Raw genomic sequence first — 71,481 nt, forward strand, 5'->3', positions numbered from 1 at the left:
GAAGACAACCAATGTGAAGAAAGACGTGGGGTGAACCTGAGCCATGATGATATCATACGACTCCATGATAGCAGAAAGAAAGAAGGAATGTGGCGGCACGAACCCGGCTAGGATGAACCTCCCAAATATTCGGAAGTACTGCCGGTCGCGCTCCGTGCTTATGGGAAGAACTCGTGTCGGCCCTTACTCATTGTGCTTCGTGGCGAGCGCCAAGGCCTACTTCTCCACCCCCTCGCCGTTGTACCCGGGGGAGAAGAAGGCCAACTTGGCTCGCATCTCCTCATCCTTCCGCCCTCGTTCCGACAGCTCCTTCTTGCTGGCCTTGTCACGCTTCTCTCCTTTGCTGGTGCTCCCCTTGGGTCGGCTCGGGCCCTTGGAAGACATTGGCGGGAGTGGGGAGTGAGCTTGGCTAGAGTTGGGGCGCGGAGAGCTTGGGAGGCAATGGCGGAAGCAGGGAATAGTGGGGGGTGCCTGCCGCCAGTCCTGGGTATTTCAGAGGCTGACGGGTTGCAACAGACACCCCTACGATCAACAATAAAGTGTCCTAAAGTATCAGGAATTAAGATGGGGGTGCGTGACGTGGCCTTAACTCCATGGTAATTATGGGTGATAAGGTAAGAGATGGTGCGCCCGACCGTTTCGCTTGGAAGAGTGGAACTAGAAATGTGGCTCACGGGGCCGAGGATTGGGACACTCTCCTGGGATCCACGCATCGGGTAGGGCGTAGCCCAGCAACCAACCAAGGACAGCACTACCTGGGGGCTCAACATTGCCGGCCCACGCTCGGGGGCTACTGTCGTACCAGTGGCCCGCGGGGTCCCACTAATACGGGACGCGTGGGTCGTGACTGATGAAACTCCGCCAGGTTGGCCTCCCGGGAAGGATAGACCCGGGAAGCTCACCCCCAAAGAGACAGTCATTGGCGAGGACAAAGTCGAGAACCAGAATAGGAGAAGCGCCCGCTTCAGCGGGTACCCGGGAACCCTGATCCCGGGAAGTGGAAGGCATGCTGCCCCGTCAACGGGCTGGGCGCCCTCTCCGGGAAGGGGCTCCCAGCAACCCACGCCCGGGCATGCAAATGGGGCCCGCAGAACTGTGAAGACAGGACGAGACAGCAGACCCAGTGCATTTAATGCACCGACAGGGGTCACATCGGTAGAGCTAGTCTTGCTCAGCAAGGCTAGAGCGGCTACCCTATAATTCATTTTATTTACCGTGTACAGTGGCCTGGGCGCTGCATGACGCCCAGCGTGGATCAACAGTAGAGAAACTTTTGAGGTGATGACACGTGTGCTGTTAACGTGTCGCACTGCATGGCTTGGCACCTGCGGTATCCCCTTGGCTATAAAAGGAGTACCAATGCCACCGGTCAAAGGGTTCGAACCTTAGTCAATAGCAAGCAGTATTGTGTTCATCCATAGCAGATTTCCTTAGAGGGACAAGTAGCCAACCCGGGAAGCCCCCAGGCGATCTGTAAAGCATTCTCACTCGTGAATGCAACGGAGAGCAGGACGTAGGGTGTTACACCTCTGGGTGGCCCGAACCTGGGTAAACCTGGCTGTCAACACTTCGTGTATTTGGTCACGCCGGCGATCTCCTCGCCCTCCATCGAACAAAAAGGGGGTGTCCAACATCCCAGGTGCCGGAGACCCATGCTCCGACAACACGGTTTTGTGTTGGGTTATTCATGTTGGACTTCTCACAGCGAGGATGGCATTGAAGTTGAAAGCGATGCAGAAATGGAGAACATGGAGCATGATGATCCAGCCGACGAAGCATGCCGTGGTGAAGATCAAGAAGTTCCGCAAAGCAGGGTGGCCGAAATGCTGGATGATGTTGTCGGAGCCCGAAACTCCGGCACCGGGGATGCTGGCACCCCCTTTTTGGTTCGGTGGATGTCGAAGCACGGGTCTCCGGCACCGGGGATGCTGGACACCCCCTTGTTGTTCGGTGAGGGGCGAAGCGAACGCTCCGGCGATCGCTGGCGTGACGAAAGACACGAAGTGTAGATAGTCGGATTTACCCAGGTTCAGGCCACCCGGAGGTGTAACACCCTACGTCCTGCTCTTACAGATTGCCCGGGAGTTCCCGGGTAGTCTACTTGTTCTTCTAAGGGATTCTGCTACAAGTGGAGGCTACACGGCTTGTTACTGACTAAGGCTCCAACCCTTTGACCGGTGGCATTGGTCCTCCTTTTATAGACAAGGGGATACCACAGGTGCCAAGGCATGCAGCGTGACACGTTGATGGCGAGCATGTCATCGCCACATGATTTCTCCTACTGTAGATCCATGCTGGGCTTCATGCTGCGTCCAGGCCACTGTGCATTGTAAATAAAATCTTTCTTAGGTTAGCTGCTCTAGACTTGTTGGACAAAACTAGCCCTGCCGATGTGACTCCTGCCGACACATTAATTGCACTGCACCCGCTGTCTCGTCTTGTCTCCACTGTTCCATCGGCCCCACCTGCAACCCCCAAAGCTCTAGTACCCAGGAGGTTCCCCGGTACCGTTGCCTGGCAAGTTGCGGGGGAGCGAGCTGGTAGCTTCCCCGGTTCGCCCCTCCTGGGGAGCCGGCCTAGTGGGGTCTCGTTAGTTGCGACCCACGCGTCCCGTATCAGTGGGGCCCCATGGGCCACTGGTGCGACAGTGGAGGGCGAAGGGGATCGCTCTAGCGATCGTCGGCGTGGCCAAAGACACGACGTGTGAGACACAGGTTTTTACCCAAGTTTAGGCCACCCTGAGGTGTAACACCCTACGTCCTGCTTTTTTGCTCTGTATTCAATGAGTATGTGGATTACATGTTGCCGGGGGGTTCCCGGGCTTAGCTACTTGTCCCTCTAATGGTCTGCCTACTTGGTTGAATGTTGAACCCTTTGACCGGTGGCATTGGTCCTCCTTTTATAGTCAAGGGGATACCACAGGTGCCGATGTTTACAACGCGACACGTTAGCTAAACACGTGTCAATGCAACAAATCATATTCTACTGTTGATCCGCGCTGGGCTTCATGCAGTGCCCAGGCCACTATTCGCGGTGAATAAAATGAACTATAGGGTAACCGTCGTAGCCTTGCTGTGCAAGACTAGACCTGCCTCTGTCGGAGCATTTAATGCTCTGTCTTCAATGTTCTGCTCACCCCACCTATAGCCTCGGGCACGTGTTGCCGGAGGGGTGCTCTAGCACTTGTTCCAATTGTCGAAGTTGGGACTTCGACAATGTCCATATTGGTGGACTTATATCTAGGAAAGCTTTGAGTGTATGTGTTGGCGATCTCGTCGGCTAACAAGGACACAGGGGAAACGATTTACCCAGGTTCGGGGACCTCAGAAGGTAATACCCCTACGTCCTGCTTGTCTGATCTATATTGACGACTCGATTACAAAGGAGCCGCTATCCCGACTGCCCACAGCGCAAAGGGCAAGCCAGCACGGAGGCAGTTCACCAGCGCGGGGTTCCGTTCCCAGCGCGGTGGTGAGCTCTGGCGGTAGCGGGGGCGGTCCGGCAATCATCCCGGCGAGCCCGGTCACCCCGAGCGCTCTGCCGGCGCAGAAGGGTCCTCCTGCAGGATGATTCCTTTTGCGACCTACCTCCTCCGAGGTGAAGCAGCCGCATGGTGGGAGAATTTCCAAGCCTCCAAGCACCCTGATGAAGTCATCACTTGGTTCGACTTCCAGGACACTTTCCTAAGGCACCACATCCCAGCTGGTCTGATGGACAGAAAGCGTGAGGAATTCTGCAGTCTGACTCAGGGCAAGAGTTCTGTTCTGGAATACTGCAAGGATTTCAACCGTCTTGCTCGCTACGCTGGCGATGAGATCTCTACTGACTTGAAGAAACAAGAAAGGTTTCACAAGGGTCTCAGTCCGTCGGTGAAGTATGCTCTCAATCTCATCAGGTGCAATTCTTTTGAAGACTTGGTCAATACTGCTCTGCAAGCTGAACATGGCCGTGCACAGTTTGAGGATTCTCGCAAACACTCTCGTGATAGTGGGTCTTCTTCCTCAGGCAACAACAGTGCTGGTTCTCAAAAACGGAGGTTGTGGGTTCCCAACAACGCAACTGTCAGTCCAGCATATGGTCAGAGGAATGGTGGTCAAGGTTCCCCCCCACCCTCCCAGGCTGTCTCTCTTAAGAGCTACAATGGGCAGCAAAGACCTCAGAATCAGAACAGTGACATCAGAGTATGTTACAAGTGCAAACAGCCAGGCCACATTGCTACACACTGCCCTATGAATCAGATTCAGGCAGCACCTCGCCCTCCTCCAAGCCAGGCGATGGTTCCAGCTCAGGGTAATCAGCAAAGGTCTTATGACAACAGCAAGCCCAATGCCAGTCGTGCCCGTGTCAATCATGTCAATGCTGAGCAAGCAGAGGAAGCTACCGACGTTGTCATCGGTAATTTGCATGTTAATTATGTTCTTGCTAAAGTATTATTTGACACTGGAGCATCGCATTCTTTTGTTTCACACTCCTTTGCACAAGCAATTGACTTGCAACAAGACACCTTGCTTAACCCTGTTATCATCCAAACCCCTGGGTTCCAGGCTAGGTCATTTAAGATAAGTCATGGCACCCGAATCCAAATCGGCAATTTTGTCTTCTTCGCCGACCTCATAACCCTCGGACCCTCTGACATTGATGTCATTCTAGGGATGGATTGGCTCAAACCTCATCAAGCTTTAATAGACTGTGCTGCTAAGTCTGTCATTCTAACACATCCCACTGGCCAGATAGTCACTTTCCACTCTTCTAAGGCCACAAACACCCAGCTCAACTCCCTTGAAGCAAAGCCACTTCCAACTTTGGAATCTGTTAAGGTGGTTTGTGAATTCCCGGATGTTTTTCCTGAAGACTTACCAGGCATGCCTCCCGACAGAGCGGTTGAGTTTGTGATCGAACTCGAACCAGGAACTGCTCCTGTTCATAGGCGTCCATACAAGATGTCTCCACCAGAGTTGGCGGAACTCAAAAGACAACTTGAAGACTTGGAGAAGAAAGGATACATCCGTCCAAGCTCCTCTCCTTGGGGTTGTCCCACTCTGTTTGTGCAGAAGAAGGATAAAACCGAACGTCTGTGTGTTGATTACCGTCCTCTTAATCAACATACAATCAAGAACAAATACCCACTTCCTAGAATCAACGATCTGTTTGACCAACTTGTTGGAGCCGCAGTTTTCTCAAAACTTGATCTACGTTTAGGGTATCATCAAATCAAAATCCGTAAGGAGGACATTCCAAAGACCGCTTTCACAACTCGTTATGGTCTTTACGAGTACACTGTCATGTCTTTTGGCCTCACCAATGCTCCAGCTACCTTCTCTCGTCTGATGAATTCTATTTTCATGGAATATCTGGACAAGTTCGTTGTGGTCTACTTGGATGACATTCTTGTCTATTCTAAATCTGAGGAAGAACATGAAGGACATCTTCGTCTCATCCTTTCCAAACTTCGTGAAAATCGACTCTATGCCAAGTTCTCCAAGTGCGAGTTCTGGCTTCCACAAGTCAATTATCTTGGTCACGTCATCTCAGCAAAGGGAATTGCTGTCAATCCGGAGCGAATTCAGGACATTGTCGGGTGGTCTCAACCCAAAAATGCAAAGCAAATCTAGAGTTTCCTTGGTTTGGAAAGTTATTGCCGACGTTTCATCCCCAATTTCTCCAAAATTGCAAGCCTTTGACTGACCTTCTCAAGAAAGACAATAAGTTTGTTTGGACCTCTCAGTGCGAAGAGGGCTTTAAACTTTTGAAGGAAAAACTCACTACACCTCCTATTTTGGCTCCTCCAGATACTACACAACCTTTCCAAATCTATTGCGATGCATCTCGCCAAGGTTTAGGCGCTGTCCTTTTCCAAGATGGAAAAGTTGTGGCATATGCGTCTCACCAACTTCGTCCAAATGAACTCAACTATCCCACGCATGATCTTGAACTCGCTGCAGTTGTTTTTGCAATCAAAGAATGGCGGCATTATCTTGCTGGTGTACCTTGTGAGATCTTTACAGATCATAAGAGCCTCAAGTACATCTTCACCCAGCCTGATCTCAATCTCAGACAGCGACAATGGATGGAATTGATCTCAGAATACAATCTGTCGATTAATTACACTCCAGGCAAAGCTAATGTTATGGCCGATGCCCTTAGTCACAAATCTGATTGCAACTCTCTCACAGTCATGGAGTTATCTCATTATCTTTGTGAGGACTTCAAGAATCTTAACCTTGAGCTTGTTCCAAAAGGTTATCTTGCAAATCTGGTCATTACTTCTGTTTCATCTTTGGAAGACAGAATTCGAAAAGCTCAGCTCCTTGATGATTTGGTCAAAAAGGTTTCTGATCAGATAAAAGCTAGAGATCCCAAAGCTAAGAGATTCTCACTTGATGACAAAGGAACTGTGTTCTTTGATGATCGCATGGTTGTTCCTAATAATCAAGACATAAGAGAGTCTATTCTCAAAGAAGCCCATGACACACCTCTTGCTATCCATCCCGGTTCTACCAAGATCTATCAAGACATCAGAAAGAGCTATTGGTGGACTAGAATGAAAGAGCACATTGCTAGATATGTGTCTGAATGTGATGTATGTCGCCGTGTCAAGGCAGAGCACTAGAAGCCTGTTGGTCTTCTTCAACCTCTGAGTGTTCCAACATGGAAATGGGAGAAGATAGAAATGGACTTCATCACTGGGTTTCCAAAATCTTGCAAGGGCAATGATGCAATCTTTGTGGTGATTGACCGACTGTCTAAGGTCGCTCACTTCTTGCCTGTCAAAGAAACAATCTCAGCTAGTCAATTGGCCGAATTGTACACTTCCAGAATTGTCTCTCTCCATGGTGTCCCAGTTGAAATAAGCTCCAATCGTGGAAGTATCTTTACATCCAGATTTTGGGAAAGCTTTCAGAAGGCAATGGGCACTAATCTCCTTTTCAGCACCGCTTATCATCGTCAGACTAGTGGTCAAGTTGAAAGGGTAAATCAGGTCCTTGAAGACATGCTTCGAGCTTGTGTCATATCTTTTGGTATGAAATGGGAGGAATCTCTGCCGTTTGCGGAGTTCTCTTACAACAACAGCTATCAAGCAAGTCTGGGCATGGCGCCATTCACTTTCCTCTATGGTCGCAAATGTCGCACTTCCTTGAACTGGACCGAGGCAGGTTAACGTCAACTCTTCGGGCCAGATTTGATTCAAGAAGCTGAGGACCAATGCCGTATCATTCAGGAAAATCTGTTAGCAGCTCAATCACGTCAGAAGAGCTACTATGATAACAAACACCAAGAGGTGGTGTATGCTCCCGGTGATCAGGCGTATCTTCGTGTCACTCCGATGCGAGGTACACATCGTTTCAATGTGAAAGGCAAGCTTGCGCCTCGTTACATTGGCCCCTTCAAGGTGATCGCAAAGCAAGGCTAGGCAGCTTATCGCCTCGAGCTTCCTCCAAATCTCACCAAGGTCCATCCTGTGTTCCATGTTTCCCAACTCAAACGTTGTTTCAAGGATCCTGGTCGTGCAGTCGACCATGAGACCATCGATCTACGCGAAGATCTCACTTACAACGAGTGTCCAGTTCGCGTTCTCGATGTGAAGGAACGTCGCACTCGCAACAAAACTCACAAATTCTACAAGATCCTTTGGTCTCATCACTCTGACAAAGAAGCAACGTGGGAACGTGAAGATCAGTTGCGCAAGGACTATCCTACCTTTCTTGCGGATCCGTGAGAATCTCGGGACGCGATTCCTTTTAGTGGGGGAGATTTGTAACAGCCCAAGAGCAACATTTACTTTTAAGCCCTTGTTTGGACCTGTTTGTAATTTATTCAAATGCTGTATGACAATTACAATTTGTCGCACCAGTGGCACCCGGGGTACCACCGCTGTGCGACGCGTGGGCTCCTCCCTCGGGTTCCCGGGAAGGTCTCATCCCAGGGAGCGCCGACGTGCTTCCTGGCAAGCTAAAAGCCCGAAAGGGGCTAGCGGGACTTCGGGGAATATTCCCGCTTGGGCACCTCCCGGGAAGCTGCTTCCCGGGAGGAGGTTCCCGGGTGCGCTGGGCCCGGGTGCTTCCCGGGTTGACTTGCGGGGACTAGGGGCTCCCGGACGCGTGCCCCCGCCTCGGGTCGTGGGGCCTAGTGGACAGCACCGCGTGGGCGCGTGGCGGGCGCGGAACGCGTGGTCTCACCAAGGCAAGGACTAAGGCGCGCGGCCCAGTAAACGAGCCGACCGACGGGTAGTTACCCGTCTGATCCAAGGAACAGTGGTTGTCCAATCCTACCGTAGGGTCTTAGGCCCCTAGCAGCAGAGGTGGCACCCATGCATGCCACCAGCTCACCGGGGAGAGTTGCGTGCCTCCCTGTTGGACATTTGTAGCCCATGCACCCTGGCACATGTGACATCCCCTTGTGTATAAAAGGAGGACCCATGCCAACGGTCAAGGGGATTAGACGGTTGGCGGGTCAGACAGTTGGTTGGATAGTGAGTTGGTCAGTTGGTTCCAGTGGACAGTAAGCAGAGAATAGTAAGGAGTACTTAGACATTGAGAGGAAGCCCGGTAACTGGCCCAGCAAAAACTTGTATATGCTTGATCCACAATCAATATCAGTTCAGACAGGCAGGACGTAGGGTTTTACATCTCTGGGTGGCCCGAACCTGGGTAAAAAACGGGTGCGCATTTGTTCTTGTACTAGCACGCCCTCTTGGCACTTGGTCTCACCGGCTCCGTGGGGCCTCATCGGCCGTGCCGGCGATAACCGGGTCTCCGCCCCAGACGCCCCTACCGAACCTAAAAGGGGGACGTGGCTGCACGCCCCCGGTGTTGGAGCACCGAGCGACGACATCTGGCGTGCCAGGTAGGGGGCGCGGGAGTGGACAACGCCGGAGATCGCCGGCAGCAGAAGTTCCCATCGGCATCGGCGTCACTGTTCTTCGTCGATGAGCCTTGTCACCATGCCCCCCAAGTGGGTTGGTGATTCCCGCATAGACCTGCGTGAGGCCCCAGCGGCGCACACGCGGTCGCACGACGTGCGACCCGAGTCAGGAGCTCAAGAGAATCCCAAGCCCTCGAGGGTGCAGCAAACGCAGCTACCTCCACCGCCTCCTCGACCGTCGGCTGACAATCGGCCGGGGGGACCGGCTGCCCCCAGTGCCGGGGGCAGTCGGGCGAGCACGCATGGCGTCGCCCGGGCCAGCCAACGGGTTGAATCGCGGCCCGAGGATGCCCCGTGGCAGCGGCAGCCGGAGCACGCCGCGTTACGGGCGACCCCTGGAGGTTCGCACCCTGCGCACCCGGAGGCATCCAGGGCCAGGGCGGGAAGCAGCCGTTCAGGAAACCGGTTGCCCCCCGTGCGAACCCCGGCTGAAGCCATCGTCGCCGCGCGCGTCATGGTGTGGTACCAGCCGCAGCAAGGCACGCCGGCGCACAAGACGTGGGGCGAGGAGTTGGAAGCGCTTCTCGCCCTGGCCGCCCAGCAGCCGCAAGGTGAGGGCGCCCCGGTAGGCTCCGGCCACGGGTAGAACTCAGAGCGCGAAGGCGCGCCGCCCGCCTCGCGACAGGGGAAGAACCCTCCCCCTCCTCAGCGGGGCCAGGTAGACAGGGGCCCGGAGGGGTCCTCGAATTCATCGCCCACCATTCCGGGGGGCGATGCGCGTGGCATCTTGAATGCCCGCCAGCAGGAGGATTTGCGCTCGCGCTTGGAGCGCCGGCGCAGGCGCGAGGTGCGCTCCCACTGGAGCAAGAAGACGCTCCCATGGGCCCAGAAGACGGCTGCACCGCGTTCACGCGCGAGCTGCGGCGGGTGATGTGGCCCCGTAAGTTCCGAGCGCCTGCGCTCGATACGTACGACGGGACCGCTAACGCCAAAGATTTTCTCCTGACCTATACGCTGGGCATGCATGCCATCGGCGCCGATGACAAGGTCAGGGCGAACTGGTTCCCGATGGTCCTGAAGGGAGCAGCGTGAACCTGGTTGCTCAACCTGCCCGCCGGATCCGTCGCCACCTGGGCAGACCTGCGCGAGCAGTTCGTGAGCGCGTTCCAGGGCGGCTATAAGCACCCGGGAACCATGGCGGAGCTGCACACTATCGTGCAAAAACCGGGAGAGACGTTGCGGGCCTTCGTCAACCGCTTCTCTAATCTCTCCTATTCCATCCCGGAGGCGGAGGCGGCCGCCATCATCAGTACCTTCGCCATCAACGTCCGCGATCCCAAGATGCGTGAGAAGCTGAGCACGCATCGGATCCGGACGACGCACGACTTGTACGCCTTGGCACACAAGTGCGCCATGGCCGAGGAGGGGCGCCTAGCGCCCAAGCTGGCAGACCAGACTGCCGCGAGCCCTGGCGAGGGCTCGCAGAAGAAGGGTTCCCGTAAGCGCAGCGGGAAGCAAGTCCTCGCTGTGGACTCAGGGGCTCCTGCTGCGAGGCCCACGTAGAAGGCCTCGCCGGGGGGAGAGTCTGGTGGGAAGCAGGGCGACGCGCCCCGCTGCCCTATCCACAACAACTCCACCCACGACGCGCAGAGTTGCCGTGTCCTGCAAGGGATCAAGCGGCGGCGGGAGCAGCGCCACGAGGAGCGCCGCGCCGCCGGCGCCTGCTTCAATTGTGGCGACATCGGGCATCTCTCCCGAGATTGCCCGAACGACCCCAGAGCAGGTCCGAGGCTGGCCGGCGGTGGTGCCGGCAGGGTTGAACCCCAAGGGGGGCGCAGCCAGCCCCTCGCTGCGCAGGAACGCCCTCCTTGGGGGCGTGACAGGGGGCGCGCCGAGGAGCAGTGCGAGTCCGACTATACCGGCAGCGACGAACCGGGCTTCCAGGAGCCTCGTGGCGTCACCTGCATCCATGGGGGAGCTTACGCTCTCCCATCCCATGCCGCGGTGAAGCGCCTCACCCGCGACGATTGCGCGTTGTTGCCGGATGCGGAGCCGCAACAGCCGCTGAGGTGGTCGCATGTGCCGATCACCTTCAGCGCCGACGATCACCCGGCACGGCAGTTGGGTTCCGGGGTAATACCCTTCCTCGTCTCACCGATCATTAGCAATATGACGGTGACCAAGGTGCTGGTGGACAACGGAGCGGGGCTTAACCTCCTGTCCGCCAGGCTAGTGGAAAAGCTCCAGCTGCCGGTGGAGCAGCTGAAGCCCACCGAACCGTTCCGGGGGGTGAACCCCGGGATCGTGCGCCCGCCGGGATGCATCACGCTGCCGGTCACCTTCGGGTCTCGGGAAGCGATCAGGACCGAGCGCAAAGTGTTTGACGTGGCGCATACCCCGTTGCCCTACAACGGGATCCTTGGGCGGCCGGCGCTGATCAAGTTTATGGTGGCTACGCATTGCGCCTATGGCGTGATGAAGATGCCGTCCGTCTATAGAGTCCTGTCCATCAGGTGCGATCTCAAAGACGCAGCTTGTTGCATTGGCGAGGTCGTCCGGGCCGCTGCTGCAGCTGACGCCGGTGATGAGGGTGTCGTCGAGGACGACGCCCTGCCGGGTGATGCCCCGGGAACAAAGAAGGCCCGCGCCACCCTGCAAGGGCTAGCCGGGGGAGACACAGGCTCGAGCTCGCGCCCCGGCAAGGGCAGGGGCTCCGGGAGGAGGCCGCCAGAGTGAGAAGCTGCCCCTCCAAGCCGGCGAGAAGGAAAGCGCCAAATAGGAAAGCGCCCTCGTCACCTTCCTCCGGGAAAACGCCAACGTGTTCGCCTGGGAACCGTCGGACCTTCCCGGAGTCCCCAAGGAGGTGATTGAGCATCGGCTCGCGGTGCACCCAGATGGGCACCCCGTCAAGCAGAAGATCCGGTGGCAGGCACAAGAGCGGAAAGATTTCATCAAGCAAGAGGTGGGCAAGCTCAGGGCTGCCGGGGCGATCAGGGAAGTTTTGTACCCCACTTGGCTGGCTAACCCTGCAGTAGTGTCTAAAGTAGGGAATAAGCTTCGCATGTGCGTAGATTTTACCGATCTTAATCGTGCATGCCCCAAGGATCCCTTCCCTGTACCCCATATCGACAAGATAGTTGATTCTACCGCTGGTTGTGACCTGTTGAGTTTTCTGGATGCTTTCTCCGGCTACCATCAAATCAAGATGGCGGTCGAGGATGAGGAAAAGACAGCCTTTATCACCCCGGTTGGCTGCTATTGCTATACATGCATGCCTTTCGGGTTGAAGAACGCGGGCTCCACATTCCAGCGCGCCCTGCACGAATGTTTGGGCCCCAGCTAGGCCGCAAGGCGGAGGCCTACACGGATGACATCGTCATCAAATCGAAGCGTAGGGACTCGCTGATTGATGACCTGCGGGAGACATTTGACAACCTCCGCAGAATCAAGCTCAAGCTGAACCCTGATAAGTGCACCTTCGGTGTCAACTCCGGGCAGCTTCTGGGTTTCTTGGTTTCACACCGGGGGATACAGGCCAACCCGACCAAAATAGAAGCCATCGAGAAGATGGAGGCCCCCTGCAAGGTGAAAGATGTCCAGCGCCTCAACGGCTGCGTTGCCGCACTGGGACGCTTCATTTCCAGGCTGGGCGAGCGTGCCCTGCCTTTCTTCCGGGTAATGAAGAAGAAGGGTCCAGTCGACTGGACTGCCGAGGCCAAGGCGGCACTCCAGGAACTCAAGCGATACCTGAGGTCCCTGCCCATCCTCGTCGCCCCCAAGTTGGGCGAGCCGTTGCTACTCTACTTAGCGGCGACTGACCAGGTGGTCAGCTCGGTGCTGGTTGCCGAGAGGGAGGAAGACGTCCCGGGGACTAGGGCTACGGGGCAGGGGGCTGAGCGGCCTCCGGCAACCGCCTCGAACCCGAGGACCGACCCCGAGCCGGCAACCTCGGCGCCGCGGAAGCGGTTGGTGCAACGCCCGGTGTACTTCGTTTGTATGATGCTGCGCGACGCACGGACAAGGTACCCGCAAGTACAGAAGCTCCTTCTAGGGATTCTCCTTGCGTCCCGCAAGCTGCGCCACTACTTCCCGGCACACTGCGTCACGGTGGTGTCCGGGTTCTGCCTCGAGCGGACCCTCACCAACCGTGAAGCCACCGGGAGGGTGGCCGAATGGAGGATGGAGCTGTCGGAGTTTGACCTCCACTTCGCCAACTCAAAAAGCATCGAGAGCACGGCCCTGGCGGACTTCGTCGCGGAGTGGACGTCCACGGGCGTGGAAGAAAGTGAGTCGGAGACCGGCCTTCCCGGCAAGTTGGACGAGGGCCACTGGGTCCTCTACTTCGACGGTGCGTTCAGTCTCCAGGGAGCGGGGGCCGGGGTCGTCATCGAGTCACCAACAGGGGACCAGCTGCGGTTCGCCGTTCAACTCGACTTCGCTAACTCCACCAACAACACGGCGGAGTACGAAGGCCTGCTTGCCGGGTTGCGGGCAGCGGTCGCCCTCGACATTAAGCGCCTGGTTGTTCGCGGTGATTCCTAGCTTGTGATCAACCAGGTGAACAAACACTACGATTGCCCTCAAATGGCGCCGTACGTGGAAGAGGTCTGCAAGCTGGAACGGAAGTTCAAGGGTTTGCGCTTCGAGCACGTCAAGTGGAAGGAGAACTTCGCTGCTGACGAGCTGGCCAAGATGGCAGTAGAGCGCCGGAAGCCTCTAGCGGGGGTGTTCTGTCAGAAGCAACTGGCTCCTTCAGTCGCCCCCCAGCCGGCTGCCGGGGACGCCCCTCTGGCAACCGAAGGAACCTCTGCAGCGACAGGGGTCCATGCCGCTGATACGACGGCATGCGTTGGCAGGGAGATTCCTCCCTGGGTAGAAGAAATCGCCCGCTATTTGAAAGGGGAGGCTCTCCCGGAGGATGACGTCGCCGCGGAGCGCGTAGCGCGGCAAGACAAGATGTGCACTGTGATAGATGGTAGCATCTACCGCAGGTGTGTGAATGGTGTCAAACTCATCTGCGTGCCGCAGGAAGAAGGGTGTGCACTGTTGGAGGACATACATCGAGGCACATATTCACACCATGTGGCCTCCCGGGCTCTAGGCGGCAAGGTTTTCCGGCATGGCTTCTACTGGCCCACGGCCCTGGCCGACGCAGAGCGGCTAGTGAGGACGTGCGAAGCGTGCCAGTTCCACTCAAAGAAGAGCAACCAACCAGCCCAGGCCCTGCATGTCATCCCGTCCTCATGGCCGTTCGCGGTCTGGGGATTGGACATCGTCGGCAAGCTACCAAAGACGGTTGGCGGTTACGAATACTTGTTTGTGGCCATCGACAAGTTCTCAAAATGGGTGAGGTGGAACCAGTGCGCAAGGTGACCACCCAGGCGGCCATCAAGTTCTTCAAGGGCATTGCGTGCCGGTTTGGTGTTCCTAACAGCATCATCACCGACAACGGCACGCAATTCACGAGCGCGGCGTTTCAAGCCTACTGCGAAGACATGGGCACTAAGCTGCGCTTCGCGTCCGTCGCTCACCCGAGGAGCAACGGATAGGCGGAGTGAGCCAACGCAGAGGTTCTGCGGGGGCTCAAGACGAGAACCTTTGACAAGCTCAAAGGCCACGGGAAGCACTGGATCGAAGAACTCCAGCCCGTGCTGTGGTCCATCCGGACCACACCTAGTCGGGCAACGGGCGAAACTCCTTTCACCCTTCTCTATGGGGCAGAAGCGGTGCTGCCCCTCGAGCTCAAGTACGGATCTCCCCGAGTACGCACGTACGGCGACACCAACCAACACGAGCAAAGGGTCGACGATCTAAACTTCATCAAAGAGCTTTGATGCCGGGCTGTTGTGCGAGCCGCGCGCTACCAGCAGGTACTCTGTCGTTATCACGACAGACGAGTCCGTCCCCGGGGGCTCAAGAACGGAGACCTTGTCCTGCGCCGGATACAAGGAACGAAGGCCGGGAACAAGTTGACTCCGAAATGGGAGGGGCCCTTCCGGGTAGTGCAGGTGACCAGGCTGGGGGCTGTCCGCCTAGAAACCGAAGACGGCTTGCCGGTGCCCAATAGCTGGAATATTGAACACTTGCGCAAGTTCTACCCGTGAAGCGGCCGAGCCCGACCCACAGGTGATGCCTCCGATGCATACCTCTCGAACTAGTGTAACCGGGCAGCCCCCGTGTGTAAACCGCTAGTTAATCGTGAATAAAGATAAGTGTTTCACCCCTGAGCTTTGCTTTTGCCTTGTTCATTCCCGTGTTTTTTCCCCCTCTTGCCTGCTGCTTTAAGTGCACAAAGATGTCTTTCCATGCTTGGTTGTGAGCAAGGGGCTGCCGTGGCCCCGAAACGAAAAACTGTTGCCGGATCGTTCCGGCACGGGCCATGCCGTTGGCGGGCTTCCCGCAACGTGCATCACTGGTCGTGCTGTTGTCGGGCTTCCCGCAACGTGCATCACTGCCGTTGGCGTGCAGTTGCTCGGCCTCCCGCAGCCTGCACCGCGCAGTCGCTGCGCCTGGGAAAGGAAATCACATCCAAGTTTGGCATCGACCCCATTGTGCCGGGGGCTGGGAAGCAGGAGAGATTTATCTGATTTACCTGTGTTACTTGTTTTCGTAAGTTACCTGTGTTACTTGTTTCCGTAAGTTTCGAAATTTTTTGCAGCACCTTCGATCTGGTAAGAGTCTAACCTGCAGGAAAGGGAGGAATCTTGAACACTGTGGTGCCCGTGAGCTGCCCACGGGTCGCACCATACACCGGTGCCTTGTGGTGCGAGAGGACCGCAATACAAGGGGTTCACCGCACTCCGAGGCATCTAAGTTGACAGGTTGCCACCACGTGTGCCGCGGTTACCCGTTAAGCATGGCGGCGGAAACGGCGCCGCGTGCGAGGGAAAGGCGCCTTGGTGCCGCGCGGATCCGTCACGCGCGTTGGCAAGCCTCCCTCCCGCGTCTATAAAAGGCGCGCCCCAACCATGGAATGGCTCAGAGCGAAGCCGGGTTCGGGGCCGTGAAGGCAGGTGGTGCAACGGAGGCGCGGAGGTGGTGCTTCCCACCGGCGCCTAGCGCCGGCTGGTGCGCTGCCATCACGCCCCTGCTGCATCACCTCATCGAGCCCACCCCGAGGGGCGCCACAGAGGCACGATGGTAGTGCATGCCATCGACGTCCCGCGCCGACGAGCGCACTGCCGTTGTGCCCCTGCTGCGCTTCCTCAAGGGGGCGGTTCCTGGGCGAGGGTCGCCGTAGAGGCACTGTGGTGGTGCATCCCATCAGCGTCCGGCGCCGACGGGGTGCATTGCCACAGTGCCCTTGTCGCCCCCCTCCGTAGGACACCTCCGCAAGGAGCAGGGGCTACCGCAGAGACTCTATGGTAGGGCATGCCATCCGTGCCTTGTGCCGACGGGTGCACTATCATAGAGACCGTGCCGCATTCCCTTTGAGAGAGCCTTTTTCGGGCGCGGGTCGTTGCGAGGACGCTGTGATGGCGCCGGTGCCGGCGCTCATCGCCCGTTCCGGCCCATCACCGCGTCCTTGCTGCGGCCCTCGAGCAATTTTGCTCCCACGTAACAAGGGTCGTCGCCTCCCTTGGGACGAGTTCCCCAGAGAAAACCCAGGTCTCCCCAGTTGCGGGGGCTGTCGCTGGGAGGCTATAACTTCCTCGCCACTCGTGCCCGCCGTTCGGGGTGGGGCGAAGCCGGCGGCGAGGACGTTATAGCCGTCTCGCAGCTGCTCCCGGGGCGGAGTCCTCCTAAGCCAGGGTTCATCCCTGAAAGCCAGGGTCCGTCCCTGAGGGCGAGGGTTGCCACGTGAGCATGGTGGTAGCATCGTCGTCAGCGGTTGCCGCCGGCGGCGATCCTGCCCCCGCGTTCCTGCCGCATCCCTCCGAGATCATTTCCCTTGAACAGGTACCTCAGATGGTTTCCTACTGAGGCAGTGCCCCGTCTGCACTCTACCTCAGAGCATCGCGAAACATTGGACCGAACGGAAAAGCTAAGTATCTGAACATGAACGCTGAATTCGCTAAGAGCTGAACGAAACTGAGCAGTGTCCCGCTGGGTGCGGCCCCGAATCCCGCGCGTAGCCGGTGTGTTAAAAGGGACGCTTGCGGGGGGAGTGCGCTCCCCGTGTGGCTCCCGGGTCCACCCCGGGAGGACACGGCTTGGAGTGGTTACCCTGCAAGCGGAGTGGCTCCCCGCTACCGCTTGGCCCCAGGTCGGCACCGCAGGTCCGTCCTGGGTCCCTGGTCTGGTCAAGGGTGAGGCGTGCGCGAGTCCCCCAGCAACACAAGGCAAGATACGCAAAGGCTAAAAGGGGCCACCCCACTGGACAGCATTAGAAACAACGAACTTGTCGAAAAAGTTTACTTAACTAAGAGTTAACGCTGCTTTGCCGGAGTGTGGTCCCGGAACCTGCGCGTGGCCGGGGTGTGAGTAGGATGCCTGCGGGGGGAGTGCGCTCCCCGTGCGGCTCCCGGGTCCACCCGGGAGGACATGGCTTGGAGTGGTTACCCCGCAAGCGGAGTGACTCGCCGCCTGCCACTTGGCCCCAGGTCGGCACTGCGGGTCTGTCCCGGGTGCCTGGTCTGGTCAAGGATGGAGCGCGCGAGTCCCCCGCAACACAAGGCCAAACACGCAAAGGCTAAGGGAACCACCCCGCGAGGCGGCCTCAGGAATAAAGGACAAAAATTGAGCAAACTAACAAGCTTGATTAACCAAGTGTCGAATGGTTACATGGACTAATCAAAAGGTCATTGTCCAAACGGCGCTAAGCGCCATACTCTCAGGAAAAGCAAACAAGAAGGAGGTACAGTGGAAGCAACGAGTATAGCTGGGGCCTGCGGCAACTAGCTGTCGCCGTCTTCGGCCGGGGGGTCAACGGGGGGATCAGGCTCCGGCTTCATCTGCATCCGCTCGACGACCTTGTCGACGAACTCACACACTGCTTGGGTGTGCGTGGGCATGTCCTCGCTGTTGGACCAAGCGTCCAGCAGGGACTTGAAGGGAAATTCCGGGTCCCGGAGATGAATCCGCAGGAGGATTGTCCCGGCAACCTCCCGGGCGCAGTTCGCGACTTCGTTGGCGCCATACTTGGCGATCCAGACATCGAGCGCCCCGAGCTTCCCCAACAAGTCGGAGAAGAAGGGGATTAGCGTCGTGACGTCCGTGCCGTGATGGAGTCGGGCATCTTGCGCGGCCTTCTTGGCCTTGCTGACGCGGCCCTCCAGCTTCGCAAGCTCTACGGCCTGGGTCGAGTTGGCCTCGCCGGCCTTGGTGAGCTCTTCCCGGACGGCGGCCAACTCGTCCTCAAGCCCGGCCGCTTTGCCTTTGACGGAGTTGAGCTCGGCCTCGTGCTGAGCCACCGCTCTCGCCGTGTCCTCGGCAGCCTTGACCTGCACCTCCAGCAGGACACGGAGGCCTTGGATTTCGCCGCGGTAGTTGGCGATCAGCTCGCTCTTCTCATCTAGCCACACCTGGGCCGTCGCGAGCACCTCAGCATGCTCCTTCCGGGACGCTTCGAGAGTTGCCGCCATCGTGTCGAGCCTTCCTTGGAGCTCCGTGCACTGGACCTCCAGTTGTCGACAGAGCTCGGACTCCGGGACTACTGGCTCCCGAGCAGCCTCCAAGGCTTGCCGGGCCAGCCGCGCCTCCTTGCGCAGCCGGGAGAGTTCGCGCCGCTCTCTCTCCACAGCCTCCCGCACCTCGCCGAGTTGATTCTTGGTGGCGGTGTGGCGCTCCCTCACCTCGTTGTATGAGGTGACGAAGCCGAACTACTGGTCCCGGACGGCGTCCAGGAACCAATGCCCCCGCTCGAAGACGCTCGGATCCCAGGTAAGAGGATTCCAAGCGACCCCGGCGAGGGTGCCGAGGTCGGTGCCGGGGAGAGCCCCCGAGGGTGATGAAGCCCCTGCTGCAGAAGTGGACCTAGGCGCGGGGTCGCCAACTTGCTCCCGGGGGTCTTGCCGTCCTTCCCCGGCAACTTCCCCCGCGCCCAGGCTCCGGGACACCGGGGTTGGAGAGGGCTCCGTGCTTCTGGCGGGGGTTGCCCCCTGTTGGACGACGGGTGAGCCCGAGGCGGCCACGTCCGCGGCTTCGGGCGCATCACCAGGTGCCGCCGCAGCGACGGCGGTCCCCACTGCTGCCGCTGTGTCCGTCGGGACCCCCGAGGGTGCGGGCGTTGCTGGGGTACCGGCGGGCACACCGGGATCGGTTCCCGCCGCGGAGCTGGCGGCCGCCGCCGAGACACTTGCGGCCCCTGTTGCCGCGGCTGCCGTCGGGGTACCGACGGGCGCCCCAGTCGCGGGGGCCGCCGCTAGGTTGGCGGTCGCTACCGGGGCGGACGTCGCTGTTGAGGAGGTGGCTGCGGCCGCCGTGAACGCCCTCGACCTTCTCACGATCAGGGACGCGCTGTCGCTGCTTTCCTCGTCGTCGTCCTCCATGGCGACGACTTCCTGGGACGCAGCCACCTGGCCCGCCTCGTCGTCCAGCGACCGGAGGGAGGGCCAGCTGGGCTCGGACCCGCCCTCGCTCTCCTCGAGCACCTGCTACCCGCGGGGTGCTTGCGGGGGAGCGTGCGGGACCCGGGTGGGGATGTCGTCCATCAGCCCCCATCGTTGCAGGGCGGGAAGGCGCCGACGATGTCGCTGAGCGCCCTGACGCCGGCATGGAGAGCGGAGACCCCCGGCGGGAACTCCGTCGACTGGAAGATCTCGCCGGAGATCCCCAGCACCCATGTCCTGAGGGACTCCAAGTCCATGCCGTCTGCCTGGAGGCGTGTCCTGTCCCCGGAGCCCGTGTACATCCACGCGGGCCAGGAACGTAGCTGCAGCGGGGCTATGCGCCGATGGACGAAGGTGCGCGCCACGTCGACATCGGTGAGCCCCGCTAGCCGCAGCGCCTTGATCTTCTCCATGATGGGGAGGAGGTCGGCGTCACGGTGGTACCTATCCTGCCAGCCGTTCTGGGGTACCGGCAACTCCATCGGCGGCTGGATGAACTCCTGGGGGTCCTCCACTCGGACCCAGCACCAGTCGCCCCGCCACTCTTTTTCGATCTTCTTCCCCGACCGGACGATGAACTCCGACTTCATCTGGTCGCGGGCGCGGAAAACCACCCCTGACGACATCGCCTTTGCGTTGTCGATGCGCGGGTAGAAGTAATGGCGGAAGAGCCCCACCGACGGCATCACCCCCACGAACGCCTCGCAGAGAAACTGGAAGGTGGCGAGGAGGAAGAGCGAGGTGGGGTGGAGCTGCGCCACCCGCAACTGATAGGACTCCATCAGCGCGTGGAGGAACAGAGAGAAGGACGGGACCATGCCGCAGAGGAGGAAGCGCGCGAACACCCGGAAGTCGTTATCCTGGTGTTCAACGCCCGCCGGGAAGATCCGCTTCTCCCCGTGCTCGTTGAAGTTGGAGGCGACGGCATGCCGGAGCTTCCCCAGCGCCTCGCCGTTATAGCCGGGGCGGAAGAAGGCGACTGTGGCGCGCATCTCCCGCCTCTTCTAGTCCTTGGCAGTGGCCGCTTTGAGTGCCGCCTCGGTCTTGTTGGTCACGGGCTTCTTCGAAGACTGGACCTCCTTCCCCTTCCTGGTGGTGGGGGGCGCCATGGGGAGCAAGGGCGGAAGCTGGCAGGAGCACAGGGATACGAGATTCGGAAGAGGATGGAGGCGAAAGGGCAAAGTGTTGTTCCCCTGTTGGCAACAGTGGAGGCTTTATGTCACCCGGCTTGGGGCTAGCAGGGCTTCGGGGAATATTCCCGCTTGGGCACCTCCCAGAAAGCTGCTTCCCGGGAGGAGGTTCCTGGGTGCGCTGGGCCCAGGTGCTTCTCGGGTTGACTTGCGGGGACTGGGGGCTCCCGGACGTGTGCCCCCGCCTCGGGTCGTGGGGCCCAGTGGACAGCGCCGCGTGGGCGCGTGGCGGGCGCGGAACGCGCGGTCCCACCAAGGCAAGGAGTAAGGCGCGCGGCCCAGTAAACGAGCCGACCGACGGGTAGTTACCCGTCCGATCCAAGGAACAGTGGTTGTCCGATCCTACCCTAGGGTCTTAGGCCCCTAGCAGCGGAGGTGGCACCCATGCATGCCACCAGCTCACCGGGGAGAGTTGCGTGCCTCCCCGTTGGACATTTGTAGCCCATGCACCCTGGCACATGTGGCATCCCCTTGTGTATAAAAGGAGGACCCATGCCAACGGTCAAGGGGATTAGACGGTTGGCGGGTCAGACAGTTGGTTGGATAGTGAGTTGGTCAGTTGGTTCCAGTGGACAGTATGCAGAGAATAGTAAGGAGTACTTAGACATTGAGAGGAAGCCCGGGAACTGGCCTAGCAAAAACTTGTATACGCTTGATCCGCAATCAATATCAGTTCAGACAGGCAGGACGTAGGGTTTTACATCTCCGGGTGGCCCGAACCTGGGTAAAAAAAGGGTGCGCATTTGTTCTTGTACTAGCGCGCCCTCTTGGCACTTGGTCTCACCGGCTCCGTGGGGCCTCATCGGCCGTGCCGGCGATAACCGGGTCTCCGCCCCAGACGCCCCTACCGAACCTAAAAGGGGGACGTGGTTGCACGCCCCCGGTGTCAGAGCACCGAGCGACGACACAATTTCATCCATGCCATGCCATGGCTATTTATTTGTGTCACAGGAGTTTTAAATTTGCATCTCGACTGGTGGTTTGAATTCTTGTTGTTTGAATTTGCTAGAAGATTCAAATATGAATCACCCTCCTTTGAGTTTGAATTCTTTTCCCTCTATTTTTCAAATGAGATTCAAATGGGTTTTGTTTGCTACCTTAAACCCCATTTGAATATTTCCAAATACTAGTACCATATTTGAATTCTACTACTTCTCAGCTTTTCAAAATGGTATTTGAAATTTGAATCCAAAAGAGTTTGCAAAAACAGAAAATAGAAAAGGGAAAAAGAAAAACAAAACCTTACCTGCTCACTTGGCCCGAGCCGGCCCAGCCGCCTCGGCCCGCCTTCCTCTCGCGCGTGCGAACAAGCCGCCCCGCAGCGCCGGCCTCGCGGCCCCCTTCTCCCGCGTAGCCCCGCAACCCAGATCGGCTCAGCAGCCCAGCATCTTCAGCGCGCGCCCGCTTCCCGTCTCCCCGCAGCAAAAGCGTAAAACCCCGGAATGCGCTTTGTCTCACAGCTCTCTCTTCTACCTCTGCTTTTCGTCCTTCCGACCGGTGAGCCCCCCCGGCCACGTCCTCTTCGACAGCGGCAGCCACGCCTCCGTCTCGCCTAAATAAGCCGCGCCGCACCTCGTCCTGCCCGCGCTGCCTCTAGGAAACCCTAGTTAGGGTTTTCTCCTTCCCCTTCTGCGCAGCGCCGTCGCCCCGCTCCTTCGGCCGTGGACGCCACCGCGTCGCGCCACCGTCTCCGGCCGAACGGCGGCAAGCCGACGGCGTCACCCAAACCGCGTCGTCGCCTGATTCGTCTACGTGCAAGGAATCGGACGGAGGGCACCTACATCGACGCCTAGGTCGTCTTCCCCATCTCCGGCCGCCGCCTCTTCTCCGACAAATTCCGGCGAGGTCGTCGACTCTTTCCTCGTCCGCTTCCTCCTGAAGATCCAGGGTGAGATGCTCTTCCTCCTGCCTCTTTCCGCGCCGCTTTTCATGCACCGTAGCATCGTAGCCGCCAGCGCGCGCTCCGCCGTGCGCCGGCGAGCTTCGGCTCGTCGCCGCGCCGTCGCCTCCTTGAGCATGTTGAGGTGGCCTTCGCGCCACTTAGGGTAGATCCACGCGCCGCTCTCATTTCCGCCGCTAGTTGGTGCACCGCCGTGCCGGGTGGTCGTCGCCGGCGACGCGCCCCGCGGTGGCCGCCGTGCGTGGCCAAGCAGCCGTCTTGGCTTTGTTCAAAAGGGCTTACGCCCTGCACCTTGTAAGATCCGAACCGCAGCCCGCCTGGTTACCTTGCTCTGAATAAAACCGTTCGCTTCACACCGACCCGACCCGGGTTCGATCCCCCGCGCCGCGCTGAATAAAACCCCCCTTTTTAGCCTCTGTCCGAGACTGACAGGTGGGCCCGGTCAGTCAGCGCACGCGGGCTCCCTTCCGCGTCAGCGCCACGTCAGCTAGGTTCCGGTCCCGCTTGTCAGTGACCGTGGCTAGCTCCCCTTGGTGTAAATTGTTTTGCCTGTTTGTTTTCTTTTATAAAATCCCAGAAAATGCTTTGATCTTGTTTTATTTGTAGAATATTCATTCTAGGTCCAAATAATACAAAGTCTATGTGTTTTGGAATCAGAAAAATTCAAGGAATTTAACTGTGCAATTGGAATTACATTTTGAGGTTTCAAATTTCAAATCTGTCCCAGATTTGAAATTCAAATGTATGAACTTGTTTAGTCTCTAGTTTAAAATTGGTAACTCTTCTGTAATTAGTGTAAACATCAAAGTTGATCACTGTAACTTGTAGAACACAGTAGCATACCTGGTTAGGCCATTTGTGTATTTTAAAGCTGCTGTTTACCATGTTCTAGTCACCTAATGGTTAATTTTGATGCTAAATGGAATCCTTTCACTTGCATCTTGTTGCATCATGTTGTCACATGCCATCTCATGTTGTATTATGCATCGCACCTATGAATTGTTACTTATTTGCGTATTGTGTGATTTGGATCTTTACGTTAGCGACTCCGACTTACTCCGTCAACGATCCGGGTTCCCACACTTCTTCGGATCCCCTCTCTCGGTGCCCAGCGACCGAGAATCTAGGCAAGCAGCCATTCCTTGAACATGTTAATTATACCAATGCCTCTCTCTCATTCTTGCATTAAGTTACGTTCTTGGTTCTTGTCACGATGCCTCTAGAACAGCATAGCTTTAGTCAGCTCTACTCAAATGCTTGTTGTCTTGTTCCTTATCCTATTACCATGTCACATGTTTGTTATTGCCCTAGTTGGTCATTAGAAGTCTGCTTAGATTGCTAGTCTAGTGTCCTTACTTGGGGTTACACAATTGCTACATCCACATGCTACTATTCTGTATTTAATTGCAATTATTAAACTGTGACCTGTTATTACCCGCACAAGGCAACGATGGGAGGCCGTGCTAACGCATTGGTGTTTTGTTCCATTGGAGCCGACCTAAGGACTGAGTTCTTATTTTCGTTGACCCAAGAAACTTTGCGCTAACCGCTCGTGGGAGAATATATGGGTTCCCCCTCAGCTTAGTACTCGTTTCGTAGCTCTTCTAGGGGCCACATAGTTCGGGCGTTCCATTTGGCATATCGCATGTACACTGGTGTTGTGTTTGGAGTATTGTTGTCACTTTGCATACATATAGGACTGCAGCACACGTCTATTGTGGCTATCCTGCGGACACAACCACTACCAGCTGTTTCCGCAACTCTTGAGTCCGTACGACGCTTCGATCGGGTTCTCGTTTCGGATTAGACTCGGTTGGGTGGTTCCCTGGATTAGTTGTGGGGCTTGGAAACGTCGTGTCGCTCAATTCTGCCGGCACATGCTTTTGCATGTGTTCCATGCTACTGGCGTCAAGGGTTGGACGAACGTGTACGGGTAAATTGGCACACCCTGCAGGGTTAAATCTTTCGGAAAGCCGTGTCCACGGTCATGGACGACTTGGTTGGTCATTACTTGATCATAGAGAACTCATACCAATTAGTTAACTTGCTCTCCTAAACCTGAGTAGTAATTAGCCTTAATCATGGATATGCCTAAAACTGCTTAAGTGTGAGTGCCTTTGGATCATTTCCTCACAAGGGGTTGAGGGGGTGATAAGAGGTTGTGTTTGTTTGGTGTTAGTTGTTAGATCATCACCTCACTTGGTAGACACTCCTTATTCTCTATCTAGACGATGTCATTTAGCGTGTCTCTTCAGATATATCGCTGCTGCATAGCCCACATTTTATCCATCCTTTGAGACTTGTTGCATATCTAGTTTAGATCTCCCGTAAGTCTTGCGAGTACTTTGTACTTAGTTGCTTTGCAACGTTGTTTTCTCCAGAGTTCCGGAGGAACAGGTGAGTGGTTACTTCGTGGAGTTTGACGACGACAGCTTCGACGTTTAGGCAGAAGATTCCAGAGCAGGTTTCTGAGAACTTGTGGCGGCTCTCCTTTTCAGTTTCAGCCTCTTAGGCAATAATTGTAACTTGTCCGTACTCGGGCCTATTTTGCTTCCGCTGGTGTAATGATGATTGTGGACATGTGTCCGTGAGTTGTAATAACTTGGTATTTTGCTCTATGTATGAGCTTGACTTAATTCTTGTGTCTTAGAGTGATGTAATGATATCATTGTTGTTCCAACCTGCGGTGAACACATTGCGTGTATGTTGTGAAGTGTTCATCGTAGGGAGACACTGGGGCTTGATTTATGCACGAGTTAGCATTTGGGGCTAGATTGCATAAATCCAGTTCCGGGGTCTCACATTCTCCTCCGAACACGAGGGAGTAGGGAGTCATCCCGGTCGCTGTACGAGTGGTCGTCCTATAAGCCCACAAGGCCTCAAGAAGTTTTTCATGCCACTCGCGCTTGTTTTTTGATACAATTTTCTTTAACAACTTGCAGAGTGTTTTACTAAAAGCTTCTGCTTGTCCATTGGCTTCTGGATAATATGCAGTAGAATAATGATGCTTTATTTTAAATTTTGCGCACAACTTGTCTATTTGTTTATTTTTGAATGGAGTTCCATTATCAGACATGATCCGAGCAGGAACACCAAAACGATATATAATTTGTGTTCTTATAAAATGTTCAACATTTTTCCCTTTATCCTCCTTTAGTGGTGTAAGTTCAGCCCACTTGGAGAAATAATCTGTCGCGGCCAAAATGAACTTGTGACCTTTGGATGAAGCCGGGTGAATCGGTCCCACTATGTCCATTCCCCACATTTCGAAAGGCCAGGACATACTTGTAGTATGGAGCGGTTCGTGCGGCTGATGTATAAAATCACCGTGTATTTTACATTCATGGCATTTCTTTGCAAATTTAATAGCATCTTCAAACATTGTAGGCCAGTAATAACCTAAATGCCTCAGCTGATAATGTAATTTAGGACCCAATTGGTGCGAGCCACATGTTCCAGCATGCACCTCATTTAAGGCCTCTATAATTTCATTTTCTGCAATACAACGCAATAAGACGCCATCATAGGAGCGCCTGTAGAGGGTATCATTGATGCATGTGTAATAGACTGATCTCTTGCGGATTCTAGATCTTTCGCTAGCGTCCAGCGGCAAGTATCCATGAAGTAAATATTCTAGGAATGGCGGTCGCCAATCTCCGACTTCAATTTCACATATGTCGGCTGCCATTGCTGAAGATGCTTCTATTTCTTCTTCCTCTTCAACCAATGCTGGTAATATTCTCCGCTGTTCTATGTGTACGTCCATCATTTCATATGAATTTAGTGACATGCTAGCTGGGAGACCAGCTAAGGCATCAGCCTTTTCATTTTGATTTCTAACTACGTGCTGAATGTTTAGATCAGCGAACATAGTCATGAGCTCTTTAGCCCTTTTGAAATATGGTAATAATTCTTGTTTCTTTACCATGCAGGTTCCCATCAATTGATTAATTACCAACTGTGAGTCTCCATAAACCGAGAGCGCATCAAGCCCCATGTTTACAGCTATCTCAAGACCTATGATTAGAGCTTCATATTCTGCAGAATTATTTGAAACGGCCAATGTCAGGGTGAATGAATATGGAATCACTCCTTCACTAGGCGTAATGAAAACAACTCCAGCGCCTGCCCCAGTTTGTCGGCAAGCTCCATCAAAGTACATCTGCCATGTTGTGTTGATCACCGACGTGGCAAACACATCTTCATCTGGTAAGTCATCATCGATAGGGAAATTATCAGGTACCGGATGTGCAGCAAGAAAATTGGCCAAGGCCTGACCCTTCACTGCCTTTTGTGGCACAAACGTGATATCAAATTGTGACAAGAACATTGCCCATTTGGCTAATCTCCCTGAAAGCACCATTTTATTTAAAATATATCGGAGGGGGTCTGCTCTCGATACTAGATGCACGGTATGCTCTAACATATAGTGTCGCAGTTTTTGTGCTGCAAACACCAGCGCGAGACATATTTTTTCCATGTCTAGATAATTGCATTCAGCTCCTACGAGGGTACGACTAAGATAATATAAGGACATTTCTTTCCCTGCATCATTATCTTGCGCCAATAGGGCGCCCAACGAAGCAGGCATGGCCGCAATATAAAGAATTAGCGGTCGGCCTCTAACAGGTGCACCTAATACCGGGGGATTTATCAGATATTTCTTAATTTCCAAGAATGCATTTTGGCATGCTTGATCCCACTCAAAAGGAATGCCTTTTTTCATAAGACGTGATGAACCTCCTGATGTATGCTAGGTGGCCTTGGAAGCTTTTTAATTCATGTAGATTTGAAGGAGGAGGCATTTTAACGACTGCCTGTATTTTGGTTGGGTCAATCTGGATGCCATGCCTTGTAACTACAAAACCCAGGAACTTTCCAGATGAAACTCCAAATGCACATTTCATTGGGTTCATTTTTAAATTATGTTGCCTCAGGCGTTCGAATACTATAGCGAGATGATTTAAGAGATCCCGCTCATGCTTTGATTTTACGACAATGTCATCTATATAACACTCGACAATGTCATATAACAACCCATCTAGTATAATAGTCATTGCACGTTGATATGTTGCTCCGGCATTTTTCAAGCCGAAAGGCATGACCCTATAACAAAATATACCTTTGGGCGTACGGAATGCAGTCAGCTCCTCATCCTCCGGTGCCATTTTTATTTGGTTATAACCAGAATAACCATCCATAAATGAAAATATCTCATGCCCTACAGTAGCATCAACCAGTAATTCAGAGATAGGTATCGGAAAGTCATCTTTAGGACATGCCTTATTTAAATCTCTGAAATCTACACATATGCGTGTCTGACCATTTTTCTTTTTTACAGGTACAATACTAGAGAGCCATTTTGGATATTTGACCTCTCTAATAAAACCAGCAGCTATGAGTTTATCTACCTCAGCTTCTATTTTTGGGAGTATCTCAGGTTTACACCTTCTCTGTGCTTGTTTCACCGGGGTGGCCTCGTCCTGTATGGCGAGTCGGTGCACAGCTACTTCCGATCGAGTCCAGGCATTTCTTCATAATTCCAAGCAAACACATCTCTATTAGCAGAGAGAAATGCACGATATTTTTCTTTATTTTCTAAAGAACAATGTTTGCTAACAAAAATTGGACGAGGATCGTCGGTCGTACCAATATTTATTTCTTCCAGATCGTTGATGGTGGGCTGACTGCCATCCTCCATTTGTGGAGACGCCTCAATCATATCCATATATTCAGCCGACGCCATACAAACTTCATATCCTAAGCCATGTTTTCTCTCTTTTAAAACTTGATCGTCATGCAGGGCATCATGTTGTTCATGGGACAACGCCTTCTCGAATGGCGCCAACTGCCCCCTCCCATCGCATATTGACGGGCCGGTGGACACATCATAACCCATCTGCTCCATCATGTACAAGACTCTGTTATCATACATAGAAATAGGTAGGGACTCATCATCTTTATTCAACACAGATATTTGTGTTACATTTTTATTTATTCTTCCGTTGGTGCTAGAACCAGGATCATGTAACTCTTTTTGAGCTTGTTCTATTTTATACTGTACCAAAGGAGGTAAAGGTGTAGGGAACTTAGTACCTTTCATGTCACGTGATTTATTTGTGACACGAAATATTGGGTCGCCTTTTTTCCTTTGGTTGCTTGGTATATATTGGTACGTTTTTCTCCTTGATGAGGATTCTGCAATCTCTTTATGTACAATATCTGACTCCGGTACAGACACGGATTTTGGCTTGTGCACCTTATCAACAGGCTCAAAATAGAACTTTGCATCCGCATAGAAAGATTCAGCTATGGTGAAGGGCTTTTTATCTGCAAATATTCTAACTGTATCTCCTACCTGATTTACATACTTGATGCACTGATGCAAGGTAGATGGTACAACCTGATTGTCATGCAAGCATGGACGTCCCAGTAAGGCATTATATGAGGTAGCTGCATCAATCACATGGAATTTTACATAGGTGGATAATGCTTCCAGCTTTAAAACCAATGAAATGGTACCCATAGCTTCCTGTCCTGTTTGGTTAAAGCCATGAATGACCACATTAGACCGACTCAAATCCTTTCTGGAGTAGCCAATTCTTTTGAGTGTACACAATGGTAACAAATTTATATCTGATCCACCATCTATCATTATGCGATTTACCGGCACGACATCAATCTCACCATACATGAGAAGAGGCCTATTGTGCTTCTTGGGGCCCAACAACATATCTTCATCTGTGAATGTCATATTTAAAACTTCATCTTCTTCTATTTCAGTCTGAGACACTTCCACTCTGTAATCCTCGGGAAATGTGAGTGCCATGACAAGAGCTTTTCGCATATCAGATGAAAGACACAAGGCATCATACACAGAAAGCATAGCTGGTATTTTCTTCAAATGAGCAATTACATCATATTTGACCGGCACCCTACAAGCAGGGTCCGTAGACTCATTTTGCACAACATCCTTGCCTTTCTGTTCATTTCTAGGTGGGGGATGAGAGTCCGCTAGCTGACGACCTGATCTAAGATGGACTTGATCGACTTCTAACAACTCTTCTTCAGGAAAGCAAAGTGACTCACATCATCGCCTTCGAACACACCTATAGTGAGGACATCAAACTCCTCACTCCGGACCTTCACGCGCTTCGCGGTGTGCTGGTACATCTTTGGTACGAAGCGCGGAGGGGGAACTTCTTCCATTACTTGGGATAGTACACGGCGTTTTGATCGCCGCTGCCCCCAATCTTGTGATCCATGCGAAGCTGGCCATGCACCATAGTTGGAGGGAATGTGAGCCTCTCTTTTATGCTGATTTTGCGTGGAGGCAAGGCCTGGAATGGACATGTGAATAAATTTATGTTCTGGCATCAACATTGTATCATCATAAGCCATACTCATATATGAAGGTACACCACTCACCAAATCATCCCGAAGGGTGATCACATCTGCTGCAACCGTTTTCTTTTCTTTCTTGATGCTTTTCAAAAGGTCCGTATCAATCGTACCTTCATCAATCAATTTTTGTATGATGTTTTTCACCACAAAACAGTCCTTGAGTGTGTGACCCAAGATACGGTGATATTGACAGAAGTTCGGGTCATCAGACTTAGCAGCCTCCTCTGGCCTTTTTGACTTTGGGAGCTCTATCAAATTTAACTGAAGTAGGCCGGCAAGAAAATCACCCACCTCTCCTACTGGGAAAGAATACTCCATCTTTTGGCGCTCACTAAGAGATGGCCTCCTAGGAGCTTGCTCACCTCTATATTCTGAATTTCTTGCGGGAGCGGTCCCATGCCGGAATCGTGGGTTAGCCACCGTCGTCTCCATTGCTTGCGCTGGCTTTGCCTTGGCTTGGAATTTATCATGTTGCCCACTCTTCTCTGCAACTTTGAAGGCTGATTTTGATCGACGCGCTGTGAGCTGCCTATAATTCTCGATGTCCGTAGCTTTTGAGGCCAAATCCTCAAAAGTGACCAGTCGTACACCTTGCAAACACATGGCCGTCTCAGGATTCAGATTATTCGTGCACATCCGGACTGCTTCCTGTTCCGTGAGTGATTGTGGGCAATGCAGACTTAGGTTCCTCCATCTGTTAATGAAATCCGCAGCCTTTTCATTCACTCGTTGCTCAGTTTGGGTCAGCTCCGTGATGCCCACGATGCTTTGGGTGCTATAGAAGCGATCAAGAAAAGCGTCCTGCATTTGCTCCCATGTCCTCATCAAACTTGGTGGCAACTTGCTATACCACGTAAAGGCTGGCCCCGACAGCGTTTGAACAAACTGTCGAAGGAGAAGTGCCCCATTTTGGGCTGTATCTTGGCAAGCCGCAAGAAAATGTGCGATATGTTCGTGTGGCGACCCACTCCCGTTAAATTTACTAAACTGCGGCTGTCGATAATTAGCCGGGAAAGGTACTAAGTCAACATCCGGCGGATATGGCTTGACATACCCTGGTCGCATCGAGTAGTGTGTTTGCATATATTGGGCCTTGACCCCCTCAGTTATAAGTTTTTGGATGGCTTCAAGGTTCATTGCTGCTGCTGGTTGGTGGCTATTTTGGCTAGTGGAAGCATTTCTCTCGAGCTCGGGATTTGTATTGTTGCCGACCTGTGCGCGTAAGGCAGCTAGTTCATCGTCTTTTTGCTGAAGTGCGGCTGTGAGTTGAGCCAGCTTCTCCTCGGTTGAGAGAGTTTCATTTGCTGCTAGGACTTGCTCCACACATCTCGGATCAAAGTCGTGTGGCTCTTTCTCGCGTGCATCTGGCTCACTATCGGTAGTAGGAGGAGAATCCTTACGCAGCAGATTATAAGACCCTGAACAAGCTGAATCCTCTTCTTCATTACTCGAGTTTTTCAGACTACGAGTCACAGGACGGTGACCCGGGACAATTTCTTTTCGGGGCCTCTTTCTCTTGAAGTGGATTGTTGTGGACGACGTCTCGCTGCTGTCGTCCGCTGCTTCTGTAATCCCAACCGGCAGCGCGTTAAAGACCTCAAACATGTTGTTCGAGGCTCTCTTGCACGCTGGCCATGGAGCCAAAGCTGTAGGCATTTTTCTTGGTGCACTTGCTGATCTCTAGATTACTTGCCTCGCACTGTTCTGGCTTGACGAAGCTGTATATGCCCCTTGTGTTCTGCTGGACTCAGGTCTTGCTCGTACTGCTCTTTCTCTTTCTTTATATGCGGCCCGTCTTGATCGGACACGAGAAGTTTGATTCTACTTTCGGCGTTCAGGATGTCTCTGTATGAACTCTTTGTACTCAGGCCGTTTGGCGAGGGCCTCGGCCTGCCGCATGATGGCGCCACCCACATCATTTCGAGACGTGGAGGCACCTGGGAGGTGCGACCTGAGTGTCTAACATATGCTTCTGATAACATACGAGTCATCATGATTTTGCACTCGCATCCTTGGACGAGTGTCCTCCCACCTGCCCTTAACAGACTTGCTGACATGCGAGCGTTGTCGGTTTGCAGCGGCCTGATCCACTGCAGCTGGAAGATCAGCCTGAGAACGGCGAGCATTTCTTTGCCGCCGCTGATGTCGTACCAGATCAAATGAACCTTCACAAGATCCTCTCATAACAGGTGCATCTTCTGACAGTGGGTTTGATAATGCTCATGTTGGATTTACGTGGCCGGTTTGGCGGTCACGAGCAGTGAGGCACACTCCCTTCCATCCAAGTTTTCCATCGCCTTAGAGCACTCCCCACTGGGTTTATGGACCAGCGAAGGAATGAACTCTGGGGCATCAGCTCGTAGTATATTTCGAGCATTGGTGGGTCTTCCTGTTGAAGACGACGCAAACGGCAATATGGCCGCAACATCGCCTCTTTTCCCAAGCTGCTTGCATGTGGATTTCTCTACCATCTTCTCTTTTCCTTTGCAGACTAGCGGTGGGAATTCAGACTTGTTAAAAGCCACCGACCTGCCCTTGTCCTTGGGCTGCTGGTGAGATGATTGCCCCACCTCAGCAACGTTCCTCTTCATGACTGATATAGGAGTTGTCTTTGCAGCCTGCTGAGTGGCACTAGCTTTTGCTGCACTGAGAGAAGCTGCCTTTTTATTAGCAGCCTTCAGTCTTCTTTTAGTAGACTTTGAGAGCACCGGGGTAAACTCTTCCCTTGGCACGGACGAAATCTCCTTCTCCTGATCAGGTTCCTTGCGTGATGCAGCAGCGGCCCTCCAACTTTCACTTACAGAGGCTACCAGCGGGCCAATCGGCACGTTCAGCCAGAGGTCTCCGAAGCGGAGTGTCACAAAGTGCTGCACCTGATGATCCATAAGGTCCATACCTTCATACAAAAAATAAATAAATAGAGAAAACCATATATTAATTCTCTCGAATTTCAGTATATTTTTGAGAATATATATTCTTGAAATTTATGTGTTACATTATATGTTGGAATTTCAGAGATGAGGGGAGAAATATGTCCCACCGGGCGTGCCAGAATCTGATGACGGGAAAATGGGGCGGGAAATATGCGTCCACGTCATAGAGACAAATAGTATAAATTAAATGCGTAAAAGTGTAAAATAAATAAAGATCAAACATTGCAGGCCCTTTATTTCCAGAACTCTTACATTTACATCAAAATTCTGTTAATTACGTCTCCAAAGAGAAAACCCCTGATTAAGAAATTCCAACATAACTATTACATGACATTACAACACATGAGTATCTAAAACTATGAAAATATAACTCCGTGTCGCTGTCGTCGGCGTCGGCGTGCTCAAAGAAGTCTTGATTTTTTATTTATGCTAACGTATGGGTAGCATGATAATCATGGTTAAAATTCATCTATGCTGATATATGAGTAGCATAGTAACTATGATTTGTTCATGGGATGACATATTTTATTTTATATCATCAATATAACATATACGCACGTATAGGTGCCAAGTCCATTTAGTTGATCAACCATCATATATTTTAATCATGTAAAAGTGCTCTAATCAGTTGACAATGTATATAATCTATTTAGATGGCTAATCAGCGGGCTAAAATGGCATCCCAAATATACACGCACATGTGCCAAAGATCATACATGTATTTTCTATATACATGCATGGATGAAGATATGTATTTGATACGTGGACTATTATATAGTTGACCCAAGTACTATATGCAGATCGAACTCAGGGTTTCGTAATCCACGTGTGCTTCATGGCCTAAGCTATGATTTAATTCTTTGGATGCATGCACCTATATGAAAGTAGTGCATGGCTTGATCTATACGGAGATGCAGACAATCATATCAAGAGAGTGTATAATTTAATTTATATTTATATGAGTCACATGCATAAAACTATATGAAATGCAACCATCGTTCAATTTTAATTTATATGAAACATCTTGTAGCATGTAAGACTAGTTTTCTATAGCCTTAAATGAATGTGCGACTAAAAATTAGTCAACATATTTATATGATTTTAGATTTCAGTTATATGAGGATTTTTTATATAGTCTCATTTCATTTGTATTAATACTAACGCCGTGTGACAATATGCCCACGTGTAGTATATTTCGTTTATATTAATACTAACACCGTGTGACAATATGCCCACGTGTAGTACAATTCATTTGTATTAATGCTAGCATCGTGTGACAATATGCCCATGTATAGCATGTTTCATTTGTATTAATACTAACACCGTGTGACAATATGCCCACGTGTGTGACAATATGCCCACGTGTAATACAATTCATTTATATTGATGCTAGCATCGTGTGACAATATGCCCACGTGCGCAACATGATGTATAGCAATTTATAGGGATGATGCAGCATGTGAAAATTATCTATTCAATTTAGAGACGTGGGACTAAATTGTGCATCAAGTATATGTGTGCAATATTTTTGATAAGCTAACGTACATGGATATGAAATTATAAAATATCTATGTACCAAAATATGGCCCATAACTCTAGAATGGGTTACTTGATTTGTGACAATATGCCCGAATCAAAAGCATAATCCCTTATCATAAATGCTTCTTGGTTTGTGACAATATGCCCAGGCCAAGAGCCGAAATGCAACAAGATATATATGCAAAAATCTAAGAATAAGCCTCTCGATTTGTGACAATATGCCCAAATCAAGAGTATAATTCTTGGTCCTATTACGAGGTTCCTCTTGACTTGTGACAATATGCCCAAGCCAAGAACCAAATATGCAACAAGATATATGTGCAAAATCTAAGAACAAGCCACTCGATTTGTGACAATATGCCCAAACCAAGTGCTAAATCCTTGATCCTATCATGAAAAGCTTCTTGGCCTGTGACGATATGCCCAAACCAAGAGCCAAATATGCAACCATATTTGAATTGCAAGAAAGTGAAGGCCTCCTAATTTGTATTATCAAACCACCATGTGTCACCTTTGTTGAAGGCTACCGACGTTGAGTCCTCTGACGCGCCTGAGCTAGCAGATGGGAAGCAGCAAGCAGCAGCAGGAGGAAAGGTGTATGCGTGTGTGGATTATAGCAGCAGCGTTTGGGGTTGCAGCAGCTGAGTTGATTGATAGAAAAAAATGTGAGCCGCCAGCGGCATGTCTTCTCCTCTGTATTTATAGGCAGGGGAGACTGAGTTTCAGCCGGACGACGTGCGCACGTCTGCCGGTCGTGGACGTTGGGCAGACTTATCTCTTTCTTTTCTTTTCTTTTTCTCTGTTAATCGAGCGAAGTCGGCAGCAAGCGATTGTGGGGAGCAACGGGCCTTGACCAGTCTAATCGCTAGGAGGATTAGTTAATGCATGCAGAAGATGGCAACGTTCTGATTTTTGTTCATGTGCTATTCTACGTGGGCCATAGAAGGCAGATGTATTTGTTTAATCAGCTGATTAGTTAGTTGGGCTAATGCAGCCGGCCAGCCAGGTCTGCAGCGTCATGGGCGTCTTGTTGATGGGCATGGGCTGATTAGCCTTAATTGTTAATCTCACACTAGTCCACTTTTGCATGCATGCTAATTAAGATGGGCTGGACGTTTTTGGGCTGATTAGTATCAATGGTTAGCCTCATTAACCCACGTGTACGTGCATGTTGATTGAGATGGGCTTTGAGCCATATATGCACCCACGTACGTGGTCAGGCTTGATCACGATGGAATTTGGGTTATCAGCTATAATAGCTGATTTATGGCTTACTTAATTATTGCACATGGTCCTTTTCCTTATGCCACACTGGCAACATCGGTTTTTCTTTTTATGATAATTAATTTGTATTTCATCGGTTCATCCTTTATTTTGCATCAGACGGAGTTTGCCATCTAAAAATATCTTCTCATATAATTACCATATTATTTAATGTGCGACGCCGAAATCGGTGTCAACAGGCCGTCGCTGCGGCCCCCGTTCCAACCTAGGGGCTTCCCCCGCTTGAGCTGGGCGCAATGCGCGGCTTCTTAGTCGAGGTTGCTGGTGGAGAGCTCACCAGCCCCCTCTTCCCCGCCGATCTGCAAAGAGAGAAAAGAGTGCTTGAAGAGTTGCCGGACAAGAACTGCATGTGGAGCTAAAACAAAGGCCAACAGTTGGAAAAATTCGGTACCTTACTCTACTAAGCAACAGCTTGCGATCGGCAAAAACTCATCGGGCAAGCCTGGAAGTGTGAAGAACTTGTTCTCGCACGTGATGAAGCCTCTTGGGATGTGCTTGAACGGTCTTTTGTCCATCCTTTCGTACTTCCTGCGGAGTAGGGTCACGCACATGTACGCCACCTATTGGATTGCCAACTCGATGGTATGCCTAGTTCCCACTGCTTTGTACACCGGAAACTTTTCTGAAGGCACGTCTTGGTGGATGCGGACAACGGTGCGGTAGTACTCCTGGTTGAAGTCACGGTAATCCTCGAATACCGTGTACTCCGGCTGGTATCGGAAACCGATTTGCCTCATGATCTCACAGAGCACCTCAGGAAAACCTTGGGTTGTCTCACGGTTGGACATCAAGACCACCTGTGGACGAGGAGGAGTGTAGAGCGACATCTGAAAGAAAGTGATTGTAGGATTAGAACTTTGGAAGAACTAGCTTTATCTATGCACTATAGATATGAGCTAAACAAGAAGGAATGGTCTTTTCTCTAACAACAAAAATGAAAAAGCTTTATCTATGCACATAGTTAGAAATCAAAATGAAAAGGCTGATGCCTTGGCTGGTCTCGCAGCTAGCATGTCACTAAATTCATATGAAATGATGGACGTACACATAGAACAGCGGAGAATATTACCAGCATTGGTTGAAGAGGAAGAAGAAATAGAAGCATCTTCAGCAATGGCAGCCGACATATGTGAAATTGAAGTCGGAGATTGGCGAGCGCCATTCCTAGAATATTTACTTCATGGATACTTGCCGCTGGACGCTAGCGAAAGATCTAGAATCCGCAAGAGATCAATCTATTACACATGCATCAATGATACCCTCTACAGGCGCTCCTATGATGGCGTCTTATTGCGTTGTATTGCAGAAAATGAAATTGTAGAGGCCTTAAATGAGGTGCATGCTGGAACATGTGGCTCGCACCAATCGGGTCCTAAATTACATTATCAGCTGAGGCATTTAGGTTATTACTGGCCTACAATGTTTGAAGATGCTATTAAATTTGCAAAGAAATGCCATGAATGTCAAATACACGGTGATTTTATACATCAGCCGCACGAACCGCTCCATACTACAAGTATGTCCTGGCCTTTCGAAATGTGGGGAATGGACATAGTGGGACCGATTCACCCGGCTTCATCCAAAGGTCACAAGTTCCTTTTGGCCGCGACAGATTATTTCTCCAAGTGGGCTGAACTTACACCACTAAAGGAGGATAAAGGGAAAAATGTTGAACATTTTATAAGAACACAAATTATATATCGTTTTGGCGTTCCTGCTCGGATCATGTCTGATAATGGAACTCCATTAAAAAATAAACAAATAGACAAGTTGTGCGCAAAATTTAAAATAAAGCATCATTACTCTACTGCATATTGTCTAGAAGCCAATGGACAAGCAGAAGCTTTTAATAAAACACTCTGCGAGTTGTTAAAGAAAATTGTATCAAAAAACAAGCGCGAGTGGCATGAAAAACTTCTTGACGCCTTGTGGGCTTATAGACGACCACTCTTACAGCGACTAGGATGACGCCCTACTCCATCGTGTTCGGAGGAGAATGTGAGACCCCGGGACTGGATTTATGAAATCTAGCCCCAAATGCTAACTCGTGCATAAATCAAGCCCCAGTGACTCCCTACGATGAACACTTCACAACATACACGCAATGTATTCACCGCAGGTTGGAACAATAATGATATCATTACATCACTCTAAGACACAAGAATTAAGTCAAGCTCATACATAGAGCAAAATACCAAGTTATTACAACTCACGAACACATGTCCACAATCATCATTACACCAGCAGAAGCAAAATAGGCCCGAGTACGGACAAGTTACAATTATTGCCTAAGAGGCTGAAACTGAAAAGAAGAGACGCCACAAGTTCTCAGAAACCTGCTCTGGAATCTTCTGCCTAAACGTCGAAGCTATCGTCGTCAAACTCCATGAAGTAACCACTCACCTCTTCCTCCAGAAACTCTGGAGACAACAACGTTGCAAAGCAACTGAGTACAAAGTACTCGCAAGACTTACGGGAGATCTAAACTAGATATGCAACAAGTCTCAAAGGATGGATAAAATGTGGGTTATGCAGCAGCGATATATCTGGAGAGACACGCTAAATGACATCGTCTAGATAGAGGATAAGGAGCGTCTACCAAGTGAGGTGATGATCTAACAACTAACACCAAACAAACACAACTTCTTGTCACCCCCTCAACCCCCTGTGAGGAAATGATCCAAAGGCTCTCACACTTAAGCAGTTTTAGGCATATCCATGATTAAGGCTGATTACTACTCAAGTTTAGGAGAGCAAGTTAACTAATTGGTATGAGTTCTCTATGATCAAGTAATGACCAACCAAGTCATCCTTGACCGCGGACACGGCTTTCCGAAAGATTTATCCCTGCAGGGTGTGCCAATTTACCCGTACACGTTCGTCCAACCCTTGACGCCACTAGCATGGAACACACGCAAAAGCATGTGCCGGCAGGATTGAGCGACACGACGTTCCAAGCCCCACAACTAATCCAGGGAACCACGCAACCGAGTCTAATCTGAAACGAGAACCCGACCTAAGCGTCGTACGAACTCAAGAGTTGCGGAAACAGGCCGTAGTGGTTCAGTGTCCGCAAAATAGCCACTCCAGACGTGTGCCGCAGTCCTATATGTATGCAAAGTGACAACAAGACTCCAAACACAACACCAGTGTACATGCGATATGCCAAATGGAACGCCCGAACTATGTGGCCCCTAGAAGAGCTATGAAACGAGTACTAAGCCGAGTGGGAACCCATATATTCTCCCACGAGCGGTTAGCGCGAAGTTTCTTGGGTCAGCGAAAACGAGAACTCAGTCCTTAGGTCGGCTCCAATGGAACAAAACACCAATGCGTTAGCACGGCCTCCCATCGTTGCCTTGTGCAGGTAGTAACCGGTCACAGTTTAATAATTGCAATTAAATACAGAATAGTAGCATGTGGATGTAGCAATTGTGTAACCCCAAGTAAGGACACTAGACTAGCAATCTAAGCTGACTTCTAATGACCAACTAGGGCAATAACAAACATGTGACATGGTAATAGGATAAGGAACAAGACAACAGGCATTTGAGTAGAGCTGACTAAAGCTATGCTGTCCTATAGGCATCGTGACAAGAACCGAGAACGTAACTTAATGCAAGAATGAGAGAGAGGCATTGGTATAATCAACATGTTCAAGGAATGGCTGCTTGCTTGGATTCTCGGTCGCTGGGCACCGAGAGAGGGGATCCGAAGAAGTGTGGGAACCCGGATCGTCGACGGAGTAAGTCGGAGTCGCTAACGTAAAGATCCAAATCACGCAATACGCAAATAAGTAACAATTCATAGGTGCGATGCATAATACAACATGAGATAGCATGTGACAACATGATGCAACAAGATGCAAGTGAAAGGATTCCATTTAGCATCAAAGTTAACCATTAGGTGGCTAGAACATGGTAAACAACAGCTTTAAAATACACAAATGCCTAACCAGGTATGCTACTCTGTTTTACAAGTTACAGTGATCAACTTTGATGTTTACACTAATTACAGAAGAGTTACCAATTTTAAACTAGAGACTAAACAAGTTCATACGTTTGAATTTCAAATCTAGGACAGATTTGAAATTTGAAACCTCAAAATCTAATTCCAATTGCACAATTAAATTCCTTGCATTTTTCTGATTCTAAAACACATAGACTTTGTATTATTTGGACCTAGAATGAATATTCTACAAATAAAACAAGATCAAAGCATTTTCTGGGATTTTATAAAAGAAAACAAACAGGCAAAACAATTTACACCAAGGGGAGCTAGCCACGGTCACTGACAAGCGGGACCGGAACCTAGCTGACGTGGCGCTGACGCGGATGGGAGCCCGCATGCGCTGACTGAGCGGGCCCACCTGTCAGTCTCGGACATAGGCTAAAAAGTGGGGTTTTATTCAGCGCGGCGCGGGGGATCGAACCCGGGTCAGGTCGGTGCGGTTTGGATATTACAAGGTCCAGGGCGCAAGCCCTTTTGAACAAAGCCAAGACGGCTGCTTGGCCACGCACAGCGGCCACCGCGGGGCACGTCGCCAGCGACGACCACACGGCACGGCGGTGCACCAACTAGCGGTGGAAACAAGAGCGGCGCGCGGATCTACCCTAAGTGGCGCGAAGGCCGGCTCAACATGCTCAAGGAGGCGACGGCACGGCGACGAGCCGAAGCTCGCCGGCGCACGGCGGAGCGCGCGCTCGTGGCTACGATGCTACGGTGCATGAAAAGCGGCACGGAAAGAGGCAGGAGGAAGAGCATCTCACCCCGAATCTTCAAGAGGAAGCGGACGAGGAAAGAGTCGACGACCTCTCCGGAATTTGTCGGAGAAGAGGCGGCGGACGGAGATGGGGAAGACGACCTAGGCGTCGATGTAGCTGCCCGCCGTCTGATTCCTTGCACGTAGACGAATCAGGCGACGACGCGGTTCGAGTGACGCGGTCGGCTTGCCGCCGTTCGGCCGGAGAAGGTGGCGCGACGCGGTGGCGTCCACGGCCGAAGGAGCGGGGCGACGGCACTGCGCAGAAGGGGAAGGAGAAAACCCTAACTAGGGTTTCCTAGAGGCGGCGCGAGCAGGAGGAGGTGCGGCGCGGCTTATGTAGGCGAGGCGGAGGCGTGGCTGTCGCTGTCGAAGAGGACGTGGCCGGGGGGGCTCACCGATCAGAAGGACGAAAAGCAGAGGTAGAAGAGAGAGAGCTGTGAGACAAAGTGCATTCCGGGGTTTTACCCTTTCGCTGCGGGGAGATGGGAACCGGGCTTTCGCTGAAGATGCGGGGCTGCGGGGCTGATCTGGGTTGCGGGGCGGCGCGGGAGAAGTGGGCCGCGAGGCCCGCGCCGCGGGGCAGCTTGCGCGCGCGCGCGGGAGGAAGGCGGGCGGAGGCGGCTGGGCCGGCTCGGGCCAAGTGAGCAGGTAAGGTTTTGTTTTTCTTTTTCCGTTTTCTATTTTCTGTTTTTGCAGATGCTTTTGGATTCAAATTTCAAATACCAGTTTGAAAAGCTAAGAAGTAGTAGAATTCAAATATGGTACTAGTATTTGGAAATATTCAAATGGGGTTTAAGGTTTCAAACAAAACCCATTTGAATCTCATTTGAAAAATAGCGGGAAAAGAATTCAAACTGAAAGAGGGTGATTCATATTTGAATCTTCTAGCAAATTCAAACAACAAGAATTCAAACCACGGATGAAATTGTAAATGTCATGCAGCATTTGAATAAATTACAAACAGGTCCAAACAAGGGCTTAAAAGTAAATGTTGCTCTTGGGCTGTTACAGAGAAGCGGTGCTACCTTTGGAAGTACAAATTTCTTCACTAAGGGTCGCCGTTCATGAAAACTTACCAGAAGAAAAAGCGGCACGACTGCGTCTAGAAGAATTGGAAACACTTGAAGGGAAACGACTTCAAGCATTGCAAAACCTGGAGGCGTACCAAGCTAGAATGTCTCGCGCCTTTGACAAGCGCCTTAAAAGAAGGTCATTTAAGCAAGGAGACCTAGTGCTCGCTGTCATCCGCCCTATGAATATCACACGACCAATGAAAGGAAAATTTAAGCCTAAATGGGAAGGCCCGTATATTATAAAAGAGGTATATTCTAGTGGCGCTTACTAAATCATCTCCCAAGACGGTGAATATTCGCCACCACCTATAAACGGAAAATTCTTGAAGCGCTACTATGCTTAGAAGAGAAGGTATATTCGAAAATTTCATGAGTATAAACTGTGACATATACATATACACACACAAAAAAAAAATCCTACTCCACACCCTCATGAGTATAAACTGGGGAATATAAAAAAAATTATGTTTTTTACTCCACACCCTCATGAATATAAGCTGGGGCATATAAAAGAAAATTATGTTCCTACTCCAAACCCTCATGAGTATAAACTGGGGCATATAAAACAAATTTTTTTTTTTTTTTACTCCACACCCTCATGAGTATAAACTCGGGCATATAAAAAAAAATTATGTTTTTACTCCAGACCTCATGAGTATAAAGTGGGGCATACAGAAATACTTAAACTCCAAACCTTCATGATTATAAACTGAGGCGCAAATAAAATATACTACTCCAATAACTTACGAGTCTAAACGGTGACGCTAAAGAAATAAATGATATGGAAATAAAACATATAGTTTTTTTTCCTTTCTCGTCATATATATAGAATGGAAAAACATTAAATAAATTTACCTTGACGAGTACAAAACATGGCGCGTTAAAAATGTACGCACCATGTCTCTGTACCTCAAGGCATAAAGATCACATACAAAAAGGGACAGCACATGATAAAGCTCCTAACAGGCTAACATCAAGAGCCAAATGGAATACGTTACAGTGCTAAATAACTTGATGAATATACTGATAGCTGACATATTGATATCCGATAATGCATCATTTAAAACAGGTTTGTGTAACTTTGAATTAAAATAAAGTAGATTACATGCTTGGAAACCAAAAAAATTCAGTTCTTCAGAATCTGCAAAAATCTGCCAGCCTCGTCCATCAACGCTGATCGTTTCTGCTTGAGAGCATCAACTTCTCGAGCAGCTTGGGAGCTGATCTCATCCAGATTGTCACGGAGCTTCTTGGCTTCGGACTGTTTAATAGAGTGGGCGAGCTTCAGTCGGGCAACACCCTCACGAGTGGCATGTAAAGCAAGAGTAGCTGCATCCAGTTGAGCGGAGAGAGAGTTGACAAGCTTCTCCTCCTTATCCTGTTGTTCTATCATGGATGACAGCTCATTGGATGTGCCTCGTAAAATATCGTCAAGCAATTGAACCTCACTCGTTGCTGCAGCGATGGCTCCAGACTGTTTGGCGGGTGCACTATCAATTGCTGTATCAGCTGTCTGCACCTCAGTCGAAGTGGAAATGATACCTTCCAAAGCCTCTCGAACAGAAGCAACTTGAGGCACGGAGGGGAGTACTGAAATCATCGCCCGTAGAAGTCCATGGCACTGGGGTTCTGTAATATCAGAGGCATTTAGACCTTCAAAGGATGACTGCAGTGCTGATTCTGTGGTTTTCAGATAAAGTTGCGTGAGAGAGGAGACGTCCATGTGTGATACTGATGCCTGTGTTGATGATTCCTTGTCCTCGCCTAATAATAATAAAAAGCGAGTGAATAACAATAATAAAGGAACAGCAGAATAAGAAACAAGCGTGAGTTATGCAAGATCACCCTGTAAAGAGGAAGGAGTATCACTGGAAACATCAGCTGTTGGAGGCACGATACGATCCGCAGGTGGTTGAGAAGTTAGAACTGGAGCCTGACTCGATAAATCATAATCGTCAACATGCAGATTGGCCAGATCATCCAAATCATGATCGGCGTCCCCATTAAGAATACCGGAAAAATCTGTATTGCCAAGGTCGGGTATAGGTTCAGCATCATCCACTTTTATAGGACCAAAATCATTCTCCTCGTCGACACAATCAACTCTCCTTCGGATAGCAGGCCTCACTTCCTCATCTGAAGAAATAACTTCAGTGGCAGGGGCTTCGTGTGTTGCATCGATCTGCATGGTGGTGTGAGCTGAAGCATTGGAAGAGGAATTTGTGTCCATATCTTTACGCCCCCGCTTCTTCTGATATCAAAACAAAATATATATAAAAGCGAAATAAGTTGACCAGGACAGTGATAAAGTGGTTAAAACAAAAACAAAACAAAAATCACCTTTTGAGATGTTTTAGGTTCATCATCTGAAAGAAACATGGCTAAGATAGGATTCCAATGATCCACAATCTCTTTTTCTTTGGCCTCAATGGATGCGATATAATTCACCTGAGACCAGTTTCGGTGAACAAGGATTTCAATGGATTGTATGGTACCAGTTGGTCTAGCTTAAATTGGAAGGCCACACGGTCGGGGTGATATGGTTCGGCAACACACTTGTCAACACCCTGAAATGAGAATCTCCAAGGCAGCATACCTCGACGAACAGAAATCATGTAGGATCTGTGTAACTGGTCCGCTCCGGTCAGATTGCGTGAAGCATAGGGGCACAAAACAATGTTCTTGTGATGCGCTAGAAAATCATGTGCAGCCTCAGATGAGAAAACATTCGGAGGACGAAGCATGGTATTTATCATAGCCGGTTGCATATGTAGCTTCTTGGGAGATGGAAGACGGCCCCCGCTAAGTTTGCCTTTAAAAACTTTTTTTAAATAAAGATTCACCCATCCTATAATATAATGAACTGGCCAAGGTGTTCTGCCATAAGAGGGACCAACAGGATGGCGGCTGATACGACGAAGAGAAAAATATAAAGAGGAAAGCACCGGCGGGGCCAATGAAATTTTACGCCCTACTGCAATCCAGGAGGCCATGACAAGACAGCCGGGGCGAATATATGGACCCACACCTACGACCACATGAGAGCACAGCCAAAGGGCGATGTAGGCTGCTGTGTACTTGCGTTCTGCCCGGAGTGAGGTAAAAGATGGAGGGTCTGCTTGGTTGTTGTAGAAATGGTCACACCAGGCTTGGAAGGTTACTAAATTGCCTTCAGACTGAGTAGAGAGTGTGTCCCATTCATCAAGGAGGTCAAACAAAAAATTCGGGAACAAAAGTAAAGAAGGGTTCAGTTTACGGAGTGGATGAATGAATTCTTCGTAAGGATCTCCCGCTACAGGGAGCCCTGCCATTAGAAACATGTCGAGTAAAGTGATCGTCCTTTCGCCACAATTGAATAAAAAGGTGTTGGTCTGAGGACTCCACTTTTCCAACAGGGACCTCAGCAAGGCAGGACAAATGGTATAATCACAAAGGGAGCAGTATATAGCTCCACAAATGTAATCAGTATTTTCCTCGATCCCTTTCAAATTAAAAGAAAATTGGTTCAAAATCTGTACACCCCATCCAGTGTAGCCCTGAGGGTACTTGACATATTGTATAGAGTCTTCTTCCCAGCCCAAGCCTTTGGATGACATTCTCATCCCCAGGGTACACTTTAGATCATCTCGCGCCAATGGTGCTTGTGGATCGTAAGACAAAGCTTCAAAGGAATGCTCGGAATGCCACCCTCGTGATGAAGGATCGAGTACTCCCTCTACTACCGTCGAATTGACAAGGACGGGATTAGCGAGCACATCAGTTCGCGGTTCAAATAGATGCCGCTTAGCTAATTCAGATATGGGTAGGTGGGATGATGAAAGGACAGGTTGACCATGTGCCATCTAAAATTACAAAAAAAATTGTATCGGTATAAATCAGAGATGAATAATAAAATTAAATGCTAAAGGAAAGAGGGGTTCTAATGATAATACCTGAATCGTCCCAACAGTTGCCTTCAGTAATGCGTTAATAACAGATTCTGCAAAAAAAGTGATACTGAATTAAAAATATTATGCAGTAACAGTGATTAAACAACAGATTGTGCCAATATGATTGTGCGACGGACCAAGCTCGTACAGAAGCTTGCCGGAACGCCAACCGTGAAACAATTTATCTCTAGTATCGGATTTAAAACGAAAAATAAAAGCATTAAGTATATTGGTCTGTACGGTCGTACGAGGGACCAAGCCACTTAAATGGCTTGCCGGAACGCCAACCGCGAGAAAAAATTGTGGCTAAACATATCATACCAAAAATGAAAATATTACATGTATCAATCTCCATGGATGTACGACGGACCAAGCTCGTATGAGAACTTGCCGGCACGCCATCCATGTGATGAAAATTTACTGACACTGAATAGGGCACGTATTTGACCGTGTACACTCTCAAGAGATATACCGTAATAAACAGATGAGATAATATTTTGCATGCCGTGATGGTTGCATGTCTGCCGTATTAAAAAAAAGGGGGGGGGGGATTAATTGATGTCACGAGGTTGTTACTCAGACCTTAACAAAGAGTAGATGAATCAAGATCAATCTATCATAGTTGCTTGTGGCTGATCTTCAAAAAAAAAAGAGGAGAGGAGCAGGATTAGCCCACATAAATCTCATATATACATATGAAGAAGCAGCCGTACATTCATGTGAATCCCAAATAAGAATCAAGTACTGTACCGATCGTTTGATAGTAGTTCCTGAGACGCTAGATCAGCTCGGTTACAGAAGCGCCTCACCGGCCAGGAAGAAAGAAAAGAAGAAGATCGAAACGTATGCGGAGGTGAAGAGATGGGATAAGGTGAATGACTACTTATCTGTTGACCGGCCGATTTTGTTTCAACAATAATCGACTAGACGGCAGACTTGTAGCATGTTCGGCTACCTAACTGACTTATCCGGTGATGATTCAACAAACTTTCAAATCGATGGATGAATAGATAATAATCCGATAAAAAAAAAGGATGGACATAAAAATACGCATAGATATTTTCGAGCTCTGGACCCGAAATAAATATTCTTATTCGCACCCAGACCTCGAGGGGCATCTGTTGACACCGATTTCGGCGTCGCACATTAAATAATATGGTAATTATATGAGAAGATATTTTTAGATGGCAAACTCCGTCTGATGCAAAATAAAGGATGAACCTATGAAATACAAATTAATTATCATAAAAAGAAAAACCGATGTTGCCAGTGTGGCATAAAGAAAAGGACCATGTGCAATAATTAAGTAACCCCTAAATCAGCTATTATAGCTGATAATCCAAATTCCATCGTGATCAAGCCTGACCACGTACGTGGGTGCATATATGGCTCAAAGCCCATCTCAATCAACATGCACGTCCACGTGGGTTAATGAGACTAACCATTGATACTAATCAGCCCAAAAACGTCGAGCCCATCTTAATTAGCATGCATGCAAAAGTGGACTAGTATGAGATTAGACTGGTCAAGGCCCGTTGCTCCCCACGATCGCTTGCTGCCGACTTCGCTCGATTAACAGAGAAAAAAATAGAAAAGAAAGAGATAAGTCTGCCCCACGTCCACGACCGGCAGACGTGCGCACGTCGCCCGGCTGAAACTCAGTCTCCCCTGCCTATAAATACAGAGGAGAAGACCTGCCGCTGGCGGCTCACGTTTTTTTCTATCAATCAACTCAGCTGCTGCAATCCCAAATGCTGCTGCTGTAATCCACACACGCATACGCCTTTCCTCCTGCTGCTGCTTGCTGCTTGCTGCTTCCCATCTGCTTGGTCAGGCGTGTCGGAGGACTCAACGTCGGTAGCCTTCAACAAAGGTGAGACATGGTGGTTTGATAATACAAATTAGGAGGCCTTCCCTTTCTTGCAAGTCAGATATGGTTGCATATTTGGCTCTTGGTTTTGGCATATCGTCACATGCCAAGAAGCTTTTCATGATAGGATCAAGGATTTAGTGCTTGGTTTGGGCATATTGTCACAAATCGAGTGGCTTGTTCTTAAATTTTGCACATATATCTTGTTGCATATTTGGTTCTTGGCTTGGGTATACTGTCACAAGTCAAGAGGCACCTCATAATAGGACCAAGAATTATACTCTCGATTTGGACATATTGTCACAAATCGAGAGGCTTATTCTTAGATTTTTGCATATATATCTTGTTGCATTTCGGCTCTTGGCCTGGGCATAATTCCACAAGCCAAGAAGCATTCATGGTAAGATAAGGGATTATGCTTTTGATTCGGGCATATTGTCACAAATCAAGTAGCCCATTCTAGAGTTATGGGCCATATTTTGGTACATAGATATTTTATAATTTCATATCCATGTACGTTAGCTCATCAAAAATATTGCACACATATACTTGATGCACAATTTAGTCCCATATCTCTAAATTGAATAGATAATTTTCACATGTTGCATCATCCCTATAAATTGCTATACATCATGCTGCGCACGTGGGCATATTGTCACATGATGCTAGTATCAATATAAATGAATTGTATTACACGTGGGCATATTGTCACACGGTGTTAGTATTAATACAAATGAAACATGCTATACGTGAGCATATTGTCACACGATGCTAGCATTAATACAAATGAATTGAACTACACGTGGGCATATTGTCACACGGTGTTAGTATTAATATAAACGAAATATACTACACGTGGGCATATTGTCACAAACCAAGAAGCATTTATGATAAGGGATTATGCTTTTGATTCAGGCATATTGTCACAAATCAAGTAACCCATTCTAGAGTTATGGGCCATATTTTGGTACATAGATATTTTATAATTTCATATCCATGTAAGTTAGCTCATCAAAAATATTGCACACATATACTTGATGCACAATTTAGTCCCACGTCTTTAAATTGAATAGATAATTTTCACATGCTGCATCATCCCTATAAATTGCTATACATCATGTTGCGCACGTGGGCATATTGTCACACGATGCTAGCATCAATATAAATGAATTGTATTACACGTGGGCATATTGTCACACGGTGTTAGTATTAATACAAATGAAACATGCTATACGTGAGCATATTGTCACACGATGCTAGCATTAATACAAATGAATTGAACTACACGTGGGCATATTGTCACACGGTGTTAGTATTAGTATAAACGAAATATACTACACATGGGCATATTGTCACACGGCGTTAGTATTAATACAAATGAAATGAGACTATATAACAAATCCTCATATAACTGAAATCTAAAATCATATAAACATGTTGACTAATTTTTAGTCGCACATTCATTTAAGGCTATAGAAAACTAGTCTTACATGCTACAAGATGTTTCATATAAATTAAAATTGAACCATGGTTGCATTTCATATAGTTTTATGCATGTGACTCATATAAATATAAATTAAATTATACACTCTCTTGATATGATTGTCTGCATCTGCGTATAGATCAAGCCATGCACTACTTTCATATAGGTGCATGCATCCAAAGAATTAAATGATAGCTTAGGCCATGTAGCACACGTGGATTACGAAACCCTGAGTTCGATCTGCATATAGTACTTGGGTCAACTATATAATAGTCCACGTCAAATACATATCTTCATCCATGCATGTATATAGAAAATACATGTATGATCTTTGGCACATGTGCGCGTATATTTGGGATGCCATTTTAGCCTGCTGATTAGCCATCTAAATAGATTATATACATTGTCAACTGATTAGAGCACTTTTACATGATTAAAATATATGATGGTTGATCAACTAAATGGACTTGGCACCTATACGTGCACATATGTTATATCGATGATATAAAATAAAATATGTCATCCCATGAACAAATCATAGTTACTATGCTACTCACATATCAGCATAGATGAATTTTAACCATGATTATCATGTTACCCATACGTTAGCATAAATAAAAAATCAAGACTTCTTTGAGCACGCCGACGCTGACGACAGCGATGAGGAGTTTTATTTTCATAGTTTTAGATACTCATGTGTTGTAATGTCATGTAATAGTTATGTTGGAATTTCTTAATCAGGGGTTTTCTCTTTGGAGATGTAATTGACAGAATTTTGATGTAAATGTAAGAGTTCTGGAAATAAAGAGCTTGCAATGTTTGATCTTTTATTTATTTTACGCTTTTATGCATTTAATTTATACTATCTGTCTCTATGACGTGGACGCGTATTTCCCGCCCCATTTTCCCGTCATCACGGCCGCAACCGCTGATGTGGACAGCGCAATCCACATCGCGGACGAAGTGGTAACTCCGGGAGCAGGTACGCCCAGCAACCATGCATCCTGATGCTTTCTACTTGCCGAAGCCTTAAGGCTTTCTTCACGGTCTTCGTGTAGGGGAAGGAGATGTTGCCGGGATCGACCCGGCAAAGGACGACGGTGGGTGCCAGGAGGCAACCCACGTGGAGGGAGGGGATGCCCAAGACGGTACGCAGGCCTCACTTCGGCATCCCAACCCCCTTTTTTCCTTCGAATCCCCCTGCGTCTCATTCTCCTCCTTTTTACGACTTCTTTAGCAGCTTCGCCGGTCACCGCAACCACGGGTGGCGACGCTGCCTGACTCACCCCGGGAGCAACCATGGCCGTCATGGATGTGGCTCCTAAGGAAACAGCGGAGCAGCGCTCCACCAGACCAAGTGGGGGCCAGGCGAATCTGCTCGGCAACCAGCCGAGCAACCCGGTACCGACTGGGGAGCCGGGGAGGTGGTGGCCGCAGGGCCGCAGCATGGCGGGAACCGGCCAAGAGCGGCCGCCGAGCCCCCAGGCGGAGGTCGGCGGCGCATTCGAGACGGGAGGCAGCGAGAGGGAGCGTGTGCCCTTAACAGCGCCCAAGGAGGTTGTGCGGTCCCAGACCATGGCCGCGGGGGCCTCCTCAAGCGCCGGGGCGATCGCTGGAGCAGCCTGGGGTCCACTGAGATGGGACCCCAGCATCTTCGACCAAGGCCACGAGATCATCGACGGCATCCAGCGGCAGCAGCTGGAGTTTGTCAGCTGCTACAACTGGGTGCGCCCACAGCTCGGTTCGAGGAGCGGCGGCAGGAGCTGGCATGGCTCTAAGAGGAAATCTGGGTGGCGCAGCAAGCTCGGGCCGAGGCGACCGAGCCTTTGGTTCTGGAGGCACCCGCCCAACGGCAGCTGTAGGTGTTGCGACTGGAGCACCAGAAGGCGCTCGAGTCCTTGGAGGTAGCGCGCGCTCAAGCTGAAGGGGTACACCGGGAAGCACTGAAGGGTTTCCAAGAGCGCCTCGACGAGAAGAGAAGGATGATCTCCAGCTACTCCATCGAGATCCAGCAACTGCGCCAGCAACTCGGGGAGCAGGCCACGGCAACACAGGCTGCGGCGACTCGGTCTGTGCTGCGGGAGAAGGAGTTGCGGGAGCAGCTCCAAACCCGGGAGCGCGAGCTCCAGGAGCAGCTCAAGGCTGCGTCAGAGGCCAACGCTGCCTACTGCCCTCAAGGGCGAGCTGGACATCGCCCGGAACAATCTCCGCCAACTCGACGAGGAGAACTCGGAGAAGGTGTCAAAGATCACAAAGCTACAGGACGAACTCAGGAATCAGAAGGCTGAGGCCGAGTACGTCCACCGCAACCACTTGCAGCTGCTAACCCAGCGGCAGGGGAACACGGCGCTACTCCGCAGGTTTGCAGAGATGGGGAATGAGTCGCTGTCGAAGCTGGGGGTGTCCTCGGCAGCCATCGACGGCAGCAACATCAGCACCCTCATCCCCTTCCTTGTGGACTTCGTGGGGAGGCTGACTGGCGTGGTGGAGCGCATCCGCAGCTTCAGGGACCGGCAAGTGAGCGTTGCCACCTGACAAGTCGCCGGCGCCATCCTGCCGCACATCCACCAGGCCCATCCTGACTTCCCTCTTCGAGGCGATCTTCAATGATTGGTCAGCTGAGGAGAACAAGGAGGTTCACATCAGCGCCGTTAGCAGCTTCGTCGACGAGATGGTGGTGTGGATGACGGGGCAAGCCGCTTCCGACGAAGCCGAAGCTGCTGGGGAGACTCCTGCTGAGGAAGCACCCGCTACTGAGGCTGCTAACCCGGAAGTCCCTCCCGCGTATTTCTCCAATTGGCGCATGGTGGCGTACAATTTGTATCGTAATAGCCTTAATTAGCCCGTGAACTTATCTGTGATACTTTCAACTTGTTTGCTTAATCAAGTTTACTTGTTCCTTGCTTATAACTATCTTGCCGTAGTTTTACTCTATTCTTTGTGTATTGAGTCTTGTGTTCCCGAGGACTCGCCAACTACGTGCCAAGCCGGACCAGGGACCCGGGACGGACCCGCAGTGCCGACCTGGAGCAAGATAGCAGCGGCTAGCCACTCCACCTGCGGGTTAACTACTCCTAGGCATGCAATTCCGGGATGGACCCGCGAACTTGCACGAGGAGCGTACTACCCCCACAAGCGTCCTTCGCACACTCCAGCCACACAAAGGAAGGAGCCTACCTTGCAGGCCAGTGCCAAAAAAGAGAAAGTTGACAATGCTAGGCGAAGTACTTAGCTCTCTGCTGTCTTGTCGAATGTGGAATCTCTGTGTCTGGAATTCTCTCATGAGGGATGCAGCAAGGACGCGATGATGGGAACACCCTCGGCGCTGGGCACCGAGGCTTGCACCATCACCGCCTCTCTACGACATTGCTCGCCTTCTAAGTGATGCAGCAAGGACGAGATGGTGGGAACACCCTCGGCGCCGAGGCATGCACCACCATCGCCTCTCTGCGGCATCGCTCGCCTTGCTGTCTGTGGATAGAATCGTGCTTGCTCCAGTCTTTATATAGCCACGGTGTTGCCCTTGCCGCCACGTACGCAGAATCACCAACGCATTTGTGGAGATACTGGCCCTGTCTCATTTTCCTGCATCAAGCCTTGAAGTAATTGCCATATATGTACAACTCACTCGCAAAACGACACCACCCGTGATAGCTCAACGAGCATCACAGTGTGCCTGAGTCCTCATCTTTAACCTGCATGTCAGATTCTCTCGCCGCCCAAGGTGCATAGCAAACAAAAAAAGTCAAAATGCACGAAAAACAGCATACACCGGGTAATCTCCTGCCTCCCAGCCCCCGGGCACAGAAGAGCCGACCTCAGACTTGGGTGTGAGCACTCTTTCCGTTCCAGGGTGCTCTGCGAGCACTATATGCGCTGCGGACTGGTCCAGGAATGGTTGTGCATCGTTCCGGGGAAGCCCGGTAACGAGCTTGGTTTTAGGGGTTCCGGCAGCCCCCTGCTCACAGCCAAGGATGAGGAGACAATTCCGTGCACCTAGAGCAGGAGACAGAAGCAAAAGAGAGCATGGATTGAAGCAACACTTATCTTTATTCGTATTTGCTAGTGGATTACAATCGGGCCTCGCCCGGGTACACTAGCTTAAAGAGGCACTCTGCAGCAGCGTCACCCGTGGGTAAGGCGCCACCGTTTCACAAGTAGAACTAGCGCAGGTGCTCAATATTCCAGCTATTTTGCACTGGCAAGCCTTCTTCAGTTTCCAGCCGGACAGCCCCCGGTCTGGTCACTTGCACTACCCGAAAAGGGCCTTCCCAGTTTTGAGTCAACTTGTTCCCAGCCTTCGTTCCTTGTATCCGGCGCAGGACGAGGTCTCCAACCTCGAGCCCCCAGGGACGGACTCTCGTGTCGTGATAATGACGGAGCCCTTGCTGATAGTTCGCAGCTCGCGCAGCAGTCCGGCATCGAATCTCTTCGATGAAGTTGAGGTCGTCAATCCTCTGCGCGTGTCGGCTCTCATCACCGTACGCACGTGCCCAAGATGACCAATGCTTGAGCTCGATGGGCAGCACTGCTTCTGCCCCGTAGACGAGGGCAAACGAAGTTTGACCCGTCGGCCGACTTGGTGTGGTCCTGATTGACCCAGTTTTTCCCGTGGCCCTTGAGCTTGTCAAAGATTTTCGTCTTGAGCCCCCGCAGCACTTCTGTGTTGGCGCGCTCCACCTACCCATTGCTCCTTGGGTGAGCAACAGAGGCGAAGTGAATCTTAGTGCCCATGTCCTTGCAATAAGCTTGAAACACCGCACTAGTGAATTGCGTGCCATTGCGTGCCATTGTCGGTGATGTTGCCATTAGGCACACCAAACCGGCACACAATGCCCTTGAAGAACTTAATGGCCGCCTGCACTGTGACAGCTCGCACAGGCTCCACCTCGATCCATTTAGAGAACTTGTCGATGGCCATGAGGAGGTACTCGTAGTCGCCAACAGCTCGTGGCATTTTTCCAACGATATACAGCCCCCAGACCGCAAACGGCCACGAGGACGGGATGACTTGCAGGGCTGGAGCCGGCTGGTTGCTCTTCTTGGCGTGAAACTAACAAGCTTCACATGTCTTGACTAACTGTTCGGCATCGGCTAGTGTTGTCAGCCAGGAGAAACCGTGTCGAAACGCTTTGCCAGCCAGCGCTCTGGAGGCCACATGATGTGAGCATGTGTCTCGGTGGATGTCCTCCAGCAACGCACACCCCTCTTATTGGAGCATGCAGAGGAGCATGACTCCATTTGGACACCTCCGGTAGAGATCCCCGTCTACGAGAGCATGCATCTTCGCTTGCTGGGCCACTCGCTCTGCGGCAACGTCTTCTCCCGGAAGGGTCCCATCCTTGAGGTAGTGAATGATATCCACAGCCCAAGGTGGTGGTACCTGGCTCAAGCATGCCACAAAATCAGCAGCACAGTGCCCCGCAGCTGCGGGCTCTCCTTGGGTTGCTGGAGGGGCATCCCTAGCAACCAGCTTGGGTGCGACAGAGGGCTTTGCCTGCCTCATTATGGACACTCCCGCAGGCACTTTGCTGCGTTCCGCTGCCCATTTGGACAACTCATCCGCACCAAAGTTGTCTTTGCGCTTGATGTGCTCGAACCGTAATCCCTTGAACTTGGATTCCAGTTTCCGCACTTCTTCCACGTATGATGCCATCTGAGGGTAGTCGTAGTCCTTGTTCACCTGGTTGATCAGGAGTTGGGAGTCCCCGCGAACTACCAGGCGCTTGCTGTCGAGGGTGATCGCCACGCGCAGCCTGGCCAGCAGTCCCTCGTACTCTGCGGTATTGTTGCTGGAGTTGGCGAAGTCAAGCTGAATCACGAACTTGAGTTGATCTCCTGTGGGCGACTCTATCACTACTCCAGTGCCGATGCCCTGCAAACTGAAGGCACCGTCAAAGTACATGACCCAGTACCCTTCATCTAGCTTGCCGAGAAGGCTAGCTTCTGGCTCTTCTTCATCTATGCCCGTTGAAGTCCACTCAATGACGAAGTCAGTGAGTGTGGTACTCTTGATGCTCTTGGTGTTCGCGAAGCACGGTCCGAACGCCGCCAGCTCATTTCTCCACTCGGCCACCCTCCCAGTGGCTTCACGGTTGGTGAGGGCTCGCTCCAAGCAGTTCTCGGACACTACTGTGATGTTGTGCACCTGAAAGTAGTGACGTAGCTTCCGTGAAGCGAGTAGGATCCCAAGCAAAAGCTTCTAGACCGGCGGGTACCGTACCTGGGCATCGTGCAACACCGTGCTAACAAAGTACACGGGGTGCTGCACTAGCCGCTTGCGAGGGGCGACTTGCGCCGGCTGCCCCTCGGTTCCCGGGGTCGCAGGGGTTGCCGGGGGTTGTTAGAATCTTCGGCAGGCCCCTACCCCACTTCCCTTTCGGCGACGAGCACGGAGCTCACCACCAGGTCTGTCGCTGCTAGGTAGAGCAGCAAGGGCTCGCCTAGCTTGGAGGCGACGAGGATCGGTGGCGACTTCAGGTACTGCTTCAAGTCCTGGAATGCCGCTTCTGCCTCGGCAGTCCAGTTGATTGGACCCTTCTTCTTCATCACTTTGAAGAAAGGCAGGGCTTGCTTGCCCAACCTTGAAATGAAATGTCCGAGCGCCGCAACGCAGCCGTTGTTGAGGCGTTGGACATCTCTGACCTTGCGGGGTGCCTCCATCTTCTCGATCACTTCGATCTTCTGTGGATTGGTCTCGATTCCCTGGTGAGACACCATGAAGCCCAACAAGTGCCCTGAGGCCACGCCGAACGTGCACTTCTCAGGGTTGAGCTTGAGATTGATCCTGCGGAGGTTGTCAAACGTCTCCGGTAGGTCGGCGATGTAGGCCTCAATGTTGCGGCCTAGCTGGGGTCCAAGACGCTCTCGTAAGGCACGCTGAAATGTTGAGCCCGTATTCTTCAACCCGAAAGGCATGCACGTATAACAGTAGCATCAGACCGGGGTGATGAACGTTGTTTTTTCCTCATCTTCGACTGCCATCTGAATTTGATGGTAGTCGGAGAAAGCATTCAAAACGCACAACGATTCACAATCTGCTGTGGAGTCTACTATTTTATCGATATGGGGTACAGGGAAAGGGTCCTGAGGGCATTCGCGATTAAGATCAGTGAAATCTACACACATGCGCAATTTATTTCCTGCCTTAGGGACTAGAACAGGATTAGCTAACCATGTAGGGTACAACACGTGTCATTCGGCTCTGGAGGGAGAGGGGTGGAGACGCGGTGCGACAGGCGGACAGACGACGGACGATGCAGACGGCGGGGGCGGCTCGGCGACGGGCGGACGGCGTAGACGGGCGGTCGGCGGCCGGCGGGCACGGTTGTGGCGGCGAGGAGCTGCGGATGTCCTGAAGTAAAAGTGCACGCGTCACGAGATGCGCACGGGAGAGAGGAGAGAGAGGAGGTGGTCGGCGACGAGAAACGCTCACCGGAGCGGTAGCGGCGGCACAAAAATGGTGGCGGCCGAAAGCAACTCCGGCGAGAAATTGCAGCAAAACCGGGGCGCAATCGCGAGCGGGGAAAGAGGGAAATGAGAGAGGGCCACGAGGGCTTTAAAGCGACGCTCAAGGAATCTCGCGGGGATTGTGGCGGTGATGGCGGCGGCAATCGGGCGGCGAGGGCGCCGTGACGGGCGGGCTTCCCCGTTTGGGGAAGAAGCCCCCCCCCCCCCCCCCCGTGACAGGGGGGTCCCGCCTGTCGGTCGCAGGGGCGGGCTCGGGCGGGGCATGGCCGGCTGCGGGGCTGCGGCGCGCGCGGTAAGTGGGCCGGTTCAGCCCAAAATGGCCGGGCCGGTCCATTTCCCCCTTTTTTTTCTTTTAGCCTTTTCTTTTTCCCCTTTTTCTCATTTCTTTGATATCTTTTGATTTTGAACTCCAAATCGGTCCAAATAAAATCCAGAAAATTTGGAAAATCATCTTTTGTCATGATTCAACTTTTGGGAGTAGTTTCCCCTCTAAATAAAATACACAAAAATACATTTTCCCTATAAATGCCTTTAGGGCTATATAACTATTTAAATAAAATAGTTTTTCAACTCCAAATAATTATCAAAAAAATCATGGGATAGCTCATATATGCAATAAACCCCTTTTATAGATAAATCTTATTGGTTTGAAGAATCAAAACTTAAATGGGTGTAAACCCTAGGGTTTTAAATTGAAACAAAGTCTTTTAAAGCCTTTTGAGATTCAAATTTGAATTCAAATATGCAATTGTGGCATGATGCTCATGGTTGCAATGCACATGTAAAAGTTTGAAATTTTGGGATGTTACACACAAGCATATCAATCAAAAAACAATCCTTTATTAAAATTTCTTTCGAAGACTCATTGTTGGCCCACGGCCTAAATAAAAAGGAAAATAAAAAAATAAAAAAATAAAAGAAAAGAAGAACCAACGGTCTACGTCGCCATACAATAAAAGTTCTGTATGGTCAACGACTAACACGTACTCGTATTTTATTATATGGTAAGAGAGATGTGGTGGTCTCCAAAACATGTAACATCGCAAAAATTCAAATTCTTACATGTGCATTGCATCCATAAGCATCATGCCACAATTGCATATTTGAATTCAAATTTGAATCTAGAAAGGATTTAAAAGTTTCGAATTCAATTTAACCCCTAGGGTTTTCACCCAATTGAGCTTTGGATCTTCAAACCCATAGGGTTTATTTATAAAAGGGGTTTATTGCATAAGTAAACTATCCCATAATTTTTGGATAATTATTTGGACTTGAAAAACTATTTAATTTAAATAGTTATATAGCCCTAAAGGCATTTATAGGGCAAAGGTATTTTTCTATATTTTATTTTGAGTGGAAATTACTCCAAAAGTTTAATCATGATAAAACATGATTTTAAAAAAAATTCTAGAACTTATTTGGACCAATTTGGAGTTCAAAATCAAAAAATATCAAAGAAATGAGAAAAAGAAAAAAAGAAAAGGCTAAAAGAAAAAAAAGGGAAGAAACCGGACCGGCCCGGCCAAATGGGCCGAACCGGCCCCGTCCCGACCGCGCCCGAGCCAAATCGAGCTAGCCCGGTCCGCACGCGCGCGCCCGCGGTCACTGACAGGTGGGGCCTACCTGTCAGGGCTTTCTTCCTCGTTAGGAAAGCCGCCCGCGTCACGGGACCGTGCCCGCGCCGGATTCGCCACGCGCCATCACCATTCTCAGAGAATTCGGCCGTCCCGAAGCAACCCGAGCGCGCCCCTATAAAGCCCAAAAACCCCTCTCTTCTTTCCCCCACTTGCTTCACCGTCTCCACGCGCCCACGCTGCTGGATTTCACCGCCGACAAACCTCGCCGCCGACAAACCTCGCCGCCGCCGCCGTTCTTCGCTTCGAGTCGACACGACGGTGAGCCTCCTCGCCCGAGACCACAAATTTCTGGAGCGCCTCGGCCGTGCGCATCTTTTGACACGCGTTGTTTTGATTCTGGTGCCCCCTAGCCGCCGGAACCAAGCCGCCCGTCGCTCGCCGGCGCTCCCCCGTCCGCCGCCGTCTTCGCGCCGTCCTAGGCGTGGAACCTGACGTCCCCGAGCGCCGCCGTCTCAACCTGTAGACACTTTTGGCACTGTTTAAATTTAAATTTGAATTTTTGAATCACAGTCATTTTACAGGATAGTGTTTAATGCCATTTAATTCATAACTAATTATTTTGAGATCCTATTTAATTGAAACCAGTGCCCAAAAATTTGGTTTATTATCCTGTGTCCATTGGGATAGAGAGATAAATATTTTGAATTAAATTATTTGGCTGATGCCAATAAAACCTTATTTAGGGTTTTAATATTTTGTTTTTTCCTTGCCCTTTGCTTAAACCCTAATGCATTATTTTTAATTACTAATGCTTAGGATCAGTTGATCACCAAAATAAAATAAACCAAATAATGTCACATGTTTTGCATTGCATCATGGCATACATCTTCCTTTGATTGTATTGTATGTTTATGTATGTATTGCTTGTATTGTATAGTTTTCTCGGAGAGCGAACCTTGTGACTGTGACGAGGGTTTGAACTCCAACTGCTAGCAAGGCAAGTTCAATTTGATCATATCCTATTGCTGTCTGTTTTTAAATACTTATGCATTAGAGTTGTTTGTAGAAATGCATTGATAGGACTATGACTCGTACTTATGCTAGTTATGATTGACATACTAGCTATAGGACCTTTGCCATGAATCCTCCACCAATAGCCATCGTGATTAGTATTGCTTAGCCATGCTATGTTAATAAACGTGGGAGGGAATCTCAATCACTGTGAAATGATGATGTGGAGTGATTTTGGAAACTTGGCAAAAACAACCCTAATGAACCATCCTTGGTGGACTGCTTTGAGTATTCGAGATGTTATGCGATGTCAGGTCCATTTCTATGGGTCCCTCTGAGTCGAGTCTCCGTGGATTCGGAGATGGATCGTCCATGGATGTCTCTTCCGTGGATTCGGGGAGCCCTTGCGTCGCAAATGGGGAATGCCACCTGGGGTATCAGAAACCGGACTAGTTTCACGTTTAGTAGCTTCCAGTACAACCACATGGTAATATGGGCTCTGCCTGGATGGAGTAAGAAATGTTTACCCAGATCCGAGGGATTGTACTAAGGTAGTTGTGTAGGTGGGAGCGCGGGTCCCTCGGGTGGTCTGGGCGAACATGTTCTGAAAATTCTTGAAGTCGATGCCGTTGCTACTCCACCCGGAGGACAGCAAGGGATTAACACATCGAATTCTTGTGGGGAATGTGTACAACCTCTCGAGAGTGTCAAACTAAGTACTTAGCCGTGTCCCCGGTTACGAACAATTATGAGCAACTAGATATTGGGGCTGTAAGGAAAGTCTCACTCATTCCAACTTCTTAAATAAAATGAATGGTTTGAACTTGGGTTTAGGAGCATTGATGTTTCTACTCGATGTCCTTAGTTTAATAGGAGCATCGGTGTTTCTACCCGGTGTCCATTAGTTAACAATATTGTAACATTCAATTGTAGTAGGATAATCTATGTTTTGCTACCACGCCAAAAAGCCTGAACTCCGCTATACCTCAAATGCGTGTATACTTGGTAGGATCTGTTATAACTTCCAGGTGAGCTTGCCAATACATTGAATGTATTGACCACGTAGTGGCTGCAATTAATAATGCAGCTGAATCTGACGAAGAGTGAGGGTCGTCGATGTTCTTTGATGGCATGCATGGGTGCCACCTCCGCTGCTAGGGGCCTAAAACCCTAGGGTAGGATTGGACAACCACTGTTCCTTTGATCGGACGGGTAACTACCCGTCGGTCGGCTCATTTACTGAGCCGCGCGCCTCACTCCTTGCCTTGGTGGGACCGCGCGTCCCACACCCGCCACGCGCCCGCGTGGCGCTGTCCACTGGGCCCCATGCCCGAGGTGGGGGCATGCGCCCGGGAACCCCCAGTCCCAGCAAGTCCACCCCGGGAAGCACCCGGGCCCAACGCACCCGGAACCCCCTCCCGGGAAGCAGCTTCCCGGGAGGTGCCGAGATGGGAATATTCCCCGAAGCCCCGCTAGCCCCTTCGGGCTGGTAGCTTGCCGGGGAGCTCATAGACGCTCCCCTGGATGAGACCTTCCTGGGAACTCGGGAACGGGGCCCACGCGTCGCGCAGCGGTGGTACCCCGGGTGCCACTGATGCGACAGCCGTGGCCATCACCGACAGCGAGAATGCAACTTCGGTGACGTCTCACTTCGAGAACTTGGAGGCGAACACAGTGGACTTGGAGTCTTGCCTCGAGCACGAGATGACCAGGGCCGACCTGGCCGAGGAGCAGATTGGTAATCTGTTGGGAGAGAAGACTCAGTGGCAGGAGGACAAGATATTGTTGCAGAACACTGCCATTAATATGGAAGGAGTCATCAGTCAGCTGCTGTATGAGAGGGACCAAGCTCGTTTCTACCGCGAGAAGTTCAAGACGTTCCTCGAGGCCACCACCCCGGCCGAACCAACAGATCAGAGAGAGCAGGCCCGCTACTACAGCGAGCGGTTTAAGGCTTTCATGGTAGCCGAAGCCGCAGCAGCCGCAGCCGCCGCCGAGCCAGCGCCAGCTGCCGCACCGGCACCAGACCAAGCCCCACCTCCACCATAGGATCAGGAGGTGGTACCTCAGGAGGGAGTGCCGACTGAGGAGGAGGAGCCCCCGGAGGTCCACGAGATGGACACCCCTGCCACCAACACCCGCTCCAAGAGGAAGAGGGTGAATGGAGCCACGACATCAGCCACACCTCCCTAGTCTCGATGCCTGCTAGTTTGTACCAGTTTCTATCGTTAACAGTTTTGCGAGTTAGTCATTGACCATACAATCTATGTGTATGGCAATGTAGATCGATTGCATTTTTCTGTACTCTTTTATTTATGGGCAGTGTCCCATCGTGAACAAGTGTGATTTGCTGATTTTTCCAAAAACTATTTATGATTGAGTGTATGATTGATATATGCTTGAGTTAAGATCTTGTTTTGGGGGATTAGCTATCCTTAGCTCTACTCTGTCCATTATTCCTCATCGATGCTATCCTAAACAAATGCCTCCAAGACGTGCCCCCAACAACAACAGCCACCACCACCACATCCATGGAGGGAATGCCCACCATGAGCACTATCATGGGAATGGACACCGACACCATTGTTCAGGGCAGTAGAAACAACGACGGACAGAATCAGAATGTAGACTTCACCCAGTTTGACCTGAGTCAAGTGGAATGTTTCAAGTGCCACAAGACGGGCCACTACTCGGATGATTGCCCGAAGATGTTCGAAGGGTTTGGATGTCATCCTACGAATGGATTGGCTGGTAAAGTACGAGGGACTCATAGATTGTGTCAGAAGAACCATCAGCCTCACCACCCAAGAGAATAGGAGAATCCGGTTCAAATCTGCTTTTGAACTTAAGAGACCTAAGGTTAATTCTCTTAAGGGGGTTAGCCTGGACGAGGTTCCAGTAGTGAATGAGTATCCGGATGTTTTCCCGGAAGAGTTGCTAGGTATGCCACCAGACCGTGATGTCAATTTTCTCATCGAGTTGATGCCTGGAAGTGGACCCATAGCCAAGAGACCATATAAGATGGCTGTGGATGAGTTAAAGGAATTGAAGAAGCAGCTAGCGGAACAGTTAGCGAAAGGTTTCATCTGCCCCAGTTCATCACCGTGGGGAGCACCTATCATGTTTGTGGAGAAGAAGGACAAGAGCCAGTGGATGTGTATCGATTATCGGTCACTAAATGAGGTGACGATAAAGAATAAATACCCCTTGCCTACCATCAACGATCTTTTCGACCAGTTGGAAGGAGCCTGTGTGTTCTCAAAGATTGATCTGCGATCAGGGTATTTTCAGCTGAAAATCCGAGAGATGGATATACCCAAGACGGCATTCACCACATGGTATGGACTTTATGAGTATACCGTGATGCCATTTGGATTGACCAATGCACCAGCATACTTCATGAACATGATGAACAAGGTGTTGATGGAATTCGTGGACAAGTTTGTCGTGGTGTTCATCGATGACATTTTGATTTATTCCAAGAGCAAGGAAGAGCATGAGCAGCATCTGCGCATGGTTTTAGAGAAGCTGAGAGTGCACAAGTTGTACACCAAGTTCAGCAAATGTGACTTTTGGTTGTCAGAAAAGTCAGTTTCCTCGGACACATCGTGTCAGGAGTAGGAGTAGCTGTCGACCCAGCTAAGGTGACCGCGGTTACAGAATGGGAGTCACCCAAGAACGTCGGAGATATCCGCAGTTTCCTAGGACTCACTGGATATTATCGGAGATTCATTGAGAACTTCTCCAACATTGCTAAACCTATGACTGAACTATTAAAGAAAGAGAAGAAGTTAGCCTGGAATGAGAAATGTCAAGAGAGCTTCCAGGAGTTAAAGAAGAGATTGGTGTCCGCACCTATTCTTGTGCTACCAAACCTGCAAGAGGACATTCAAGTTTATTACGACGCTTCACGTCAAGGTTTGGAAGGAGTATTGATGCGGAATGGGAGAGTTGTAGCATACGCTACGCAGCAACTGAAGAGCCACGAAGGCAACTACCCCACGCATGATTTGGAATTAGCATCAGTAGTGCACGCCTTGAAGACATGGAGACACTATCTGATGGGGAAGCACTGTGAGTTGTTTACGGATCACAAGAGCCTGAAGTATATATTCACCCAGAAGGAGTTGAATCTGAGACAACGAAGATGGTCGGAACTGATAAAGGATTATGACCTGAGTCTGCAATACCATCCCGGCAAGGCTAATGTCGTAGCCGATGCATTGAGCCGCAAGGGCTATATAAATGGACTGACAGCTGGAGAGTTACCGCTAGAGTTGTGCAAATAGTTCAAGGACTTGAGACTTGAGATTGTGCCTGAAGGATATCTGGCCACTTTGGAAGTATAGCCAACATTACTGGATAGGATCAGAAAAGCACAGAAGGGCGACTCTAAAATAAATGAGATAAAAGAGAATATGCTTGCTGAGAAAGCAAAGGATTTTCATGAAGATGACCAAGGAACCATATGGTTCGGTAAACGCATTTGTGTACCGCAGGATCCGGAAATCAGAAGGCTGATTTTACAAGAAGCCCATGATTCACCATACTCAATCCATCCCCGGGAACACGAAGATGTACATGGACCTCAAGGAAACGTTTTGGTGGTCCGAACTAAAGCGAGACATCGCCGAGTTCATTGCCTTGTGCGATGTGTGCAGCAGAGTTAAAGCCAAACACCAAAAACCAGCAGGATTGCTAAGACCACTGCCAATACCAGACTGGAAATGGGATAAAGTTGGCATGGATTTTATCACCGGTTTACCAAGGACCAGATCAGGATATGATTCCATTTGTGTAGTGGTTGACCGTTTGACCAAGGTTGCCCATTTCATACCAGTAAAGACCACTTACACCAGTGCACAGTTAGCGAAACGCTACATATCAAGAATAGTGTGTTTACACGGAGTACCCAAGGAAATAGTTTCAGACATAGGTACCCAATTTACCTCAAGATTTTGGGGACAACTACATGAGTCTCTAGGGACGAGACTAGAATTCAGTACAGCGTTCCATCCGTAGACGGATGGACAGACCGAGAGAGTTAATCAGATCCTTGAAGGCATGTTGAGAGCCTGCGCTCTAGATTTTGGATCCAGTTGGGATGACAACCTGCCGTATGCAGAATTTTCATACAACAACAGCTTCCAAGCCAGCATAGGAATGTCACCGTTTGAAGTTTTGTATGGAAGGAAGTGCAGAACACCATTGTTATGGGATGGTGTAGGAGACCGTAGCCTATTCGGTCTGGACATGATAAAAGATGCCGAAGAAAAGGTTAGACTCATCCGAGACCGATTGAAGGTAGCCCAGTCAAGGCAAAAGAGCTACGCGGATACCAAATGTAGGGAGGTTACCTACGAGATTGAAGGAAGAGCGTATCTCAGAGTTTCGCCGATACGCGGGGTAAAGAGATTTGGTATAAAAAGAAAGTTAGCACCCCAATTCATTGGACCTTTCAAGATCTTGTCACGACAAGGAGAGGTAGGCTACAAGTCTTCCATGTATCGCAACTGAAGAAGTGTCATCCTGAGATGGCCGACACACCATTAAGGGATACGATACCCCTTGAAGAACTCCAACTGCAGAGTGACCTCACCTATGAGGAGAAACCGATCAGAATCTTGGATACAGCTGAGAGACAAACCCGATCCAAGACCATCAGGTTTTGCAAAGTTGAGTGGGACCATCACAATGAAGAGGAAGCCACCTGAGAACGCGAAGATGATCTTCGAGAAGACCACCCACACCTCTTTGCTAACCACAACGAATCTCGAGGACGAGATTCATCTTAAGGGGGTTAGGTCTATAACATCCCAAAAATTCAAATTCTTACATGTGCATTGCATCCATAAGCATCATGCCACAATTGCATATTTGAATTCAAATTTGAATCTCAAAAGGCTTTAAAAGTTTCTAATTCAATTTAAACCCTAGGGTTTTCACCCAATTGAGCTTTGGATCTTCAAACCGATAGGGTTTATTTATAAAAGGGGTTTATTGCATAAGTAAGCTATCCCATAATTTTTGGATAATCATTTGGAGTTGAAAAACTATTTTATTTAAATAGTTATATAGCCCTAAAGGCATTTATAGGGCAAAGGTATTTTTATATATTTCATTTTGAGTGGAAATTACTCCCAAAAGTTGAATCATGATAAAACATGATTTTACAAATTTTCTGGAATTTATTTGGACCAATTTGGACTTCAAAATCAAAAGATATCAAAGAAATGAGAAAAAGAAAAAAAGGAAAGAAACCGGACCGGCCCGGCCAAATGGGCCGAACCGGCCCAGTCCCGACCGCGACCGAGCCGAACCGAGCCAGCCCGGTCCGCGCGCACGCGCCCACGGTCACTGACAGGTGGGGCCCACCTGTCAGGGCTTTCTTCCTAGTTAGGAAAGCCGCCCGCGTCACGGCGCCGTGCCCGTGCCGGATTCGCCGCGCGCCATCGCCGTTCTCGGAGATTTCGGCCTCCACGAAGCAACCCGAGCGCGCCCCTATAAAGCCCGGAACCCCCTCTCTTCTTTCCCCCACTTGCTTCACCGTCTCCACGCGCCCACGTCGCCGGATTTCACCGCCCACGAACCTCGCCGCCGCCGCCGTTCTTCGCTTCGGGTCGACACGACAGTGAGCCTCCTCGCCCGAGACCACAAATTTCTGGAGCGCCTCGGCCGTGCGCATCTTTTGACACGCGTGGTTTTGGTTATGGTGCCCCTAGCCACCAGAACCACGCCACCCGTCGCTCGCCGGAGCTCCGCCGTCCGCCGCGGTCTTCGCGTCGTCCTAGGCGTGGAACACAACGTCCCTGAGCGCCGCCGACCGCGTCCCCGACCCCGCCTCGACGCGTCGCTCCGTCCCCGCGCTTCCCCGAGCCGCCCACGTCACCAGAACGGCCCGCCGCAGCCCGCTCGTACCGCGCCGCCGCCGGAGCCGCTCGCCGGAACCCTAGGTTTCCGGAGGTGAGATCCCGACCGTCCATCCTTGATCGACGACCGAGATTAGATCCCGTTATTCCTTTTTAAGTGAACGGGTATCGTCCAATCGGGAGCTGACACGTGGCACTGCTTAAATAAAAACGAGAATAAAATTTTCATCCCGGATTTGATTTAAATGGCACTTTTGCAAAAAAGCCCCTGTAACTTCAAATGCTTATAAGTTTTAAACCCTTTGGCCAATTTTGACAAACTTTACCTTTTTGGAAAGCTCTCAACCTGTAGAAAATTTTGGCACTGTTTCAATTTAAATTTGAATTTTTGAATCACAGTCATTTTACAGGATAGTGTTTAATGCCATTTAAATCATAACTAATTATTTTGAGATCCTATTTAATTGAAACCAGTGCCCAAAAACTTTTTTTATTATCCTCTGTCCATTGGGAAAGAGAGATAAATATTTTGAATTAAATTATCTGGCTGATGCCAATAAAACCTTATTTAGGGTTTTAATATTTTGTTTTTTCCTTGCCCTTTGCTAAAACCCTAATGCATTATTTTTAATTACTAATGCTTAGGATCAGTTGATCACCCAAATAAAATAAACCAAATCATGTCACATGTTTTGTATTGCATCATGGCATACATCTTCCTTTGATTGTATTGTATGTTTATGTATGTATTGTTTGTATTGTTTAGTTTTCTCGGAGAGCGAACCTTGTGATTGTGACGAGTGTTTGAACTCCAACTGCTAGCAAGGCCAGTTCACTTTGATCATCTCTTATTGCTATCTGTTTTTAAATACTTATGCATTAGAGTTGTTTGTAGAAATGCATTGATATGACTATTACTCGTACTTATGCTAGCTACGATTGACCTACTAGCTATAGGGTTACCTTTGCCATGAATCCTCCACCAATAGCCATTGTGATTAGTATTGCTTAGCCATGCTATGTTAGTAAACGTGGGAGGGAATCTCAATCACTGTGAAATGATGATGTGGAGTGATCTTGGAAACTTGGCAAAAACAACCCTAATGAACCATCCTGGGTGGACTGCTTTGAGTATTCGAGATGTTATGCGATGTCAGGTCCATTTCTATGGGTCCCTCTGAGTCGCGTCTCCATGGATTCGGAGATGGATCGTCCATGGACGTCTCTTCCGTGGATTCGGGGAGTGCTTGCGTCGCAAATGTGGAATGCCACCTGGGGTATCAGAGACCGGACTAGTTTCCTGTTTAGTAGCTTCCAGTACAACCACATGGTAATATGGGCTCTGCCTGGATGGAGTAAGAAATGTTTACCCAGATCCGAGGGATTGTACTGAGGTAGTTGTGTAGGTGGGAGCGCGAGTCCCTCAGGTGGTCTGGGCGAACATGTTCTGAAAATTCTTGAGTCGATGCTGTTGCTACTCCACCCGGAGGACAGCAAGGGATTAACACGTCGAATTCTTGTGGGGAATGTGTACAACCTCTCGAGAGTGTCAAACTAAGTACTTAGCCGTGTCCCCGGTTATGGACAATTATGAGCAACTAGATATTGGGGCTGTAAGGAAAGTCTCACTCATTCCAACTTCTTAAATAAAATGAATGGTTTGAACTTGGGTTTAGGAGCATTGATGTTTCTACTCGATGTCCTTAGTTCAATAGGAGCATCGGTGTTTCTACCCGGTGTCCTTTAGTTAACAATATTGTAACATTCAATTGTAGTAGGATAATCTATGTTTTGCTACCACGCCAAAAAGCCTGAATCCTGCTATACCTCAAATGCATGTACTTGGTAGGATTTGTTATAACTTCCAGGTGAGCTTGCCAATACATTCAATGTATTGACCACGTAGTGGCTGCAATTAATAATGCAGGTGAATCTGACGAAGAGTGAGGTTCGTCGATGTTCTTTGGGTCATGTGCTTACATTCCAACATGCTCTCTCCTCTGGGAGTAGTTGAGGCCCTTTTGCTCTACCTTTCCGCTGCAGTTTTGTGATACATTTTTTTATGGTTTTGAAACACTATTTGTTTATGCTGGCCCAAGGGGTCATGCAAATTTGTAAGTACAATTAAGTTCTGGATGATACGATGTAATAAAGTACATTTTGACCTTTGTATCTTGGTATTACATCTTGAAACTGTGTGTGCTAGTGAGTCGATCCAGGGACTAGCACAAATAAGCACAGAGATCGTACCCTTTTAAGGGGGCGGTCGCTTCAAAACAACTATGGGAGTGCGACGAAGGTGGTGGCTCCATCGATTCCCCTCCTGGAACGGGTGTTGGCGGCGGGTGTGTCCTCCTCTGGAAAGCTCTCCTCCTCCGAGGGCTCATCTGGAGGTGGTCCCTCTCCCTCAGGCTTGGGGATCTCCTGTGCGGGAACGTTGGCTACGAGCGTGTTGTTGTGGAAGTTCTGCATCTGATCGATGTGCTGCAGCAAGTCCCTCTCGTACTTAACGTGCTGTAGAGCGTCCCTCATATTGAGTATGGTGGCCTCTAGGTTGGGACGGTTTCCTAGGAGTGCTCCAACCTGCTCCTCAGCAATATCAGCACGAATCATCTGGTCGTGCGGTTGGGTTGTCTCCGAGGGCGTCGAAGCCCACAGAGGCTCCTCCAACAGCTCTCCTCCCAAAATAATGGAAGAAGGAGTCAGGCGGCAGCTCGTCGCAGTAGGCCTCGCACATGTGCGCGAGAGCGCGCTGCATGGCAAACTGGAGGCCCGACGCGAAGCTGGGGTAGTGCCTGGTGAAGGCGATGTCCGCCGTCACTGGCTCCACCTCACGGCCTCGGATGACCGTCTCAACCTCCCACCTGGGCTGCCAACCGTGGGTGTGTGGCGGCTGCGCGTCCTCGAAAACACGGTGGCGCAAGGTCGAGGTAGGTGCACAGCGACGCCAAAGCTGGGTAGTGGATGTGGGTGAAGGGCGGTACGTTGCCAAACTGTGGTGGGTTGTCCATCCACAAAAAAAGAGTAGAGAGAGAGAATGTTAATGACATGATTAATGCGTGGATGCATAAATAGAAATTAAATATGACATTATGGTGGAATTAATGCCTTTGACTGCAAGTAAAATTGCAATGCATGGTGGCAATTTAATATATCATGGAGTGTTTTATGTTGAATAACATGCAAGCGTACCAAAATAAAATAAAATAAAATAAAAAATAGATGAATCGGTAATATGCATGAATATTCTGGTGGTATGACATGCGATTGTAAAGAAAATAATAAAAGGATATGCATGGTGTAATGAATATGAAATGCACATGTCCTAAGGGCTGGTCTTAGTCTTTTTCCATTGTAGGGTCACGTTCCTACAGGCAACACAATGCTCTGATACCATCTGAAGCGACCGCCCCCGTACAGGGTTCGATCTCTGTGCTTATAGTGCTAGTCCCTGGATCGACTCACTAGCACACACAGTTCAAGATGTAATATCGAGAAACAAAGGTCAAGTAATTTTATTACAACGTCATCATCCACAACTTTATAGTACTTACAACTTGCATAACCACTCGGGTTAGCATTTAAAAAGAACATAAATTGTTCAACAGCGGAAAGCGGAGGAAAAATTGGGCCATTTCAACACCACAGAGAGCGCATGTTGGAATGCAGGCTCGTGACCCAACATCGTAACCTTACTCATCGTCGGAATTCCCTGCAACAATTTAAAGGTTGCAGCACTAGGGTCAATACATTGAATGTATTGGCAAGTTCACCGGAGTTTATAACAAATCCTATCAAATATATGCAAATACTGGCCAAGTGGAGTTTAGGCTTTTTGGCATGGAAGCAATAACATAATTTTATCCTACTACAATTGAATTTTACAGTAAGATAAACCTATTGGACATCGGGTAGACACACCGATGCTCCTATTAAAACTAAGGACATTGAGTAGACACATCAGTGCTCCTAACCCAAGTTTAAACTATTTGTTTTATTCAGAAATTTGTATGAGTGAGACCTTACTTAGTTTCCATATCTAACTGCTCATAATTCGTCCATAACCGGGGACACAGCTAAGTACTTAGTTTTGACACTCTCGAGAGGTTGTACACATTCCCCACAAGAAACCGACGACTTAATCCCTTGCTGTCCTCAGGGTAGAGTAGCAATGGCGTCGATTACAAGATTTTCAGAACTAATTCTCTAGACCACGAGAGAATCACGCTCCACCTACACGGCTACATCATTACAATTCCTCGGGTCTAGGTTCATACAACATACTCTATTCTCGCCAAAGCCCATATAGCATGGGGTTGTACCGGAAGCAATTTAAATAGGAACCCAATTCAGCCTCTGGTTACCCCGGGTGGCATTCCACATTTGCGACGCAGGCGCTCCCCGAATCCACGGGAGAGACGACCATGGACGCTCCTGAATCCAAGGAGAGACGACTCAGCAGGCCCCATAGAAATGGACCTGACGTCGCGTACAACCATAATACTCAAAGCCACCCACCCAGGATGGTTCATTAGTAGTTGATTTTAGCCATACTTCAAAAGTAACATTTTGCATCAACAATATTTCTAGAATGTGAAGTGGTTCCCTCCCACGTATATTTACATAGCACGGCTAAGGGTAACTACTAACGATGGCTATTGGTTGGGATATGACGACGAGGAAAATCTATTCTACTAGGACAACATAGCTAGCATAAATACGATAATTTAATCCTAATGCAATTCTACAAACAATGCTGATGCATAAAAGATTAAAATAAGTGTGATCAAGATGAACTTTCCTTGTCCAAGGTTGTTACTGTTCTCACACTCGTCGCAAAGACAGGGTTCGCACTCCGTAAAATCTAACAATCAAAATGTATAGCAGAAATAAACAATCATACAAGACATACAAGCAATCAAACGAAAGATGCCATGATGCCATGCACATGATGCAACCTATAATTTGTTTCTGTCACAAATAGTTTATTTAGTGATTTAAATCTATGGGATGAATTGTTAGGATGATGTTCATGGTGTGGAAAAAGGAAATCATTAAACAAAGCCAGTTTAATCCATTTTAAGCTAGATTATTCTAAATTTGGTGATACATTCATTTTTATACATAAACAATTTTTCTTCTGGTTCCACTAGGTAGAGGGTGCCTCTAAGAAATTTTAGGAATGGATAAATCGGCCAAAATAAATTTAAGCAAATTTTTAAGTGAATACGTTCATAGTTAAGCATTCTGTCACTTGGTCCTGTTTCAGTTGTCCAAAACTGAAAATAAACTATGCCAAAACATTCTACATGCCATGAGGTTTCCAAAAAGGTGTAGTTCGTCAAATTTGGTCCAACGATTCAAAAGTTATGAGTTTTGGAAATTCCAGGGGCTTTTCTGCAATTTTACAATTTAATTCATCCAGGAATAAAACTACATTTTTATACATGCCACGTGTCGCTCTGTGATTCGTCGGTACCGGTTCAGGGTGTAAATAAGTCACGGCCATCGGATCTCACTTAAGGTGTGATGAACGGCCGAGATCGAGAGATACCCTTTCGATTAAAACGTTTTAATCTTAGCCGTTGATGCACATCGGACGTGCGTGGAGGTTCCGACCTCACCTCCGGCGGCGGCGAGGGTTCTGGCGACGGCGGCAGCTTGGGAGACGGCGGCATGGGTGGCTCCGGTGCTCCTTGACCTCGCAGAAGGGTTCGGCGGGGGCGGCGCCACGAGGCGAGGAAGATGACGCGGTCGACGCTCCTCGGCGGGGACGATGGCGACGTCTAGGACGGCGGAAAGTGGCGGCGGCGTCGGTGAGCTCCGGCCAAA

The 71,481-nt window shown here is 50.0% G+C and overlaps 2 protein-coding genes and 1 long non-coding RNA gene across 8 annotated transcripts; 1 reads left to right on the forward strand and 2 right to left on the reverse strand.

The window, feature by feature from the left end:
- Positions 1 to 29,349: 29,349 nt before the first annotated feature.
- Positions 29,350 to 32,429, reverse strand: LOC112269245. Its single transcript, XM_024455490.1, has 2 exons — positions 29,871 to 32,429; positions 29,350 to 29,782 (listed from the first exon to the last, which is right to left on the reverse strand). Exons 1-2 carry the CDS (start codon positions 31,500 to 31,502, stop codon positions 29,651 to 29,653), a joined length of 1,764 nt encoding a protein of 587 aa, XP_024311258.1. The 5' UTR covers positions 31,503 to 32,429; the 3' UTR covers positions 29,350 to 29,650.
- A 9,855-nt stretch (positions 32,430 to 42,284) lies between these two features.
- Positions 42,285 to 46,328, reverse strand: LOC112269264. Of its 6 annotated transcripts, XM_024455547.1 has the most exons (6): positions 46,120 to 46,328; positions 45,952 to 46,001; positions 45,373 to 45,419; positions 43,781 to 43,888; positions 43,286 to 43,691; positions 42,285 to 43,204 (listed from the first exon to the last, which is right to left on the reverse strand). In XM_024455547.1, exons 4-6 carry the CDS (start codon positions 43,817 to 43,819, stop codon positions 42,567 to 42,569), a joined length of 1,083 nt encoding a protein of 360 aa, XP_024311315.1. In that variant the 5' UTR covers positions 43,820 to 43,888; positions 45,373 to 45,419; positions 45,952 to 46,001; positions 46,120 to 46,328; the 3' UTR covers positions 42,285 to 42,566. The 6 variants fall into 6 exon arrangements, 3 of the variants coding, with proteins under 3 accessions (XP_024311315.1, XP_024311317.1, XP_024311316.1); XM_024455549.1 differs by lacking the exon at positions 43,781 to 43,888 and having other exon boundaries at positions 43,286 to 43,688; XM_024455548.1 differs by lacking the exon at positions 43,781 to 43,888.
- Positions 46,329 to 47,090: 762 nt separating this feature from the next.
- On the forward strand, positions 47,091 to 51,632 carry LOC112269210. The gene is made up of 3 exons (XR_002960704.1): positions 47,091 to 49,704; positions 49,781 to 49,870; positions 49,960 to 51,632. It is a non-coding gene; the product is annotated as an uncharacterized LOC112269210 (long non-coding RNA).
- The last annotated feature ends 19,849 nt before the right edge of the window (positions 51,633 to 71,481 follow it).

Source organism: Brachypodium distachyon, chromosome 5 (assembly GCF_000005505.3).
Source record: "Brachypodium distachyon strain Bd21 chromosome 5, Brachypodium_distachyon_v3.0, whole genome shotgun sequence".
Lineage (NCBI taxonomy): Eukaryota > Viridiplantae > Streptophyta > Magnoliopsida > Poales > Poaceae > Brachypodium > Brachypodium distachyon.

Bases quoted from the DNA above. Each gene is read 5' to 3' on its own strand.
- LOC112269245 (XM_024455490.1), bottom strand. From the start codon at position 31,502: ATGCCTACAGCTTTGGCTCCATGGCCAGCGTGCAAGAGAGCCTCGAAC. The intron at 29,783-29,870 runs GTGAGTGGTGTA...TGTCCATTCCAG, and splicing joins TCACCCTTCGGGATGATTTG to GCCTTGCCTCCACGCAAAAT.
- LOC112269264 (XM_024455547.1), bottom strand. From the start codon at position 43,819: ATGTTTCTTTCAGATGATGAACCTAAAACATCTCAAAAG. The intron at 43,692-43,780 runs GTGATTTTTGTT...TTTTGATATCAG, and splicing joins AACCTAAAACATCTCAAAAG to AAGAAGCGGGGGCGTAAAGA. The intron at 43,205-43,285 runs GTGATCTTGCAT...TATTATTATTAG, and splicing joins TACTCCTTCCTCTTTACAGG to GCGAGGACAAGGAATCATCA.